The 64,053-nt window shown below is 28.6% G+C and overlaps 1 protein-coding gene across 4 annotated transcripts; it reads right to left on the reverse strand.

The window, feature by feature from the left end:
* Positions 1 to 5,461: 5,461 nt before the first annotated feature.
* On the reverse strand, positions 5,462 to 55,603 carry LOC136983944 (zinc finger protein ZFAT-like). 4 transcript variants are annotated; one of them, XM_067280834.1, is made up of 18 exons: positions 55,506 to 55,603; positions 51,227 to 51,298; positions 50,017 to 50,273; positions 44,037 to 44,351; positions 39,273 to 39,431; positions 37,879 to 38,110; positions 33,979 to 34,153; positions 23,269 to 23,590; positions 19,101 to 19,354; positions 18,831 to 19,031; positions 17,951 to 18,760; positions 17,645 to 17,872; positions 12,067 to 12,291; positions 11,718 to 11,998; positions 11,457 to 11,613; positions 11,234 to 11,386; positions 6,222 to 6,422; positions 5,462 to 6,140 (listed from the first exon to the last, which is right to left on the reverse strand). In XM_067280834.1, exons 3-18 carry the CDS (start codon positions 50,261 to 50,263, stop codon positions 5,757 to 5,759), a joined length of 4,344 nt encoding a protein of 1,447 aa, XP_067136935.1. In that variant the 5' UTR covers positions 50,264 to 50,273; positions 51,227 to 51,298; positions 55,506 to 55,603; the 3' UTR covers positions 5,462 to 5,756. The 4 variants fall into 4 exon arrangements, with proteins under 4 accessions (XP_067136935.1, XP_067136932.1, XP_067136934.1 ...); XM_067280831.1 differs by having other exon boundaries at positions 39,273 to 39,434; XM_067280833.1 differs by having other exon boundaries at positions 39,273 to 39,434; positions 50,017 to 50,270; positions 51,224 to 51,298.
* Positions 55,604 to 64,053: the final 8,450 nt, after the last annotated feature.

Here is a 64,053-nt window from a genome sequence, read left to right on the forward strand (position 1 = left end):
TCCATTAATGAATCAGATCATATTGTTGATAGTTAGATCTCAAATGATTCACTGCCATATCCAAGTATAACGTAATGAGTACTAAACTAAAATATGATTGAAAATATAAAATTAAATCCAAATATTGCAAAAATAGTATAAAAAGATTGATTTTTTTGCTAATAATTAATTAATTTATATTGCAAATAATATGCAATACGCATTTGATAATTTAACCTACCCTTGGTTTGAGATGGTCAACTTAAATATGAGTCGTCGTCATAAGTTTTAGAATCCCTCGATTCCTCTCATACTGTAAATACATGCATATTTGCTTTCAATAAATCATTTAAAATTTTTAATATATTATCATTCAAATTTTAAAAAAGTATACCTCAAATTAATGTGATTTTTAACTAGCCAAAATTATGTATGTCAGAAATATTTATTTGATTGTCCATTTAAATAATTTATTATAATTAAAACTGTAAATAATGCGTCTGAAAATGACTTATTCCAAACATAGCACAATAAACTATATGGTGTATGTGATCGTGATTGACGCAGAAACTTATTTAATGAGTAATCCTTCAGTCCGGTCTCATATAATAATGCATTTTTGTTGAAAACTGAAAATGTATAGTTCAATACACCAGTGATAAAATTTTAAAATACTTGTTATGTCATATATCAGTGCTAAATTTGGAGTAGGATTTTTAATAAAATGTTTAACTGACTATTTTAAATTTATGGAAAAATAAAGCACGAGTCAAATTCATTTGAAGCCTACTTCGTAACGAGTCTATAAAATTCATTACTGAAATTTTCTAAGTCTTAACCAGTTAGAATAATATAATTAAATTTGTAATGATCTCAATTTATTTGTTATATTCATTAAATTAACCCAGAATTTGCATTTTTATGCAAATAATAAATAAGATTAGATTCTAGATTTATCCAATTTAGATAAAAAAATATATTGAAATTATTAAGCAATTGAAAACTTCTTTCTGTTTTCCAAAATTCAAACCATACCTACTATAAGTATAATAAAACTTTAAGCCAATGATGATGATTAATGATGATTTTAAAAAAATATGTTAATTACCAAATTTGACATAAAGTGCTTCAAACAATTTTGACTCAGCCTTATTTTATGCTTATGTAATAAAATTGTAAAATTATTTATGAAGCTCAATTATTTTTTTTAGATAAAATTGGTCTCGTTAAAATTTGATGATTGATTGATTAAATAATTGTTTTTTTATTGTTAATTTATTCATTTTTAATGTACATAATTAGCAAAGAATTTTGCTCTAAATACATTGCAACTTATGCAATGTTATGATGGATTTAATATTAAATCTTATTTAATTTTACTATTGTATATCATTCATTTGTATAAATGAATATTGTTTAATAATAAATAAGTAAAATAGAATGATCAGATTTTTATAAAAAGTGTTAAACAAATGTACAAAGTTCATAAATAATAATAAATGTGAAACTGTTATTTTATTTAAATATATTAAAATATAGAGTTGACTATTAAGAAATTCTGTAACATATTAATTTGAAGTTGTCCAAGTAACAATGAAAATCTAATGACATAAAACTAATCAATGATATAGACCGATGTGAATCTGGCAGTATCATTAGCCATTAATAGCCCAATGGAAATCCAGCTCGATTAATGAATTCTATCAAACTAATTAATCATGATTAAATACTAATTCCAATTTAACAAAATCTTGAGTATATACTCAAAAATCTAATGATTGTGTACATTTAAAAATCAGCTTTTTAAATGCATAAATCTCCTTGAATGACATTATATCTAAAAATTATCACAAAATTATGCAAAAAGAATTGAACTAAAATAATAATTATTTCTATTAATTTTTAATTATTAATCATGATCCTTAACCTTATTGATTTTTGGAAATTTTAGGTAATGTTTTTTTAATGTAAATTACTTTTTTACAAAAATTATAGCAGCATTTGCCATTAGCTGTATGTATTATTGAAGGATGTATGTATATTCGAAAGATAATTTTAATTTGATAAAAATAACTGTGATTATGACAATACTTTTGATCAAAATCTGATCATCCTATTTTACACACTGTAAACAGATACATAGACTAAGTGCCTCAAAGCTTTTGCAACAAACAGATGAAAATCTTTTTTTTTCTTCTTTTGAATCTGATAATACAAATAAATCTATTGGATAATGCCTGTTTTCATCAGATTACACAAAAAAATATATATATATTATATTTATTTTGTATATCAAAGATGATGTGTCAGTTCCTTTTCACTGTCAAACAGCGCTAGTAAATTTCGTACGAAACTGGATTCAAAAGTGAAATATTTGAAATGTATTGTAATTAACGAATGAATGTTTGAATGTATCAAAATATTGCTAAATTTCAACAAATTAAAGTGGATTTGTGGCATTAAATAGTGTAGTCAATTCACGTTGGAATGAATGTGTATTATATTGTACTATGTTACCAAATTATTGTTATGATGTCATCACCATTACACTTATGGGCATAATTTTGTTGGTATTATATGTATCTATGATTACTGGTGTCAGCTGTAATAAATAGTTTAGATGCAATCTGTTTTAAATTTGTTCTCTCTTCATTTCTTTTATAAACATTCAATACTTCTAAAATTATAAATTACATTTATTCCTGTATACAAATAATTAACTAAGAATCATGTCTTTTCATCAAAATAAAAAAAGTAATAATTGATTATCATAATAAGTCCTTAAACAATCATCTAATTGATTGATAGATCATTGATGATCAATCAATCAATAAGACCATCTCAGCAGTTTGAGATTTTTTGATAAAAAAAATAATGGTAATTAATGTTACACTAAAATAATATCACACAATATACAGAGTTAAAAATTTATATTTCATATAAGTGAGAATAGTAAAAGAATATAACAAATATATGAATTAATATTAGTGTTTTATAACTTAAATAATAATAAAAAAACAAGAAAATATAATTACCTAAATATAAATTAATTTGAACAGTCATATTTTAGCCACAGTTCATTTAGAAAGTATCATTTAATTGTTTTATATAAAATATTGTAACTTACAATATAGAATATATGCTGTTGAATAATTAACCACCAATTCTGAATTTTATGTATATGGTATTACTAGTGTGGGGTTTGCCGATAGGAGTGTAAGAAAGCAAATTCGGTCAAGCAATCAGACGGTCATGTGGGGGTGGATGACTCACTGAGACTGGTTGTCCATCAAAAACCGTTTAATAAACATAGAAGTTTTCTTACAATTTACTCTTGTTCAAAGAGGTAAAACCACATAACGCACGAGAATAATTGTCCGAAAAAAAGTTCGTCCAAAGTTCGTGCTCAGGTGTCTGGTAGTTTGACGTGGACGACGATAAGACGATAGGCCCCGGGGCAAATGGCACGTACTTCGGCGGTTTCACTTTAGGCGAACCAATGATCTAGAGATGGCTAGACAACCACATATCCACGATGCTTCCTCTGGGTTTGAAAGGGATCCTTTCCTCCTGATGTATCGGGAGCACACACCACCAAGGGAGGAAACTCGCTCATCCAAGAACTCCTTACTGTCCTTGAAAACGGCGGTTATATAATGTTTCTCCCCCAAGTCGCCTCTCCATTGGTCTCTCATTGTCACCTGGTGCCAATTCAAAACCCGATGGAGGGCGCGGGAGAGGTCATCGTCGCGACAGAACTTGATTCCTCTCTCGGCGCCGTGTTTCTCGAATTCGCCTCTTTCATTGTTCAAATACAGAAAAAAACTTCCATTAAACAATGGAAATCTCCAATTTCATTCCCTTTTCTCGACCCCTGTTCGGGTCCTCACACTAGTATAAAAACTGTCATTTGTGTGTGTGTGTGTGTGTGAATTCCTTACAACTCCTGCAATTTTTGTCCAATCCAGAAGAAATTTTGGTTATATTCGTTTTATGTTCTGACAGAAAGTATAAGCTATTTATTTTGCATAAATATTACCTATAGAATAAACGTTTTATCAATTTTGAATCGGTGATCACACTTACATTGCTGTGGCATTCATGCTTGATGAGGAAATTTCCCTTAAGTTACATTTTTAATATTTTGGCAAATGGTAAATTTTAAACTTTAAAAATGACAGCTGCATTGTGTCACTTCTATAATAAATTTTTTAAATCTCCATTTTTCTATTATCCAATCAGAAATAACAATCTAACAAGCCTGTTATTTAGAAAGCGTTATTGCTCATCTAATGTAATGTACAGTACAGTACATAAAATTCATTTGTTTTATCAATGTGGAATTAAAAAGACTCGCTATTTTGTCGAAAAAAATGCTTAGGGAAAAACATAAGTAAAATTGGTCGGGTAAATTCTATATCTAAAAGAATAAGAACCGAGACTCCTGAAGGCCATGAATTCTGACTTGAGCAACATCGAGTGAGAATGGCTTTGTCAAGGGCTGCTGAAACAGAATCACAATGTAAAGCTCAACTTGAAGCTCTTCTCAATTCTTCAATCTCTACTTTCTCATAAAAAATATTCCATCATGTTTTACAGGAGAATTTCTAGTGTGTATATATATATATATATATATATATATTATAATGTATATATATGTATATATAATATACATACAGTACATATACATGTATATATATTATATATACATATATATGTATATATAATATATATATATATAAAATACTAATCTAAATTTGTTTCTGAGTCACTTGAGAACAAAATTGTTGTCTTTTTGGAAATATAAGTTATATTATTTGGATTTTGAGATAGAAAAATATTAATTTAAAAGTGATTTTTTTTTTATTGAGCACAGTATGCATTTATATATATTATCTCTATACTTCTTGTTATTAGTAAACACTATTTCTAAAATATTAGTGGTATTGCAGATTCAAAGAATCTGTTATATAGAATATTGTATATTGAAAAAATTACAATAAATAAAACAAAATGTCAACAATAGATACAAAATATAAAATAGTATGAATTCTTGATAGACATCATACTGTCTACATACATATATATAATACTATTACATACAAATTTTATTACTGAATATATTTTTTAAATAAAAGAAACAATGAGATTTTATAAGAAACAAAAATGAAAGGTATTCAAAATAGTTACTTCCTTGATACCTATTTAATGTATAAAGAAAAATTTAAACTACTCAAAAACAAAAAAAATAGAGATTATTATAAGACTTTCAGTAAAATATTAAAATTAGACTGATATTGAAGATATAAATCATAAAGAATGAAATAACATCATACATATGTTTTTTCTATGCCAAGCAGTTTATACTGTACCACTATTTTAATGGAATTCAGAATTTTATATATATTCATTATAATTTGTATATCATTTAACAAAATTGAATGTATATAACTTATTTTCAATATAATAAAATACAAAAATATATAATTATAACTGATATATTTTATGATTCTCTAATATACAATTTACATTCAATAAAATCATTTACAGAATTTCCATATAATCACATTACAAAATGTAGAAATGGAATTAACATTCACACTTTGTGCACAATGGTGAATATTGAATATATTGGATAATCTTTATCCTCAATTAAATAAGTCAAAATTCTCAATGTATTTACAAAACTATACAAACTAAATACATTTATTTTAAGTACAGTAACAACTTTTAACTTATTTTTTCTCTAGAAACATTAATAAATAAAGTTTTTTAAATTACGTATTTCCTTGTTCAATAATATTTTGCTCTTCTTCTGTATTTGAATATTGAACTTCAATTTGATTATCAAAATCTTTATACATTTGCACTTCTTCACAAGATTGAATGTGAATTTCTGCATCGGTAGACGTTGTTGCAGAATCAGTCACGTACTGAATAACATACTGTTCGTCTAAATTAGTTCCATTTAAAACGAGTTCCTGTCCATCTTGAACTATAATTGTTCCAGGATTTACAGCAACAAGAGACTGTCCATCAACAGAATGAAGAGTAACTTGTGATTCTAAAGCTCCCTGTTCAATAATTTGTTGAATGAGATTGACAGCACTGACAGTTTTTTCATCCATCTCACCTTCAGTTAAATTTGCTAGCTGCACTCCCTATTTTAGAAATAAAAGTTATTACTTCTTTTTTATACATATATATATTTACACATGTTAGTATTTTAAATTAAAACTTACTTGAAGTGTTGTGGATATTACAGAATTAGCAATATTATTATCTTGTAATTCTATCATTTCAATAGGTTCTTGTATATTGTCCATCATGACTGTATCTGTCTCAAATCTTGTATTTTCATCTGTAATAATTCCCCCTGCTGAATCAATTGCAGATTCTTGTAAAGTAGAATCTAATTTATCTGCTGATATACCGTGTTTATCCTTTATAATATAAAAAGTATTTTTTTAAATCAATAAATAAATAAAAATTTCTATAATGACATAAGTTATAGCCATGTAATCACAAGTATTCAATATAATAACTAATCTTGAATACTGTACTATAATAAACAGTTTATTATAAAACTAGCAGATGAGCCCGGCGTTGCCTGGGCAAAAAATAACAACAAAGGTTAAGATTATAGATTATTTCGTACTTCTAATCTTTCTATATTATAGCCAGTTGAAAGGCCCAATGCAGGCATCGGGGCATGCACACAGACTCTGGCAATTCCTAGCTTTGCCACTATGCTTTGCTGGCACTTGATACGCCAACACAGACTGCCCATTTTTTCAGTAGCAGCAGCGGTGTCATTCCGTGGTATAAATAAAAAATTCATGTCAATAATAAATTCCTATTACAAATAAAAATAATAATATACTGAATTATATTGTAAAAATATAAAATAATTTATATTGTTGATTTAAATAATAGCTAGGGGAGCTCCTAGTGGCCATTTTTGGCATACCATAACAGAAAATGCCCATTTTTTCAACTTTATATAGTAGATATCTAAAACTAAATACAGTGGAACCTCTGTTAATGAACACCCTAGTTAACAACCAAATCGGTTAACAAACTTTTTAAAAATTTTGTCTCAGATAACAGACAAAATTCGGATAATGAACACAACAGTTTTTTGTGTGAAATTTTAGTTGTTGTTGTTAGGCATGTACAAAGTAAACATTGCTTTTCCAAGTGTTTGTGTTAAACTTCTTTTTTCACTTTTGTGATTTATATATTTAATTAATATGGCACCCAAGAAAGAGAAAAGTGACAGTGGCAATAGAAAACATTTTAGTGTAACATTAAAGAAAGAAATTATTGCAAAACATGAGAATGGCATTAGCATTTCTGACATTGCTAAAGAATATAATGTGGCAAAATCAACTATCTCTATGATTATTAAAAACAAAGAAGCATTTAAGGCTACTGAAGTGGCTAAAAGAGTGAATGTGATATCAAAACAAAGATGTAAACATGTTGGCCTGAAGGAAATTTGATCAACTTGTGTCCCAGAGCAAAACTTTGAGAGATTTGTAGTAGAGAGCTCTTCTGATGTAGTGCATGAAATTGTTTATTGGCAAAAGTTTGTAAATAGAGGTCAATGATGCAGCTGTGGAGTTGAAGGACCATCAAAATGAACTAACCACAGAAAAGCTGGTTGCCTTACAGGAAGAACAGGTGAAAGTCTTACAAGAAGAGCATTTGTCAGAGGAAGGGAAGAGAAGGTTAGGGAAGAAATCACCAGTGCTGAGATCAAGGAAATTTGCAGAAAATGGAATGATGTGCAGGATTTATCAAGAAGCACCACCCTAACAAAGTTGTGACTAACAAGGCCATTAATTTAGTGAACGACAATGCTATATCACATTTTAGAAAATTTTGATTAAGAGTAAGACAATTACAGTAGAGCATTGATTATCCGACCCCAGATCAACCGTCACATCGGTTAACCGACCGCGTTCTAGTTGGCAAATTCAAATGTCCGCTAGTGATGTGGCGCTACAATATTTGGTTATGTCTTGGCTACTTTAATATTATTTTTGTTAAATTTTTGCATGTTTTAGCTGGCAACACTGGCTCAACCATGAAAGGGAGGCTAGTATTTAAACCAGGCCTAATACACTATACTAATAATGTATTTTTTCATACTTTTTGGTTATCTGACCAATCCCGGTCCCCAATTAAGTTGGATAATCGATGCTCTACTGTAACTTTAAACCACTTTCTTGTTCCTCATCAAAGAGACCTCAATTCAAAGAATCTCTCGATGCAGTACTACTCAATATTTTTATGGAGGAGGATTCCCCTTCCAAGCATTAAGCTCTGTACATCTCTACTCCTCTGCTACTACACAACAAATGAAGGTATATACAGCAGTGGCATACAGTCAGTGGAAGCTGTGGAAACACTGCTTCCCTTGTATTTTCTAAAATATAAATACATATTGTGTGATTATTTTCACAAACAAGTTCTTATATCTTTAAATCTTGGTTGCTTGTTGTTCTCTATTATATGTATTTTCTTAGCACAATATTGCCGTTGAGAACATACCATAACAAAACACTTTCAGTGAAAAAAAGGTTGGTTTATTGGTGTGAATGGATATGCATTTCGGGCTTAACACCTCTCTTCAGTCCTATTATTACATGTTTACAAATTTACAGAGTGCATTGGAAAAATTAGGATATGCGTACAATGGTTTATACAATAAAACTTAATTACCTGAGATAGTGACAGTTAAACCAACGTGACTCATGAGAAGATATACATGTAGTTGAAAAAAGGAGGGGAAAATGGAGCTAAAAATTCTTTTGGCTCCACACTTATACACATTAGGACAGTATAATGTGTGCTAAAATAAAAAAGGGGTAAGCTAAAATCTAAAATTAAGTATATATTAAAAGGTGGAATTTTTATAAAATTAATAACAGAATACCTGTAGGGTGTGAAATAATTCTGATGAGATGTACAGTACTTTTTTATTTTAGCACACGTTATACTGTCCTAATGTGTATAAGTGTGGAGCTAAAAATTCTTTTGGCTCCTTTTTTCAACTACATATTTATCTTCTCATGAGTCATATTGGTTTAACTGTCACTATCTCAGGTAATTAAGTTTTATTGCATAAACCATTGTACGCATATCCTAATTTTTTCAATGCAATCTGTAAATTTGTAAACGTAATCAATTTGCTGATAAATATGTAATAATAGGACTGAAGAGGGGTGTTAAGCCCAAAATGCATATCCATTCACACCAATAAACCAGCCTTTTTCCACTGAAAGTGTTTCCTGTGTGATATGTTCTTAATGGCAACATTGTGCTAAGAAAATTCTTATATCTTTGTTTCATGTCAATATATCTATTTTAGAATTAAAATAAATAAACTGTTTATATTTTGTCATTTCCAGTATTTGTTTATAATTTTTATGGAAACACAGCTTCCCTATCATCAAATGTAACCACATGCCACAGATATACAGTGCTATTTTATTAAATTAAGTTTACATATTTGGTGCTGTAAAGAGATACAACATTTTCCTATATTTTCATCAAAGAAAACCCATTTTACAAATAAAATTACAAAAATTCTGGATCTAGAATGGACAAATTGTATTTGCATTAATATCTATGGGAAAAATTGCTTTGGATAACAAACAGTTCGGTTAGTGAACAGTCAAGAGACAGATTAAGTTCATTAACCAAGGTTCCACTTTATTTGCTAAAATATATTTATAAACTAACTTATGACAATAATTCCTTTTCACGTGTTATTTATGTGAATTTATTTAAATAGATTTATACAAAATCCAATTTAATAATTATAAAGATAAAGAATTATGTTGGAATTTTGTTCAAGTTTAGTGAATATTTCAAAAACTAAATAGACTGCTCTTAATTATTTTAATAAATTAATTTTTAAGATCTTCAAGAATAATTTGCGAATAATTTATAAGTTTTAAAGAGAAAAAATTTAGTTGCATATAAAGTTTAAGTTTTTCAAATGAAATGAATTCTTTTCTTTGTATAAATATTCAATTTTGAGACAGATCCATACAATTACCTCTTTATTAATGAAGGTTTATTTAATGTCACAATTTTGAAAACTGATATTGGTTACAGAGATTATAATAGTAACGAATAAAGACGTTTTGTGAAGAGAGATGAAAATTTAGAGAATGAATAAGTGTGGAAATTTTAGAAGGGAAACATTTTTAATATGGCTCGATGATAAAATGTTAGAAAGTCTTATTTAAAAACTAAAGTCACGTTTTAAGAAGCAAAGAAAACACAAGCAAAGACAAGTTGCATTTGAATGATATACTTTTATAAATAAAAGTGACTGATTATATTCAGCAAATATTGCTAATTTTAGCTTCATATTGAATGATATAATAATTTATATCAAAGAAAGATATTTCAAAAAATGTCAAAAGAGAAGGTAATGACTTTCTGGTCTAGATCATTGTGGGAAACAAAAGCTGGTTTCAACATTATGAATCAGATCAGAGTGATGATAATGCAGTAGCACTTCACTTCATGGAAGAAAGCAACCTTTTTTTGCCAGCAAGGTTATGGTGACAGTATTTTTGACCATAGAGTACTTTTGCTGTTAAACTTTAAACTGACTAACAATTCTGTCACTACTAACTACTACAATGCATTACTGGATCAGTTGTATACTGAAATCAAGAACACGTGTCCCAATAAACTCACATCTGGAATCATATTGCTTCATGACAATGCCATAGTACATGTGGGAGTTAAAGATAACAATCCAGCAATCTATAGCAATCTGGATGGTTCGGCTTTCCCATATAGCCCTGACCTGGTTAATATATTGTATATTGTAGACCAACTCAAAAATCTTGCAATTTCAAAAGTCATCTTGAAACTTTTGGAATTTTGAACTCATTGAAGAAAGCATTGAAAAATTGTAAGTTTCAATCAGATGCAGAAGTCACAGGCATTACTCAAGAATGTCTTAAACACAATCAAAAGAATTCATTAGTGACACTCTGGGATAAATGCCTCAATGCCTGTGGGGACTTGATTTAAGAAAACATGACAATTCAGAAAACAATTATCATCATCAATAAGCAAACAAAAGTTTGCTTATTGATAATATAGTTTTCAGTATATAGATTATCTACAATATACACTAATGATTTTTATCTTTATGAAATAATATTTAAATAAAAGAAATATCTTAAAACATTATCTAAATAGCTTTTTTAAAAATTACCTTAAGATGTTGTTTAGTTTGAATCATATTCTCAAATACACTTTTACAACTCAAACATTTATAAACTTGTTCGCTTGATTCTACAGTTATTGATACTGAAGAATCTGGTTTTTCAATAAAAGTTTCACCTTTATGTTTACGATTGTAATGAACCTGAAATAAAATATGCATATAAGAAAATTTCAGTAATAAAAATAAATTTTTGAATAAAAAGATTTCTCACCCTCATATATCCTGCACCATTTGAAGAATAATCACAGTGTTCACAGACATAACGTCTTGATAATTGATGGCTCTCCATGTGTTTTTTCAAATGAGATTTTTGATTGACAGTATAATCACATTGATCACATTGAAACATTCCATCTACAAAATGGGATCTGAAAATATAATGCAATATTATTATTATATATATATATTTTTTTAATTAAAAATAAAATTATATAAATATGTAAGTAAATCAATGATTATTATATATACTTACTTAACATGACATCTCAAAGCTGTTTTTGACTTGTAGGATTTTCCACATTCTTCACACAGATGAGGTTTATCATTTGAGTGTCGTAACATGTGAATCTTTAGATTATTTCTACTGCGGCAAGTATGAGAACATTCAGAACATTTAAAAGGTTTGATGCCTTCGTGGATCCAAATATGTTTTTGAAGATCGGCACTCGAACGATGGAATACACGACTGCAGTAAGGACATTTATAAGAACATCGACCAATTCGTCCAATTACACGATGATTATTGCCTAATAACTGAAATTGTTTCAATTACAACAATTTATATTTCAAAGCATTTTAAAAAATATATTTATTTAATTTACTTTTTGGAGTTCTGTTTGATCTATTTCTGGATGTTTACACAAAACATGATTTTTTAAAATCCGAGTTGTGGGAAATTGTTTATTACATATATTACATTGAGCTGTTATTAAATGTTTTTGCCGATGATGCCAATAAGTGGTTCTTGAAGAGGCAACAAAATCACATTTATCACAAGAAAATTTACGACCTTCATGTATGCTTTCTTGATGCCGTTTAAGATTTTCCTAATAATGAAAAAATGTCATTAAATTAACTTTGTTAATGAGAAAAGACAATTTTTTAAATTTTAAAATGCATTGAGTATATATTACCAATTTTAAATATAATCATCAATAATTAATCATCACTTCAAGCAATCTTATAATTTAAAATCTTGGTTAATGTTAACCCTTGGTGCCAAGATGGTGGCTCGTCTGATTCCAGCAAGGAAACAGTGGGATGCATGTTCGAACCTAACCTAACCTATTCCAATAATTTGGTTGCTAATAATTATGGTAATTTATTAGAATAGGTTAGGTTAGGTTAGGTTAGAATGTGCATCCCACTGTTTCCTTGCTGGAATCAGAGATGAGCCGCCATCTTGGCACCAAGGGTAACATTAACCAAAATCTTCAAGTTATAATATAAAACCAAATCTACACTAGAGTAAGAATGAATGAATGTAAATTAAAAGAAATCTTATTCTAGGACAAATAATTTAAATAATTCATACATGCATGTGCAGAACATAATAAAATTTTATTTTTTATATAAATCATAAAAATGAAAATGGAAAATATACTAAAATTCTGGAAAAATGTGTTAAAGTAATAAACTACTTTCTGGAGGCCAACCCGAGAAGTTTCCTTGGGTTGTTCTGCAAAAAAATAGTTTGTTACTTTAACTTATAAAGTTCATATGGAGATTGATTTAAGATTGCAATATTAACTTATATAAAATAAACAATTTCTTATAAATGTCAAAAAATACATACAGTAATCACCACTGAACTTAGACAAGGCCTCAGTTAACATGCCATCCAACAGATAAGTTTAAAATAAAGTAACTTTGATTCATTGCATGAATGTTTTACATAATTTAAAACAAATATATATAGTAATTAATCTTTATTTTTGCTAAATATCAACTTGATATCTTGCAGGTTTAACAAAATTGAGTCAGTCAAACTTGAGTCACAGGCATCAAAACACAGACTGCTGCATCACCCCTGTCAATGAACATAGACCAGCTGATAATTTGCATTTAAATAATGTTACAATTCAGTATTTCTGAAACAATTGATTATTTTAGCTTTACTTTAGATTATTTTGTCCTCATTTTAGCCTGTAGTGATCCTGTGAATGATATAAAGTGTTTTTTTAGTTTTATTTACAAACCTTTGCATTTTGTCTACAATGGCCAGAGGAAAAGACTGTTTCAGAAGATTTAAGGAATGCTATCATTGCTAAACATAGTCGTGGCATGTCTGAGAGAGCTATTAGTAAAGAGCTAATGCTAAGCAAGACAACAGTAGACCAGATTATTGTTCATTACACTAACCCACGGCCATGTTATACCCTAACAAAGCTGCTGGACATCAGCAAAAAACTTCAAAAGTTGATGATAGGAGTTTGAAAAGAATCATAAAAAAACAACTGCCTTGCCACAGCATTTGATGTAACCACAATATGGAATGATACAACTGGAAAGAATGTATCTGTTTTGACTGCATGCAGGAGACTGCAAGAAATGCATTTCTGGTTCTATGCAGCACGTGAAAAATCTTTGTTAACAGCACATCAAAAGAAAAAAACAGGTACAGTGGGCCAAAGAACATCTTTCCTGGTCTCAACAAAAGTGGCATGAAATTCTGTGGTTTGATGAATCAAAATTTGAATTATCAGCAACAGATAAAAGCAAATTTGTCATTCGATTTGCCAATGAAGCTAATGATCCATCATAGTTAAACCACTCGTCAGTGAAGTTTCCTGCCAGTGTCATGGTTTGGGAGTGTATGAATGCCAGTGGTATGGGTCAGTTGACATTTGTTGATGGAACACTTGCTTCAGAGCAATACATTAACATTCTACAACAGTGTTTACTTCTGTCCATAGCAAAGCTATATCCAAATAGAACCTGCATTTTCCAGCAGAATGGGGCCACATGTCATACAAGCAGAAAAACAAAACAGTGGCTTGCAGAAAAGAACTTAAAAGTTCTTTCTTGGCCATCCAACAACCCAAATCTTTCACCAATTGAGAATGTATGGAACATTATGAAGAGAAGTCTGTGAAAAACATGCCCTCAGACAGTTAAAGGACTAAAGGTTTCCATCCTATCTGGAATTCCATAATGGCAGATGAATGTGAACACCTAGTCAACAGCATGCCAAAACGTAATGTTTTTTGATGCCTGTGATTCAAGTTTGACTGGTTCAATTTTGTTAAACTTGCAAGATATCAAGTTGATAATTAGCAAAAATAAAGATTAATTACTGTATGTTTGTTTTAAATTATGTAAAACATTCAATGAATCAAAGCTATTCTTTTAAACCTATCTATTAGATGGAATGTTAACTGTGGCCTGATCTAAGTTCAGTGGTGACTACTGTATTTATATTTAAATAATTGTAATGCATAATGAATATTTATTGCTGTATGAATTTATTAAATCTGGATTTACACACATACACACAAGACTTGAATTCTGCCTTTATATATACATAGGTGTTAAATAAAATGATCCAGTCCCATAACTAGGAAATGACTAAAAATAGGAGAATTGGAGTAATTATGCCAAACAAGGTGCAATAAGCTTGTTAACATTTGGACACTCTAAATTACCTCATAACTTAAAGATCTCCAACACATGGAGACCTCCAAGTTATCAGGTCATTTAGAGCATTTCTCATCAAAGTTCGTGTAAGTCAGAAAGGCAGGCAAGGCAAGCATGTGAACAGGCACAATTGCCTTTAGCACATGTGCTTACAGCTCTTTGCTGTTAAAGTTGATCATATTGCAGTGATGTGCATTACAGTCAACTTTAACAGCACAGAGCTCTAAACACAGATGATAATGACATTTGCATGTTTACATGCTTGCCTGCCTGTCTTTCTGACCATATTTATGTATATCAAATATCCTGAAGCCCAACATACATATTAATACAACCAAATGATTGCCTTAATTTAGATAAAAGATGAGACACTTAACATCTACCTCTAGTAGCAAATTACTTAGTATTAATCATTAAATTAGTGGATTTATAGCCCAATTATTTAAAGCAATCGTTTGGTTATGTATTTGCATGTTTATGTTTACATTACCTGACAATGAAGCAAGTTATTAAAAATTACCCCAGAGTAAACATTGTTTGGATTTTCACACTTTTTGATGGTGCCATATTTGACTCCACGTACCACTGAACTTGGTGAGAAACCCTCCTACAGGACCCCATTACCCAAGGTCAAGACATACACTTACCAATTTTTGGACATATATAGTTCCCTTGTCTCATTTGGCCATAATTAGTCTGATCCTTTCACTTTTAATCATTCCTGAATTATGAGACTAGTTCAGTTTATTTGTAATACCTCATAAAAAGACATCCAACTTAATGATTTATAAGCCATCAATAGTTTCAGTTAGTAAGCATAGTTTATAAAATAAAATATTAAAAAAATTCAAGTGAATAACTATTTTAATTTTGTGTTTCTTTCAAGATATTTTTAATCAATTGCATATTGTCTTATCACAGCTTATTTTCTTTACATTTAATGAATTTATTAAAATAATAATCATTGAAATTTAATTTGTTAAAAATAATACTGGTAATTTTTTGTCAAACTGTCTGGATTATTAAGCACATTCAAAGGTAATTAGAGTATCAAATTCATTATTTAGCAGAAACCACATACTGTAGTTAGATATTGTAGTGTCAAAATCTTTTCAGATATACATGATATTAGATAACATTTATATTATAGGCATAATTTCATAACTGACAATATGCTCATACATTAAATAAATGAGTTATAAGTTTAAATTTATTTCAGATGTTTTTCTGGATTTTAAATTACAAATTCAATAAATTATTTAATATTTAACATTACAGTAGAGTGTCAATTATCTGAATCAATTGAGGACTGGGGTTGTTCGGAAAATCAATTTTTCGGATAACCAATTATGTGTGAAAAAATACATTATTAATATAGTATATCCCATGTTGAAATTTTTCTCTGCTGCGTGTTGAATTTTCGTTGATGTTAAGCCTAATGAAAATTTTTTTAATAATAATCGTGGCTATTGTATTATTAAAAATTATTTCTTTATTTTGTACAAACAAAATAAATATATTGAAAAATATAAAAACGAAAAAAATTATACAGTCAAACCTGTTTTTATGCGGGGGATAGGGACCGCATTAAAAAAAATCTCACGAAACTTCACGAATGGCTGTAAATAATAGTTTTCGCAACACAATTAAAAAAATAATTTTTTTATGCGGTCAACAGGGACCGCATAAAAAAAGTCTCACATAGAAAATAACTCAAAACCGTACGAAATAGAATTTATTGACAACAGATGTCAGCACTTGACTGCATCGTCTGGTCTATCGTCTGTTTTACATATTTTTGTCCAGGTGGTGTTTTGTTGACTTAAAAAGTAAATTATTTCATTTTTCGCATATTCATGCAATAATATTACTATAATAAGTGCATTTATGCTATAATAAGTTTATTTAGCTATAATAAGTCAACGTAAGACATGACGAATCGCACGAGACTAGTCGCCAACTATACCGCACAAATTAAAAATTCGCATTAAAAAAATCGCACAAATAAAAATCGCACATAAAAGGAGCGCATAAAAACAGGTTTGACTGTACTTTAGAAGTTAATCTAGTATCAAAAACATTCGATTCAGCACAACACACATCCCAACACAGTCCGACTGGAAAGCTTTCAGTTATTGACGTTTTGGTTGATCGACATTTGGATAATCGATGTTCTACTGTATATAGCTACAACAACATAATTAACCTTATTTGTAACTAACTTTTTTGGATCTTTAATGAAAACTTATTAGTTTAACACTAAATTTATTTACTAGCCAATAAAATTCAACAAAAATTATTTATATCTAGCTATAACCAATATTTGAATAAATGCTGTTTTATACATACCTTATCAACTATCAATTTACAGTTTTTTATTGGTAGTTTACACACATAAAAATTTAATAACTTTGAATAATAAAACTGTACAACAGAATTAATTATCTCTAAGCTAATGCCATTTCCATAATTTTGTGCCTTATCCTACCATAATTTCCCATAACCCTCCCCTTATCCTCCCATAATTTTGTGCCTTTTATGCCTAATAAATTTCTGAAAAGTTGATTACATCACAATGTATTAGAAACTATAACATGAATAAACTAAACTATTATTACCCAAGAGATAATTACACTGTTAAAATTATAATTGGATAATTTTTTGTTTAATGTAGTTATTATGAAATTTAAAATAATATATTTTATGAAATATTAACAGAATATTAAAACTGTAATACTTATTTAAGCTATTTGTTAAACTTACCTTTGAAGCAGCAGTATAAGGACATTTATCACATTTATAAGGCTTATTTTCTGAATGTGTCATTAAATGAGGTTCCAAGTCAATATAGGTATGAAAGAGTCTACCACAATATTCACATTCAACAGTTCCAAAAGTCTCTTGTATTTTTTTATATAATTCAACTGTTAAAGATTTATAATTTAAAGAAACAATTGGACTATAGTTAGTCAGGGTAGATTGACTTGTTTCCTATCAAAAAATATATATATTAATGCAAAAATTAAATAATATATTGCTTATGTAATAAACAAAACATGTTATAATTACATCCACAGATGATGACTGATTATTTATATTTTCAACAGATGACTCATTCTGATCTTGATTTTCTCTTAATTCCTCAGGAAGATTTATATATTGGCTAAGTGCAACAGTTCCATCTGGCTCTGGCAGATACCAACTATTATTCAAAGAATCTTTGAATAATGAATCTATGGTACAATCTTTGGGAAAACAATGTAATTCATTTTTTAATAAATCCATATTGTTATCTTTAGATACAGTTTTAAGTGGTGAAAATGATTCAATTTGTATTTTATTTTCAATACTCTGAGTTTCGTTATCTGAAATTTTATCATCACAAAGTGGTTGATCATTATTAGTTGCTAAATTACAATCTTCTATATTCTCTGATGATTCATTAGTTGATTGAAGATTCACAGACTTTTTATTAACGTGATCTTGAAGATGATTTTTTAAGACAATTGTACTGATAAACATACTTTTACATAAACAGCATACAAAAACTAAACGATGTCTTCTATGGTGATTTTCCAAATATGATCTCCGACATGCTGTATAATCACAAAGATTACAGTGAAAGATATTTGGGCTATCTCTAATATTGTGAATAAACAGATGTCGATCACGATCAATTTTTTTCTTGAATTTTCGATTACATATATGACAAATATGAAGTAATGCCATAAGGTTTTGAGGTTTTACAAGAAATGTGGATAAGTATTGTCTACCATGAGAATTTGTATGGTATTTCCTCACATGATTCATTAATGATTTGACCGTATTATAATAATTATGACATAATTTACACTGATGACGTCTATTACTATGAGTAGCCTAAAAAAATACAAAACCTACATTATTTAAATATTTGTATAATCAAATTTTATAAAATTATTTCAATTACCTCATGTTCAGCCAAATGACTCCTGTTCAAACTCTGAAAATTACATTGTGAACACTTAAAATAATTACCAGTATGCTTTCTCATGTGCGTGTAGAGATTTCCTTTTGCATTTGAACGAAATGGACATTGAGGACACTCAAATGGTTTTAAATCTGTATGAATAATGCAATGAAGCCTCATGTGGGATAGAGATTTGAAAACCTATAAATATGAATATTTTTTTAATTATATTAACTAAAAATTGATGATAATTGAACAAATTATGATTACCTTTTTACATATATTACATGAAAATACAAGTAATTCATTTGTTTCCCTTCCAGTCATTTTACCCATTTTACTCATATCTACATCTTGTGTTACTTCATGCCAAACATAAAGATGATCTACACAACTTAAATCAACAGCATTTAGTCGTTCTTCAAATGCAAGTCGTTCATCTTCTGTATTGAAAACTGGAATATGATGAGGGTCATTTCTCCAGTTAAGCTTTGCTTTTGGTCCTGATGAGTCATCATCATTTTCTAATAAAGAGAATAATTAATGTTCTATTAAACATTGACAAATGAGCTTAATCATCAAGTTGTAAAAAGGATATTTCTAGGTTTTAATTATTCAAGAGAAGAAAATAATCAGTTTTATCAAACAAAATGTATCATTATTTTAACAACATTAATTAGTTTTTAATATAATTACAATCATGTTCAAATCTATAAAGATACCAATATCTAAATACAGATGAAATCTAGCTTTAGATATTGGTAATCTTAATTAGTTTTTGTAATATAAAAATAATATGTAAATATTCAATGTAATATAATAATTCATATTTATATATATAAAATATAATGCTAATAATTTGATTAATAAAAATTCAAAGATTTTTCAATTAAATGTGTAATACAATGGAATATTAAAAAATACTGTAAAACAAATAAAGATTACAGAAATAATTAAAAGTAATGATGAAATACTGTTTTTAAGGAACAAACCAAATTATAATAAATACTTCATTCAATGAACAAAATTACTTGTAATAGGCAAGAATTATATGCTAAGCAGCTCTTAAAATGTTCAAACATGACAAACTTAATCAGATGCTCAGTAAATTCATATGACCAACTACAGAAGTGAGATAAATAATATGAACATAAACTGCATTGGCTAAATATGACTACATATATAATAGCTAAATAGATATTTGAGCATAAAAAGATTTACATGTAATTATCCTTACATGACAAACAAAATAAGTCTTGGGATAAAACACACAATACAGAGTTTGCACACAATACAGAGTTTGCACACAATGTACATACTTTACATTATAAAAAGATCCATTATAACTTTGTGTGTAACATAACAGTATAAATGTAAGAAATGTTTTGCATTAGAAGTTTATTTTATAAAATTGTGAAACCAACTGTATTTGATTCTTTATTAATGTCAATGCATAATTGTTGTTACGCATGCACAAATAAAACACACTGGGAGTTTGGCATCCATATTGGTTTTGCTTCATACTGTATGCATGTTTGTAATCTTGCTTCTAGTTATCATATGTTAATTATGTCCAGCATAAAAAACTCAATTTAGATTTATCATTAGAACTAGTGAAACTTTTACAAGAAGTATTCAATTTACATATGAAAATAGAATGAGCAACAAAAAGGAGCCAGGGCAGAATATTTGTTTGTTCTGTTTTATGCCAAGACAGTTTGAGATGTTTATTATTTATAATTAAAATAACTTTAGGTTAAAGTTTAAATAGAAATTAATTGATCTTTAAATAAACCCCCTTAGGTTTAATTCTGTTATCTAAGACTGACAAAAGAGCATGCCCTAGATCAGATTAGAAAATTAAAAATGTTTGTTATATTTTTACAACATAACGGGCTTGGATGCACAAATGCCATCTAATGTTATGTATTTATAATTATAATGTACATTAAATATAACATAACATATGTTGTGTGCAAACTTTAAAATAGGAAAGACAGGAAGTTAAACTCCTAAGACAATAGATAAGACTAAATGCTAAAAGGGCTATTTACAAAGTTGAAACAGGTATCTATTTATTTAAAAAAAATAATAATTTTTATTAATAAAAGGATCATTATTTAAAAATACACATTTTAAAATCATTCAATTTCAATTATTAACATTTAATTTTTTTTGTTTTTAACAATTGTTGTATGATTTGATGTATTTTATAATATGAATTGATCATTATTGCAAATTTTTAAGATGTTTGGAATAATTGTTCTTGTTTATAAAATAGAACTTCTGAAAGCTCAATACAGTTTCAAAAGTTCTGCTTTGTTAACAAGTATTGAGTTTAGTTTAAATTATATTTTTTTTGACTTCAGAAATTAAACTAAAACTTGATTTATTTCTGAATTACAGTAAAAGCTCGATATTATGGCTCTCGCGTTATTACAGATGGCTGATGTTGTTCCAGAAAAAGTATAGGAAAATTATAAGAAAACTTATTTGCTGTAACAGACTATTTTTTAGGTCCTGCACACCCCTATCCTTCTGTTATTTTGGACTTTTTAGTTTTTGTTTTATTTTGTTGTGATTATTGTTTTATTTATTTTGTCATAGTCATCATTTTGTGTGATTTATTTGCAAAAATAAATACAAAAATACATCTTTCAATCATTTTTTTTTGACAGATTTTCACATTATGTTTAGTTTTTGTTTCATTTTCTGATCCACTACTTTTGTTCAGTTTTGATTTTGTTTTCTCTATGCAGGACAAGTCTTGGATTTACTCTCTGTAAAGCAAAGCTATAATAAAAAAAATGAAAAACTTTAGATTTATATTTTAGATTTACTGATAGATATGTTGTTTTTACAAGTTTAATAAAAATCTGTTTATATGCTTTCCAACTGAAAATTTTGTCCACTACATTATTCACTTATATTCACAATATCAATATACAGTAATGGACAAGTCATTATTACTGTAAACAGTAGAATCCTCTTATACTCACAGTAACAGATCTGCTGAAATGAGATAAAAATACAGTGATGCCTTATACTCAAATTTAATTCATTCCAGGAGGTCATTCAAACTCGGAATCAAATTTTTCCATTAGAAATAGTGAAAAGTAAATTAATCCATTCCCGGACCTGAACAGTATTTTTAAGTTCATAGAGTGCAAGATCTCTAATCGTAAAATTGTGGGTTAATATATAATAAAGAATTGAATATAACGGTTCGGACTGGACACTGGTCACGAACAAAAGACAACCTCGAATCTTGCGCCCACATATAGGTGTAACTTGATCGGTCCCCGATCGGACCCCAGTCATTAGATTTTTGTATGTGCAAAAACAACTGATCAAACAAATATCCATTTCAATAAACTTTAAACAGCAAGTACACATAATTTAAGATAAAAATAGCATAATTAAATGCCCTAATATTAAATTAAAACACAAAACCATAAATAAAATACATAAATACTGTATAATAAAATGAAAATTGCATTTACTGGTTGTAGGCCTACACTGTTGACTTAGGCATCTTAACATAGATGTGTGATTTAATTATAACAGTTGTGAAATTTAAAATATAGATAATGTGAGATTTTATTCTTTGTTTAGAAGCTTGATTTAAACGCTACTTCCCATTTTGTTTGAATAAAATCAAATTGTAATGTCTTCAGATAAAAAGCTTATCAAATATATTATGCTTTAGTTTCAAAAAGGTTATAATGAAGTACAAATAGTAAAAAAAAAAATATGTATTGTGTATGGGAAAGATGCTTCTGAACTTCAAACATATTAAATGTGGTTTAAAAAGTTCTATTTGGGAAATTTCGAACTAAAGGATATAAAATGTACAGGGCACTCAAAATATGTTGACAAAGAAAAATTGCAGGAAGACATTGTTAAAATTTGACAAAAAACACACAATACATATAACCAAACACTAAAAACAAAGCAAAAAAAAACACTCAAAACATATGAGAATAAACACAAGAGTGAGAGTGAGAGATGACTTAGACACACAACAGATTGCATTTATGCTTCAAATTCATTTTTTCACTGCACACACATTTCAAACTTTGAAATCTTGTTTGAACTCTGAAGTAAATTTTTGTTGAATTTTGCATTCAAACTCTGAAGTGGCACCACTGTATATTGATTCAGCATCTGGACCTGGCAAAAACTGCAGATATTTTCTCCAGGTCCATTACTGAGATCTGTTTTAACTTGATTTTACCATACAGCAATGGACTTTTTGATATAATAGACAAGTCTGTAATAACTAGTAATCACAATAGAACGAATTTTTGTTATAATGGACCAATTTATTCAGTCTAATGGTGGTCCATTATACTGAGCTTTTACAGTATAAGTTAGAATTTTGATGAATAATGTTCAATAAGTGACTTTTTACCTTATAATCTTTTTAAAATCTTACCTTTAACTTCATTTTCTATATCTTCTATAACAATACTTATGAGAGCTTGATTTTCTTTATTTCCATCATTATTTTCTGTTTGAAATTCAGTGACATCATTTTGTTTTTCTTCCATATTCCTGTAAATTCCTCGACCTCTTCCTCTTCCTCTAAACCTTCCTCTATTATTTCCTCGTCTTCCTCGTGACCAAGGTGGTCTATCTATAGACATGTACATTTTGAAATCTTCAGTACAATCTGTATCAACTTCTTTTTCATCATCTTCTGTTTCTTCTTTAACTTCAGGTTCTTCTTCCATAACTTCTTCAGAAACTGAATTTTCCTAATTTAAAACATTATTAATTAATTAATTGCATCTAATATATATAAATATATCTTCTATAAATAAAAACAATTTATATACATAAATACATACATACATATCATTATTCAAAAATAACTCACTATTTCAAAAAATTGTTCTGTTTATTGTAAACTAATACTAACATATAGTGTAAGGAAAATTTCTAGAAAAATTCTAAAAGTTTTTCAGACAGTTAGAGATGCTATATTTCATTGATAATCCTTCCTTGCATGACACAAGATATCAGTGCAATATTTTAATTCACCCCAAACATGGTATAGCACATCCAAGTCAGTAATTGCAAACAGTATGGCTTCATTAATAGATGCTTTTGGACAATTCTCCAGACAGTTGTTTGTGGCAGTTGAAGTTCTTTACTTGCCCAATTGTTAATGTCCATGGGCTTAGTTGAAAAGCTTTAAGGACTTGGTGCATAGTGTTGTCCAACACTAATGGCCAGTCACCAAATTTCCCTTTAAACAGACAACCTATAGCCACAAATTGTCTGTACCACTTATGAATGCTTTTCTCCGATGGTGACTCTTTATCAAATTTCATCTTCTAGTGTCATCATAGTTATAAAAGATTTCGTTTTGGAAACTGCAGGACATAAAATGTCTTCTCTCCAGAAGCGGCTATGTTGTATTGCACACTCCTAGTGGCAATGCAACATAATGAAACTAGTGGTGTACAGGATAGTCCTTTGTATTTGAATAGTTCAAATAAAAACTTTTGGATTCAAGACACACATAAATACCCATATAATAGGTATACATCTCTGCCTTATACCCATATAATAACAATATGTTCCATACATTCCTTACAATAAAATTACAAAACCAGAGAGTTCTTTTTGAATAATCCTATATACTACATATAGGGTTATTCAAAAAGATCTAAAAGTTTTCAGCCTGACTCCTTTGAAACAATATGTGGCATATCATTTTGTCATTGGCTGATCAGTTGATCCATTAATAGATTTAAATAAAAATTCAGTTCAAATTTGCTACTGAGATATCATCAACTTAACTAACACAGTTGGAGTAAATTTTGAAAATGTTTAAAATTGAGTATTGAGCTGGGATCAAATGTCTTAAGGCCGTGACTCCACTAGCCGTAAAAGGGCCGTAAAACCCCTCACCGTAAAAGCTTTTAATCACGTGACCATGATATTTTACGCCTGAGCAGGTCGTAAAACCAACGTAAAAGCGAGTTGAGCACGTGTTCAACTCGCTTTTACGTTGGTTTTATGACCTGCTCAGGCGTAAAAGCTTTTACGGTGAGGGGTTTTACGGCCCTTTTACGGCTAGTGGAGTCGCGGCCTTAATAAAATAGGAAAAAGTCCATTTCAGATTAAAGAGAATCTGGATGCTGTTTATGGAGACTTTTCTCCTTCATATTTTACTGTAAAAGAATGGACAATTCCAATTAGCAAAAGAATCCATTAAAGATGAACTATGCCTACTGCAGTGGTACAGTACATACTAAGTAAATCAATATTGTAGGTTCTAGTGTAGCGTAGGTTCTAGTATAGTATAGGTTCTAGTGTAGTGTATAAAGCTGTAGGTTCTACATGAAAATCTCAATGTGAATAAGGTCAGTGCAAGGTGAGTATTGCAACTTCTTTCTTCAGTTCAAAAAGAATAACAAATGAGAAACAGAGTTATCTTTTTGTAAACAGTGAGAGAAAGAAGTTACTGGGAATAAAACTAACTCCTTATCTCATGAGCCTTTATCAAAAAGAAAATCAATAAAATGGCAACATCTTGGTTCTCTAAGGTCCAACAAAGCAGAAGTGACACAGTCACAAAAGAAGATCATGGCCATGATTTTTTTGGATTCTGAGATCCTTCCAATTGATTTCAAAGAACAATATCACCATCTTCAGGGAATATTATGCTTCTTTAGTGCATTAAAAGACTCCATTAAAAAAGAATAACATAGAAAGCCATTTCATAAATTGTTGTTGACAATGCACCAGTGAACACATCAATCTTGCAAAGGCTTCAATTCAAAAATGTGGCTTCTTCAGGGAACTAAATCATTCACCTTATAGCTCTAATCTGGCACCAAACAATTATTATTTGTCTCAAAATTGAAATCAGATTTGCAAAAGAAAAATTTGAAACTTATGAATAAATGCAGTCTGCAGTAATGGAGTATTTTGAAGAAAAGAATTTGGACTATAGAACTGTTAATAAAGCACTGTGAGAAATATATTAACTTATAAAGACACTATATAAAAAAATTATTTTCCTCCAGTATAGTGTCAGACCAGAACTTTTGGACCTTACTACATGTATATACAAGAGTGTGCAAAGTAGGTATACAGTGATGAAAAAAGAAAACAGGCACAATACTCATTGCATTTATTATTATACAAACAAACGAATATTGCACATACATGTAATAACAAGCACAGGTACTCAAACTACTTGCTGTCATTATTCACACACTCCTCTGATCAAGAACATGCGCATGCACATTCTGAAACAAAGGTCTTTATCAGCATTTTTATTAGTTATGATAAAATATGATTAATGACACCAAAAATATCAAAAATAAGGCCAACTAATTTAATGTGCTAATAATTTTAATGAATTAAGCATCATAACACTAATGTCATACTACTGTATACCTACTTTTGCATCCCCTTGTATATAAGAAGACATTTTCTGTAATGGAGAAGACTCTTTATTTGATGAGATTTTATTTAAACTAATTAAATTAATAATGTAAAATTAAAAATCAGATGATTCCTTATAATCATAATACAAATGAAAAAATTATTACATCTATTTCTTCTAAAAAAAGTATCTTAAATATTTACCAACTATTATTCACAAAAAATTCATGATAATATTTAAATAAATACAGTGATACCTCGGTTTACATCAATAATCTGTTCAAAAACAATCGACAAAATCTGAAACCAATGAAAACCGAGGTAATTATTTCCATATGAATCAACGTAAATCCAATTAATTCATTCTAGACACTCCAAAATACATACTAAAAACATATTTTATAGAGAATAAAATATAGTGTTCAATACTAAAAACAATAATAAATTAATATAAAATTAATATAAAAGATTAATGTAAAGAATAAAATGAACATTTAACATGGCATTCGAAAGGTGGCTGCCTCTGAAAACTTTCTTTGGTCCTGTGATGGAGCTAAAAGGAAAGCAATGGAATTGGCTAGATGCACAGTGTAGTGTTCACAACACAGCACTGAGATGAGAAACAAGAAACAACACAATGAAAAACAATGCCACACTGAGCAGGAAAACGTGAGGGACACCCTTTGTTTTCGCAAAATTAGCAGCAAGGTCACATGGGCATGCCGACAAAATCCAAGACAACCAACAACAACCTAGACAAATATTTTGTAGAAAAAAATCAACAAAAACTGAAACCGATGATAACCAAAGTCAATGAAGACAGGTATTACTGTATTTCTCTAAAAATAAATTATGCTCTGTAAAATAATCCATTACTTTATTAAAATAAATATGAAAAGTTTAATAATTTTTGAAGACAGAGTTTGCTCAAACAGAGACCACCATTTTTAATTCCGTGTTTAAGACAATACAATTCGAAATTACAAATATGGAAAGTGTTAGAATTAATATTTTTAAACAATTTGTGTAACAGTACTAATTAAAGAACAAAATCACAGATTCATTCCAAAAATATACATCATAATATATATTGTATATAACAATCTATTGGGTTGTTCGGAAAGTAATTTCGTTTTTTTTTATTACTAGAGGAATTAGATGTATTTTTATCAGCCAATTTGATTTTAAACCACATTTTCATTATATAATTTGACAGCTGACATTTTAAGGCTTATTTGTAAGAAATTTTGTTTGATTCTGTACAATTGTTTTTTTTTCGGTGACCCATCAAATATGGAAAATCTGAAAGCATCATTTTCGGCATATTTTGCTTTTTTATAACTAAAAAATCAAAATGCTGTTCAAACAAGAAAAAAATTGTGGTACATGTTTGGAGAAGATGTGTTGAGAGAAAGACAGTGCCAAAACTGGTTTACAAAATTGCGTTCTGGCAATTTTAATATCGAAGATACACCACATTCTGGATGGCCATTTGAAGCCAATGAAAACAAAATAAAGGTACTGATTGAAGCAATCTGCCGTATAACAACACGTGAAATCACTAAGAGATTAAATCTGTTAAATTGAACCGTTTATTATTACTTAAAACGAATTGGTTTCGTTTCAAAGCTCGATATATGGGTTCCACATGTTATTAACGAGAGATGCTCTCTATGGTGGGATTTTAAAGAAATTTTTTTTTGAGCTTTTACCAGACAATTTAACAATTGATTCGAAAGTGTACTGCCATCGAGTAAACAAATTGAGTAATATCATCAAACAGAAAAGGCCAGAATTGATCAACAAACAAAGTGTAGTGTTTTACCATGATAATGCCAAATTTCACACAAGTTTGGTAACTCGTCAGAAACTGTTATAGCTTAGATGGGATGTGTTATCACACCAACCATATTCGCCAGATCGGGCACACTCAGATTATTACTTGTTCTGGTCTATACAAATTTTTTTTTAACTGTAAGACATTTACTTGAAATGACAATGTCAAAAATCACTTGGATCAGTTTTTTGTAAACAACGATCAAAACTTTTATGAATGTGAAATCATGCTACTACCAGAAACAATGACAACAAGTATTTGACCAAAATGGTCAATATATAATTCAATAAAATATTTATTTATTATAAGAATATTGTGTTTATTTTTCTATGGAAAAAACTAAATTACTTTCTGAACAACCCAATATGTATAATTATATATCTGTATAAGTACACATTATTAAATAAAATTTTATTTTATGAATCATTTTATTAAAAAAATTTGATAAGTTGTTCTATCTAATAATATTTATGTAATAGTCATATATAGATATCTATCATATTAACTGAGGATTATGTTCCTTGAAAGCATTGTTTCCAACCTCATTCAAGATATGACACATGACCCCCCCTCTATTTTCCCACCCCTTGACCTTTACCATCAAAAATTTAATAGTATCAATGCCCCTTATATTCAATTACCATGCCAAATTTCATTTCTTAATCTTTATCCCATCCTGAGATATTAAACCAAACAGATGCCAACACACAAACACACTGGTATCAATTTTTTGGCTTTTTTGGGATCAAGGTGTCTCAAAACATCAAGATTCCAAAACCCTGGATAGTCAAATGTGACACAATTACAATATTATATTATAACAACCAGAATAGTAGCCTGTGTTATGGCAGAAAAGTAAAAATGTGGTAAAAAAAATTCTCCAAAATTAATAAACCATACTAAAATGAAAACATTCACCGAAAGTAGATTAATCAAGAACTAACTGTATGTAATTATATTTAATTTACATATAAATTAGATAGATCATGATCAAAAATTTATAAAAATTAATTTGAACTATTTTTTTACTATACAGGTATACCTCGTCTTACGTTGGTAATTGGTTCCAGGAGAGGCAACATAAGTCAAATTTACTTGTGTAGTTACGACGTAAGTCATAGTTTCGACTTACGTCGTAACTAAACGCCAATAATGAGCACTTAAAGACCGCTAAATAAGACAACAACACAGAAACACAGATGTTTTCATGTTTCGTTCTCTAGGATTTATGATGATTATATTAACATTTACTGTAAATGTACATATTTTAATATGATTTTATGTGCTTTCAATGCTTTTTTAGTGATATTACAATTTCAATGTTTGTGGCAGACAGATTTAAAGTCGAATAAACTGACTTAAACTTGATTTTTTTTTTCCATATACTTTTTTGACAAACGACATATAATTGGGAACGATGTAACTCAAGAGCAACGTAACTTGAGGTATACCTGTATTTGCATTCTTCAAAACCATGAGCAAAAATATTAACTTACTGCAGTAAATCTCACTTACATGAATGGACTTTATATTAATATGAAAGGCTTGGGACAGAAAAATGATATCTTATTACATCTCATTTATAAAAAAACATAGCTTTTAATTTAAAAAAAAATTCTGAAAATTTGAAATTGAATAATCCAGTTGCATGGAAAATATCAAAAACCAATTAAATGAAAAAAAAAAACACTAATATTTGTCTTATTTTACATACTCAAAATGACTATTTTCTGCAACAATGCATACCCACATTGAAACCACAGAATTTCACATGGCTAACAGCATATCACCTATTATGGTAGCAGAACTAGCCAAAATACCAATATGTTAATGCAGATTGCATACATTCAATGATTGAGTCTCATAAACTTTAAACTTCAAGTAGCCACACAGATGTTCAACTGAATCATTTGGTCCTAATCCATGGCAGTGCAAATGTTTTATTTTAACTCTTCTCACATTGTATTCTTGCTATACAGTTTTCCACATAAGACACATTTTTGTTTTTTAGTCTGAACTGGAATCTAGACAGTATTTTGGAACAAAAAAGAAAAGTGAAATTACATATTTTGTTATTCTCTACATCTTTGGCATTGATGCCCTATTCTCTTTTGGAACAGACAACTTTTATCCTTGCAACTTAAGAAGGGAGAGAGCAAATGGTATTATCATTGTTTCTTCCATCATGTCTCCAACATGTTGTGGTGGGTAGTTTTGATGATCTGTGTTGTAGTGTCTCAGTGGGGCTCATCTGATTGTCATAGCCAGTTCCAACTAAAAGAAACACCACCAATGCCAAGAGTTGGAAAGTACCTGGGCAGTATATTTAATTTTTATATTGTCCACAGAAAATTTCTGATATCTTCAATTTCTTGATTTTCACATTAATGAATTCCAAACACCACAATAAGTTATGTAATTAATTAGTAATTTTATTGTAGTGACATGGTTCCAGGAACCTCTCAAAACAGACATGCTCCATGTCTGACTCTAAGGTAGTGATCAAAGTTTGCTGCTCAGTATCTGAAAAAAACAAAGTTCAAGAAGGACCGTTGCCTGTACATTTGAACTAGTAAAGTCTATAGTGCATACTATCGTTCACAAAAATCTGAAACTAAGACACTGTAAGAATACAGTTCATAAGCTGCATCCTCAGCTTATCAGGGAATGAAAGATCAATTACTGAAAACTTTACTGAAAACTTTTACCAAAAAGTATCTTTATGGTAAAAATAAAAACAGAAATTTATCATAATTTCAACAAAATATGGACATTCCTAGACCACTGTAATAAGCAATAAGCTATTTATTACAAGCCAACTAATACTAACCCTGTCAAAAATGATTCAGAAAACATCATGACATTTTTTGTCTGGATCATTGTGTTATTCTGTTATCAAAGTTTCAGCTTTATAAAGTGGACAAAAATGTTAAATTTAACTCAAAATATTATCAAACAAATATTCTAGACCAGTTTTAATAGAATGAAATAATAAAATTCCATAAATGTTTTGTGGATCCAATAATGGCATTTGACTCCATAAGGACAAAGTCTTGACTCATACATCCTAATTGGCTTGAGCAAAAATCAATCCATTCTGCTTATTCAGGATATATGCATAGAATTCATTGAAGACATCAATTTTTAATAAATTCGTTATAATTCTGTAGGTAAGCACTTCTTTAATTAATATTTTTCGATTAATTTTTAAAAATTATATTAAAAATTCTGTTTAAACTGTTTGAATCTCTGAATCCTTTCCTTGGTAGTTTTGTATTAAAACTACCAAGGAAAGCATTCAACGATACATAATAAGTGAGGATGATCTGGTCAATGGCGAATATCTCTAAGACATGAGTGAAGAAGTATATATATATATATAGCATTATTGCTTATTTAAAATAAACAATAATGCTTTGACACTTTTGTAAATTACTGACTTATTTGCAAAAAAAAATAAAATAAAATAAAACAATCTGACTTTTGAATCATTGCATATGTATACGTATACATATAATATACATCTGTGTTTCTTAACTTTTATAGTGATCAGTACCCTTATGAATCTCAAAATACGGTTTGGCCCAAAGACATTTTTGCATTTTTTGATTGCTGAAACAAACTCTAGATTAGCAATGATAAACCTTCTTCCAAAGGTAAGTCAAAATTTAGTAACTCGAAATCATGGGCCAAACATTTAATTTGAGTAATTAAAAAATAATAAAAAATGTTCACAAATTTTGTTTTGTTGTTATTTTTCTGATATATGAATTATTAAAAAGTTAAATTATCTTCTTCTTTTCACTTATATAGAATGTGATTATAACAAACAAATATTTCGTTTAATGAGAAATATGCTATTCTTTATTTTATAATTTTTCTGAGGTACATAATTAGTGGCCTTTGAGACTTTTCATGACAGTTTTAGATCTTGCTTTCACATAACATAGGTAAAGTTTTGGAATCTATGAAATGTTTTTTTATAATTTATAAAAACTAATACTATCTAAACTTTTAATATAAGTACCTTCCTTAATCTATACATGAATTAAATATTCTCCATCATTGCTCAGAGTCAATGTTATCCAAAAACTTTAGAAGAGTAATGGAAACTTTGTGAGAAGGAATGGGAGCAGTTTGACTGAACTAGTCTCCTCTATTGGAAACTCCAATGTCAAGCTATAGTTAAACAAAATGTGATCAGATAGTACAAAATCAGAACTGACATTGCAATCTTTTTAGTACTTAGAACCAATCAAGACCATGTAACACAGTCACCTTACAAAAAAATAAAACTCAAAAAATAAGTAGCCATACACATTCATATACAGTTATAAAAAAACTTGTCCTCATTTCTTATATTACACTTCATTTATACTACTGATTTAATAAAAATAAGCATTTTGTGCATTGAAGTCATTTCAAATCCCAAAAGTACTGAATATTTGGCAGACAATTCTATTTAGCTGTTTATGACATTTCAAATTATGACTTATGGTAGGATCAGGAATTTACAACCAAATACAGTCCTATTGTAATAAGATCAAATGTCAAAAATAGTAAAATTTAAATGTATGAAATAAGGAAAATTCACTGAATAAATACTATATATAGATTAAATGTTATCTTTTCCTTCCCTTTTTTATTTTTAACACAGATGGAATAGTTTTTTTTCTCTGACTAATTTTCTTAAGATATATAATGATATTTCATACAATCAGCCTCTGTATTTGCAGATTCATATTTAATATGATAAAAATTTGACTGCTGCTCACTGCATTAATCCTGAGTGATGGTGTGCATGTGTCTTCAGCCTTGCAGTGAGCATTATCCAAGTAAGATAGCTTTTGATCTTCATTGTTGTGCGTATCTAGTGAATATATTGACATATGTCTTGTTCTCAACTGTTATAAAATTATGATGCATTATTATCAGAAACATAAATCTGAAGTGTTATTATAAAACACGGAATCTTTTAAAACACATTTAAACATTTTTCTGTTAATTGTAAATAATTCACAAGTAATTAAGTATACTTAAAAAATATATAAATTCTACTCTCATCTAAATAAGTCTAGATCTGTATAGATGAAAGTAGAATTTCATATTTTACATAATGTTGATACGTAATCTCCACAACTGTATTTATATTGAAGAATGAATATGTTTCCATCAAGATAAATAATAATTGCAAAAATCTAATCATAATATATTATTTTAAAAGTATGAAAAATATAATATGAATTTTATAAAATTAATATGCTTTAAATCTTAAAATTATAAAATAATTTAAAACATTTGTTATGCATGATAGTCTCCACATGTATAATTGAATTCCTACGGCATGATAGTCCTATGCCATAATTTTTTTAAAAATTAAAAATACTCACCATTGGTATATATTACTGATAATGAGTTCATCTTCATATCTGTATCCATCTTCATTAACATGACATTATTAATCCAGAAGATTACTACTTAGAACCATTTCAAATATATTTCCTCAAATAGATCCATCATATACTTCAACCAAAATTGATTTCTGTCTGCATAATACTATTCTGCCACAAAACAATGATACCTAATAATAGGAATGATAAACATCCTATGCTAATGTCAATCTCATTTAAAATATTCAAAAAATATATATTTTTAATGATGTAAACTGTGCATTAGTTAAAATGATGGCATAGCACTTTCCACCCCAAGCCATTCATGCAATCAAAAATTTATAGAAAATAATGAAAATTATTTTATCAATATTTGAAAAAAAAAAATGTACATTGTCATTTGAAAATCAAATGTCATAAAAATAATAGCTAAATAAATTTATTAATACTCAAGAATTATTTAATAACTGCAATTATCTTTAATAAAAATTTATAAAACAAATAATATAATTACCTTTATGGAAATATCAATATAATCTCCTTTTCCAAGGCATTTGTGTCCAAGAATATGACGTTCCTTTTTAAAAGCTCTTTTACATCGAGGACAATGATACTGTCCATCAGAACCTATTTCAGGAAGTGGTTGTGTTTCTTCAGTTTTCGATGTTTCTTGTTCTTCTGTAGCACATCTTCAATTAAATTTAAAAATTTTTATTTTTGATCAAAGACTATCAATAAAAGAGTGTATTTTTGTATTTTTATAAATAATAAGTTTTATATTTGAAATGAAAAGACAGCAATTATCAGTTTTTTTAATGAAATTCAAATTTTTGAAATATTCACTGGAATATAAATTACTAACATTATTATTATTATTATAAAAATAACAATATATTAAAAGGTATGAAAACACAAAAAGAACAATATACAATTAAATAAAGTTTTAAAATGCAAACAAAATATAAAAACTTTCTCCAATTTAGTTCAAGAAACTAGAAACTATATTAATAGCAATTTTTAATTTCAAAATAAATCCATAAAAAATTAATTTACAAATAAAAGCAGTGTTTTATGTTATATCAATATTACAATAGAATAGAATAAAATATTCTTTATTGACAGGGTATTAAGGGATTATAATCTGTTACAAGAACGCTTAGTAATATTTAGTAGCAGCAATAAAAAAAAATTGTACAGGTGGCACACAAAATTAAAGTTACAAAACACAAAACAATTTCTAAATTCATTTCTGTGTAGATGCTAAGCATAACATCAACACAATATTCTTTCTTAAGTCATTAATTATCAAATAAACTTTTATTATATAGTATAAATCAAAATCATTAAATTTATTTTTTTTACAAGAATAATTATGAAAATTAAAATAAAATAAACCAATAAACATAAAATTTTTGTTCAGTCCGAGTTGAATGAAAAATCAGACTACTTCATCTTTGTATAAGCTGTCTCAGGAGAAACCACAAGGTCTTTGCACCATGAGAGAAATTTGGAATTACAGTGGAACCTCGCTTAATGAGCATAATTCATTCCAGAGTCTTATTTGTAATGCGAGACACTCATTAAGTGAAACAATTTTTTCCATATAAATTAATGTAAAATACGATAATGCATTCCATGCCAAAAAAAATACCAAATATTTTATGTATACCATTTATTCAAAGAAAATTATACAATAAACATTGTTAAGGAGCATAAATCATCTTCAGCTTTTCTTCTAGCACAGAATGAACCAACCTGGAATGCAAATTTGATTTATAGAAAACAAAAAAAAAAAAAAAAAAAAATCACAGATAATATGTCTAATAAACATGCTAAATGATATGCCAAATTCTTGGGCTATGTAAAGGCTATAATTAAATAGTAGAAATTAATTAATTTGACTAGAGGTAGGCAGTTATGCTTCCATCTCGTATTAAATTTAATAATTATAAATATTTAATTTTTAATTTATACATTTCTAAATTTTAATTTGGAATCGGTCATTAAATTTAATACAAGATGGCAGCATAACTGCCTACCTCTAGTCAAATTAATTAATTTCTAATATTTAATTATAGCCTTTACATAGCCCAAGAATTTGGCATATCATTTAGTGTGTTTATTATATAATGGGCTATAGTTGTTGATGTTTATATGTAATATGTCTGAACATAAGTTTGAAAAAGTGTGTGATCACAAGCAACACTAAGATGCTAGCAGAACAAGGGCAAAACTCAGACTGATCTAGCATGCACAAAATCTGGGACTCCCTCTCTCCTGGCCACTTGTTATGCGAAATGTTGCTTGTTAAGCGAGTCATTTCTTTGCAATTTATTTTGCTTGCTATGCGAAACACTCGTTAAGCAAGGTTCCACTGTATTTAGTAGATTCCAATCTTTCAAGAGGTATGAATTAAGAGTATCTTTCATCAAAAAGATTATATCTAAACTTCTAGTCTTCATCATTAGAAACAGTTGGCAAAATTCTAAAAGTATTTAGCCAACAACTTTTAAAACTTAATCATCCAATTATTAAACTCACTAGTTTGATGAGGTGCTATTTTATGTAGCAGTTGTATTATTGCTGTTATCAGACCATCTTCAGAATCTCTAATCTTCTTATAAAAATTTATTACTGTTTCTATTACAAAAGAGTAAAACCAAAATCTATTACAGTCATAAAGTAAAATGCAACCTGGAACACTATGCTTAACTCCAAAAATGGATAGGTAGAAAAACAATATACTTTTTTCAAGTTTATACAAATAATACAAAGACAAAACTGGACAAGCAAAACATAACATTAGGAAAATTATAGTATTGAATTTAAATTCATATTTTATATCTATAAGGTTAATTTTTGACATCAATTGAGTCAGTTATTTAAGAGACATATGAATCTTTGTTGATATATATTAAAAAATGTTGTTATAAAAAAGCACATCTAAATAAATAACTTTCGGAACCACTTTTAATCTTGTATTTTTCAAGTATTACTTTCCTTCTACTTCTAATACCTTTCCATTGTTTCTGAAAATGATCATTTTTGTTTTATTTAGATTTATTTTCAAATGTAGAGACCTCAGAAAGAACTCCCAAAATATTTAGTTTCCTTTGCAATGCCATTTTATCAGATGCAACCAAAAATCATCAGTGGCATATAAACAGTAAATTATTTTATTCCCTATTGCTATACCATCACTTTCATTCTGAAAAATTCATTCCATATCAGATATATAAAAATTGATAAGAAATGGGTCTCTGAGGTAAACCTCTATACAACTCACACAGTATACATTCAACATAGCCTTGAGAAACTGTTATTTTATAATTATTAAATAACTATTCTAAAAACTTTATTTTAACATATCTTAGACTATTCATTTTATTAATAAATTTAATGCCAAAACAAAAACAAAAACAAAAATTAAAAAGTTTGATTCTTTTGATTCTCATAAGTTATTACCTTTATCTTCAGAAAATCAATTGTTATAATTGTTATAACAAACTGATATGGACCATAGTATAAGGAGTCCAATTCCTCAGCAATTCAAGTTTAGCTATCAAGTTAGAGAACACCAACAATTTAACAGATCAATAACTTTGTTCATAACTTTCAAAGTTTGATAATGTAAAATGAAGACTAAAGCTATAATTAAATAAGAATCTGTCATAAAAATAAATTTTCTGTTATCAATTTGTAAAATTAAAAAAAATAAGTAATTGTTATAATTAACTAATATTGCTGGGAAGGAGATACATTGTAATTGTTATCTTTAAAACACTGTAATTTGTCCTATCATTTTCCTTATACAAAAACACCGCCATCAAATCTGATAATTGATTTCTAAAGCAAACCTGAATTTGAACTAATTTAGACAAAAAGGTCAAATTACAGTAATTAGGACCTGTAGATTATCATCTTTTCATTCATTGAATCAAAAATTCTTTTAAGACATATTACCATTATAGTATTTTACATTAATGCAGTAAAACTGGATTCATCCTTGTAACATATTACTAAATGTAAAGATTGTCAAAAATAGTATAAATTTAAAAATTAATGTTATACACAAATCTGATAATTTCAAAATTAATTATAGCTCTGAATTATAGCTAATTAAAAAATGCTAAAAATTAGTAGATTAAAAAAAAATCCAATTTTCTGCTTTTTCATCATCAGCAAGATAAAGCTGTAATTAATTATAAATACATCACGTTTTATATTAATTAAATTTACCAAATATTTATAAATAAATAAAATATTTTGAGTTTGCTCAATTTCATAAAAGTTATTATTTTGTATATGTTTTTTCCTAATTGTGTTTTTGTTGTCCATTTTTATATAAAGGATATAAAGAAAACAATTATCAATAAAGATGTTTTTCATAAATTAATTTTAAAAATGAACATACTTTTTTTGATTTTCTGTCTTTCTTGGTCTTCCTCTTCTCTTTTTAACTTGACCAGCATTTTGATTTCCTTGACTTGGTAAGGGAACAATGGTATCTTGTTCCCTTATGGTTTCTACAACAAGATGTATAGCATCGGATTTTTCTTGTTCTGCATTAGTTGAGATAGGATAAACTTTTAGAGAATTAGATAATTGATTTGAAAAATTTTCCTGGATAATTTGATTTTTTGGTTCTGAAATATAATTTATTAGATAAAACAAACTATGAATAAATAATTATTTTGAGTATTTGTATTTTATAAATTTAATTCTTTTAAAATTACAAACATTAAAGAAAACAGTAAATTATTATAATTTTAAAGATTATAAGCTGATAGATTTTTATATGCTGGAATGTAATATTTTAAAACATTAATTTCATAAACAATGTTAAAAATATACTAATAAATATTTACAGATAACTAAGTTAATTTAATCTATAGTTATATCTTTCAAATGCCCAAAAATGTTATATGCTTATATCAGGTTATTCTTTCTAACATTTCATTTATATAAAATATATACTTCACAATGTTTGCTTTTCTCCTACATTTCTTTCTTATTTCAGAATAATTAGTTAGTTATCTATTTAGATTTTGGTTTAATTTTATGAATATTAACTGGTTAAAACTAGATAATTGTTTTATTTTGCTTGCAAAAATAATTTCTTTTTATCTAGAGTGTCTTTTCAAAAACATTCTGTTAGATAAATATGTCTTCTAACTTAATCACTGGTACTATTAATAACTCTAAAGAATCCTTACCTTCAAATAATAAATGCACAGAGGTTGCATTATATGTATATGATGAATTCATGTATTTGCAAGCATTAAGTCTTTGTTTTTGTATGTTCAAAATGTTTTAAATATTTTAAATTTAATGTTCAAAAATGTTCTATTCCTAGCATTCCAGTTTTGGAATTGATCTATAACCTGAAGCAGACCTTGGGTAAGGTTGAAAGTATTTGTTTGATGATTTATTAAAGTTTTGTCACCAGAAGTAAAGGTTCCTCACAGTTATTCTGTCAAATGACTCAAATATTAAAATGTTTAGTATATCTTCTCTTCTAACTAGCATAAAAATATAAAATCTTTTATAATAATCAAAAAAGAAAACAGATAATGACAAATTTATTTTGATTCATTCAAATTATATTTTACCACTGCATACAAATCAGAATAATCTACATAAAAAAATTTCCAAATTGTAAAATAAAATCCAAAATGTAAAAAAGTCATCAATTTTTATCATATATATATGGATATTTATTTATAACTTAACATTAGATAAAATAATATTATATTATATTCATATTTAATTGTATAAAATAAATGGATAAAATATATAAAAAATTACCTTTGAGTGGTTCCAATCTCACATATAACTGCTCAAAATTTTTGTTTTCCTCAATGATGTGATCTTTATGAATAACTTGAATATGGCTAATGATTTCATTTTGTGTTAAGGCAAAACACTGACAAAGATTACAGGCAAATATACCTTCTAATTGTTGACCTTCTGCAAAATAATTAAAATGTATTTTTTATTCTTGGTAATACCTAATAATTTGTTGTTGTTCGTTTAGGCAAATCCTTTATAATGTTATATCTTAAAGGTATTAACAGTGCCTCATAATAAATCATGTTGGTTAATAATCGTTACAAAAATATGTAATGCGTATTTTTAACATGTAAACTAATTCTTTAAGTAATACTTGTACTTGTACTACCCCCTTATAGGGAAATTTTCCCTTTGCAAATAAAAATTATTATTATAATTAAAAAAAAAAAAAATGTATTTTTTAGCATGGAAATTATTTTTAATAAAAAGAATGACCATAAAACAATAAAAAATATAATTACATTTTATTTTCATACCAGTATATTATATCTAGCAATTCTGGTATAATTTCTACATTGGTTACAACATGCCATAGAAAAGCATTATCTGTAAAGTATCAATACTCAAAAGAATCAATTGAATTTAAATTATTTTGTCTACACAAAAATAGACAACCCATATGATGTACAATATTCTACCTAGCAATTATAACTTCAAGAAAATATCAATTAAAATCCACATCATAAAATAAAGATTTATGATAAATCATTCAGTTCTTATACCTATGAAGATTAATATGATCTTCAGGAGGAAGATTATGATGATCATCTTTAGTCTTTATGATAAGATTTACCATCATGTTTTGCAGAAGTAAAAATGTTCAATAATTTTTACTTTTAGAAATTCTGTTCAGACCAGAACCAATAACAAAAAACATCAACTGAAACATCTATTTCAAGCTTCAAACTTCTAGGATTCAACTTTTGTTTGTTGTTCAACAAAATAATGAACTATTAATATTAAAATTTTATCCTAACATTTATCTGATTTTAACAAAAATTAACTGACTACTAAATCTAAAGATAGGGATTTCAAATTAAAATTCTATAAACTGTTTTCTATCTCTGTAACCCTCCTCTTTAAATAATATTGAAAACATTGAGATAAAAGTAGGTAATATAAAATAAAGATTTTAAATATTACATTTTCACAGTATTCTAAATTAATTTCAAAACTGACCACTATCTCATAATAAATTTAATATATATAAATGTTATTAATTTAATACTGTTGTTTTTGTTAAGAGAAATTCAGTTCTCTTTTTATTTTATAAAAATTCACTACTTTTTTCAAAAGAAAATAATCTGTAAAGGTGGTAATATTGTGTATGACAAATGATAAGTACCTATTTATGATATATCTGATGTAAATAATTAGTTTAACTTTTAGAGAATTAATTTAGAAAATAATTGCTTTAAAATTGAATTTTAATTTTAAAACATTTTTGACATTAAAAAAATATTGACATGTTAAAAAAATTGTTAAATATGACTAGTACTTGAATGACAGCGGCCGGATGGCCGAGAGGTCAAGGTGGCAGACTACCGCTCTGGGGGACCCGGGATCGAATCCGAACGGGTCGAGAAATCCCCAGGAATTTTTCGGGGGGTGGTCCGTTCGGATATGTCGGGCCCCGTCCCTCACCACCCGGTCGCCCCATTGTGGGCCTGGCCGAACCCATAATGGGCCTACTAAAAGAGGCCCTCTTAGTGCCCACAGGGCGGAAAGAGTTAAAAAAAAAAAGTACTTGAATGACTGGAATGAATTATATTTACTCTAATAACAATGATAACCAGCAATGATTAATTCTAATGTATTATAAAATAATAATATAGACAAATTTTAAAATTATTTGAAGAAATAAAAGATCAGTAACTTTTCAGAACTGAATGATAGTTTGGAGAATGTTTTTGTAAAAGATCAGTAATAAAATTAATATAAATATGACATTCTATTTAGAAAGAATTTTCTTAAATTCTTACAAAAATATTATAATTAAAAATAATTATATTATAATTCTGTTTCTTATTCTTTTATTCACAAAATATAACTAAAGTGTTTTGTACTCACTACTCAATGTACAATATGGAAATAATGCTTCCAATTTTCTCTGGAAGGATAGATTGTATAAATAAAGTGTAACAATATATAAAGAATATTAGAAACTTCCTACTTATAACCTGATAGTTTTATTTCTTTCCATACCAGCACTTTTAGATTAAATCTATAACAATAATTAATTGAATCACAGACAAAATTAACCAAAATGTTTATATTTTCATGACTCAAATTTTAAGAATTTCAACTTAAATATTATAAACAATATTTCAAATACATTTTTATTATATCATGATATCAAAAATAGAATTATGGAAATCCTTTGTAAAATATCTTATTTAAAAACATAATATATATTACAAGATGGTTTAACCATATATGATTTTAGACATGAAATTTTTGCAATAATTTGAGAATTAGATAACAAAAATGAACTAAAAATAAAAGCTATGATATCATCATTTCTATAATTTATAAGTTATAAATTATAACTTTTGAATTCATCTAATTAAAAACTTCTTGTTTTTCTAATTTGAAAAAGTTATTTTTTATAATAAAAAATCAGAAATGATTACATTAAAAACTGATCATACTGAAATTGAAAATTCAAAATGTAATTCAATATCCATAGGCAGGTCATTTTATACCTGCTTGGCAAATTCACAGAATAAAAAAAAACTCTTTAGTAACTGAATAAAATTTCATCTTTAATTTTTATTCAGTTCAATTGAATTGAATAAAAATTAAAGATGAAAAATGCCAAGTGGTTGAGTGATTGCACTATGTAGTGTTGAAAATGGAAAAAAACTCTTATCTGACAATTAACTAGTGAAGAGTCTATGAATTAAAAACTTTTTGTCGTGATAATCAAGCAATATAGGCTATATCGAAAGTTCTACATGCAATAGTATTTTAAAATTATAAATGCAAACAAACAACAGTTAATGAAAAAAATAATGAAAGACAATGTTCTAAGTAAGCACTAAAGGATAATTAATTTTCAAATTAACTATTTCTAATTTTACATTATATCATCAGGAATAAATTTCTAAATGAAAAAGAAGAGGGGAGAAAAATAGTTTGATTAAGCAAGTTTATAAAACCTCTAAATTGTAAAGGTTGTAAATGTAATATTTAGCATTCCTTTTTATCTATTCTGAGTCTCAAATTACAAATGATATCTTTAAAAATGTTTATAAGTTTAAAATTATGAAAGAATACATGTAACTTAATTATTCTGCAACACTATGTAAACATACTTGTATTTAATAATGTAATGTAATGTAATGTAATAATTAAATGTAAAAGATATGTATACTATATGTTTATGGTACTAAATTATAAATATTTCTAACTTATCTATCAAAAACAAAATACTCTGAAATTCAAATAAAGTATGAGCAACTTAATGATTTTTAAAATATAAATATGGCATTATTATAGTAAATGTAATAAATAATATCTTCAGTCTTGAACAATTCACAAAACGATAAATTAAAGTTTATCAGGTAAAATTAAGAAAATCAAACATTCATTCATTTTTTATTTATAAACTGAAATGGTAAATGTATCATCAGTAGTTTATATCAATAAAAAATTCTAGCTATAGAATTTTAATTTTATTATAAGTACTTATATATAGTTTAACCAAAACATATTATTGATATAAAAAAATCTTTGAATTTCTTAATTTATATCAACTGCATTCACATGAAGTATTGACTTGATTCTAACTGTATCTTATTACTATTTTAATAGATATAGGTAATCAATCCATCCATATATTTTAATAATTTTGAGTTAACGACTGAAAGCTATTTATGACTCTTCAATAATTAATTAAATTTAAAGAAAAAATTTTTATATTTTATTGGGGGATTATATAGATTATTCCCTACGGAATTTCGGGACTTTGAGTATATATCTGAACTCAGGGGACTGAGACGAGTTTAACGATACCTTACTTTTGGACCAGAGACCAAAAATAAGAAAGTTAACATAGTTACGATTTCTTGCCTTTCACGATGCATTCTATGCCATATTAGAGTTTTCCAGTAGGTGGCATTGCTTGTAGTTTCCACTGGGTTCGATTACACATATCATTAAATTAATTTAAATTAACACATTTGTAAGACACCACATCATCTGGGTACGGTTACTCACATCTTGTCTTCTTCTAAAGTAAATAGTGTGTCTTCTAACCTAACCTAACCAGAAAAAAGAAAATTAAGCAGACAACACCATAGTTGCTAGTACTGCCATCTAGCAGTAGGGTCTGAAAACCAGTCTTTCACAGTGTCTTTTTATCAAAAAAAAGCAATAAATTGTTTATTAAATAAAGCAATAAATGAAAGGCAATAAATTGTTAAACACTCAGCAGCTCCCCTCTGAGAGATCCGTCGGGGGCACGAACAGTCAAACACCACCTCCTTTTTTCCTTTTGTTCAAGAACTACCATGAATCAATAACTAGTGACATTAAACATTTGGCGTTAAACATTAGCCAAATATCACCAAGTTCCGAAATTCCACAGGAAAATTTCGAAATTCCAATCCATAGTACAGCCTTTTATTGTTAACAAATATGGTAAGTTAACTTTTTTATACACTATTCAAATACCTGTTTAAATTATCTTATGTAATACATTTTATGCAAATTTACCTTTCAATTGAAAACTGAAATTGCTTGATGTAATTCTGTTTTCAGTATATGCTACATTACATTCAGATTCTGAAGTAAGAGATACAAATTCAGTATTTTGTTCTGTTTGATTTTCATTATCTGGTGTTTGTAATGTAAATATAGCATTTTCTGTAGTAACTTCTGATCCTGTAGTAACATCAGATGCCACTGTCACAACTGCTGGATCACCATCTGTAGAATGAACTATTTGAATATTTCCCATCAGTGCAATGTTTCCATCTTGATCAGGTATCATAGTTACATTTCCTAAATCATCCAATGTAATATTTTCAACTGAAAGTTAATAAATATTTTATTACTTTAAATTATTTAATTTTGTTAGATAAATTTAATTCTGATATATGCATTTAATATAATCATCTAACCCATTCTACTTTTACTATATACTAAATAAAAATCAAATTGATAAAATACAAACATTATACTAAAATTACAAATTAAATTAGTTTCTTTGTTAACTTTAAAATTTCAACTAATTTAAAAAAATTTAGACTACCTTACAATATATTTTAAACCTCTAATTACAAAATTGCATTAACATATTGATAAAGTTTCTTTAAAATATAACCACATATTTTAATAAAATAAAATATAACCACAAATTTGTAAAATGCTTTCTACGTTTCAAATTACATTTTTTACTAATACAATAATATATATTTTATTAATTAACATGTACTATACATATTTTACATTATCAATTTATATATGGTATATTTTATCAATTTAAAATATAAGCTAGTTAAATAAGCATCTATACTAAAATTCCATACTAACTAGGAAACATTAGATATCAGAAACTAGCAAGTAAGCCTGGCATTGTCTGGGAAAAAATGACAGACATTGAGATTATTAGATTCTTTCACACTTCTAACCCTTCTATTGTATTACATCATAGTATATGATTTATATAACAACAAAGGTTATCTTATGTAAGGGTTTATCATACTAAGTGACAAATCAAACACACTTAAAAAATTTTTATTTCTCTACTATACACAATTACAGAATTTTTAAAATGTATTAGATTGGTCACTTGGTATGATAAACCCTTAGGTAAGATAACCTTTGTTGTTATATAAATCAAATGCTATAATATAACAAACATTAAAACCATATAAACAGTTTGGTTATTTCAGCCTACCACTGTCATTTTTATTTCACTATTCGGATGGTACAAAATGGCACAACTTCATTGGTCAAGTGGACACCAATTGAAAATAAGATATCCTAAATTTGTTAAAATATGATATTTTTTTCCTATTAGCTCTAAAAAACTGTTCCATTCACAGCCAAATATCAAATGGTGATCTGCCAACGAATCAAATTTCACAAAAAACAGACCAAATATTTAAACTCGGCACTCTCGAAAACCACTTAAGACATATTTTGTGCTCGCCAGTAACCTCATATTATGTAATTTTCCTATTCAAATGCCACCATACCACTGGGTCAGATAGGAAGAAGGAACTGTTGCAGAAGGGGACTGAAGTTGATTCGACCAAATGTAGTAGTTGACCTCCTCCTGAGAGAGAGAATGATCAACAACTACTAATTAATACTGATCTAATATAATAATAATTAATATTTGAAAAGTGATTTGTATTGGATAACTTGTGATGGCCCCTGCATGTGATAGAAGTTGCTAACCTTAACGTCCGAAAGACTTCATATAAGATTTGTTTAAATAAATAAATCTTGCAAAAATACAATAATTGCTTTTATGTGATCCCGTAAAAATAACTGGTAAAACCAGGCTGAAAAAGTCAAGTACAGCAAGCATCTAAGTAAAGGAAACTTTTGAAAATTGTGGCATAAAAATAGTGGATGTAGATTTGACAGTAAGACTCAACATGTGTATAAAGTGCACATTACAGAGATTACAATTACAAGAAATTTTAAATGAAGCAATGTCGCCATGATGATAAATAGGAAAAATAATCATCAGCACAGAAAAAGACTTTGAGCTCTACTTTGTGCCTTAAAAATCATTGCACATACATTCATTCGGCTGAACATTAGAACATCTTTCAGCAGTATCAGTAGAAAGTTTGGGGCAATGGCTTTATGAATTAATAAGGGAAGATGAAATCAGGAAAAGAGGTGGAGTGTCCAGGTTTTGTGGTAGTTAAGCATGTCCTCATAAATATTGCATTTATAGAAAAATCATTATAATTGATTTGGTTTATTTGGATAAGGCAATGCAACACATGAGCAATCTATCAAGGAGAATGCATCCCACAAAGACTTTTCTGTAAAACTGGACCTTATTTATGTGTTACTAACGTGAAGAAGACCCAGAAAACTCCATGTGACCAGTCCATTGGCAATGCACAAACCCATGACTGACTACCAGTGTTCAGCAGTTCTATAGACTTGGTTATTGGAGGGTACTTATTGGACTGCAATTTGTTGAGATGAAATTTGAAAAAATTGTAACCTATAAATTCCCACTGTCATCCATCTGTCCTTCCTTAATATCGAGAATGGAGTTAGATGAACAAGACCGTATGAAAAGCTTAAGAGCAGGAGGTCCAGATTAACTATACACAAACTTCCAGTTTGCACTACAAGTCACATTATTTCAATTCAAAAATCTTCCCATGAACAGAGTTTGATACATTACTGCTATGACTATACTGCTAACAGGAAAAGTATAATATCCAGGGACAAAACACTATTCCATTCCATACAGGCAAATGCTATGTGCTACCTGTCACAGTAATGGCATAATAGCAATAACCTATCTCACGCTACATCATTGTTACAGTAATTAAGTGAATATAATATACACTCACTGGCCAATGAATTAGAAACAGTAGTTTAATATTTTATTGAACCACCTTTAACTTGAATTACATCATTTACTCAATTTGGCATGGATTCTACAAGGTGCTGAAGTGCTTGTAAGTCCAATGCACACCAGGCATTCACTAGACTTTCCTTTTGTTTGCGTAGATTTGATGGAAGCAGATTTTGCTGGTGGATCTGTCATTCCTAACATGTTCCATATGTTCTTGATAGGGTTAAGATCTAGGCTCTGTGGTGGCCATGGTGGGTAGCAAAAGTCATCTTCATGATCACTGAACCACCCACTGATGAACAATTCTTGCATGATGGACAGTAGTGTTGTCATCAAAGAAAGAGCCATCACATGCAGGAAAAAAATGCAGTATTGCAGGATAAACTTGATTGGTAACAATGTTCATGAACTCGTTTGAAGTCACTTGACCTTCCATGAATATCAGCAGACAGTTCCATCCCAACAGAACATGCCCCATACCATAACACCCCCACCAGAACCTTTATGAGTTAATGAGGCAAGCAGGGTGCATTGCTTTGTGGGGCTCCCTCCAAATCCTCTATCTATGTTGGTACAGAATAAGGTGTACTGTGATTTGTCTGACCATATTACTTCTTACCAGTCCTCAGATGTCCAATCACAGCACTCTTGACACCACTGTACATAAACTTTCTGGTTCTTCACAGAAATCAGTGGTTTTCAAAAACCAGTCAGCTCTACAGTTCTTGGTATTGTGGCTCCAGTAAGACAGATACCCACAATCAGCCCTTTTTGAAACTCTGTCAAGTCCTTCTCTTTTCCCCATTTTCATAAACTTAACGACCGTACTGACCAACAGCATTCCTAAATAGGAGCTTATGAACACATGGTAATGCACATGACTCAAGTATTTTGCATATAAGCTGCAAAATTACACTTACTTAATATGCATGGGGGTTTCTAATTCATTGGCTAGTAAGTGTATATATTTTTAAAATTATATTCTTTTCGTAAGAATTATATATAGTTTATTATTTTCTTAAATGCTTTGTCAATAGATTGTGCTACATGTAAAGCCAGCAAATTAAACATAGACAGAAATTAATTGATATATAGAAATCCAATCAATATTTTGGGGTGGGATTATGACATTATCTAAAGAAAAAATAAAAGTAAACTCACGCCAAAGTTGTATATACTTCTGATAAATAGCACTGAGTTCAGCGTTAACGTAAATTCTTCTTTTTTACTGCAAGCACTTTCGACGAAATTACGTTCGTCGTCTTCAGGCGAATAAGGAAAGAACAAATTTGAAAGTAACACGCACTGAACGTTCCAAACCGATAACAGAAAATTTTCGTTGGCGAATTTTTAAAAATAATATATTCTTTTAGCGTTCAATAACTTCGCCGGTTCGAAGGAGATTTTAAATCGGCGCGACTGATGACGCATGCGCTGAAAAGCACACGCGCTAAATGTGCAACTGTCGGCGTGTTTGGGTGTTTAGGCGCTTGTAAAGAGTGACCCAAATTTCGGGCAAGTCCAGGGTGGGGACAATGCATGCATGCTTAAGTTGTATGCATTTGGGAACTACTCTTTTGGCTCTGCACATTAGTACGTTAACGCTGAACTCAGTGCTATTTATCAGAAGTATATACAACTTTGGCGTGAGTTTACTTTTATTTTTTCTACAAGCAATGGAAACTGCGAAAAACTCTTTCTTCACATTGCTGAAACTACAGATAGTGTGGCAAAAATTGCTCGCCCAACTACAATTCCTACTAATGTGCAGAGCCAAAAGAGTAGTTCCCAAATGCATACAACTTAAGCATGCATGCAACGTCCCCACCCTGGACTTGCCCGAAATTTGGGTCACTCTTTACAAGCGCCTAAACACCCAAACACGCCGACAGTCGCACATTTAGCGCGTGGACTTTTCAGCGCATGCGCCATCAGTCACGCCGATTTAAAATCTCCTTCGAACCGGCGAAGTTACCGAACGCTAAAAGAATATATTATTTTTAAAAATTCGCCAACGAAAATTTTCTGTTATCGGTTTGGAACATTCGGCGCGTGCCACTTTCAAATTTGTTCTTTCCTTATTCGCCTGAAGACGACGAACGTAATTTCGTCGAAAGTGCTTGCAGTAAAAAGAAGAATTTACGTTAACGCTGAACTCAGTGCTATTTATCAGAAGTATAGACATTATCTAAGTTAGAAGTACGTGAATGTAACTACCAAGTTTTGTAGCAATTGGTTAAATGGCTTAGATGTTCATAGTGAGCAAACAAACAACCTCATTTATATATATATATAGATAAAACAGTTAAAATAGTTCTCTTGCCATGAAAATATTGATGATATAAAAAGGATAATTTGTGCCAGTTTTATTTTCCTAGGAGTTTTAATAAAAAATTTTTCAATGTAATTGTACATAAATCAAAAATAATTTTAATGGTATCTTTAAATGTGAATACTAACAAAACAAACAATTTTTGTATTTAAGAAAAAAGATTCAAGATATAAGAGAAATATAGTGAAAACTTTATCATTCCAAGGAAAGTTATGTATAAAAGTTCCAAAAATGTTTAAGAGCTGTTATATAGTAGTTGACTAGAATTCAAATTTGATTGTATATGCAGACTTTATGAACCAAATACTTTATCAGGAATTTTTAGAGTGAACAAAGACAATTTTAATAAATATAGAAGAAAATACTGTACAATAGGATTACATTATTCAGGAAAGTTTCATTTTCACATTAATTTCAATTAAATGACAGAGATTAACGTGAAAGTAAATCCTTAATTATTACATTTACAAAGAAATGTAGAATAATGATTATTTCTAATAATAATGTTTAATAATTATTATTATGGCTTAAATAGCCTGAAATATATATATATTTGTATAACAAACACTTTAACAATGAACAATTTATTGACAATTATTCATTTTACATTTTTATATCTGAAGTTATTATTTTAATTTGTTTTATCATTTATCAGATATTTGGTGTAAAAATTATTTAAATTTAATGTAATCCAAAGGTTTTATATAAACTATATAAACTGACTAAAAACCTATAGTTATATCTTATTTTTAAAATATTATAAATATTACAGACAATATATATATAACATAATCAATCCATACCTTGTGCATTATCATTTTGCTCAATGGAAGATACTTCATTGGCATATATTTCCATAATATTATTTTCATCCATATTATCATTTGATTTCAATATGCAGATATTGTTTTCTTGTTCATTTACATCTTCTGTCGATTCTATTATTTTACCACAGTCACTATTATGATATAAACCCAACTTTTTATGATCCATAAATTTTACAATGTCATTAAATTCTTCATGACAAATTCCACAAATCAAGACATCCATTTTTAAAATCTGTTAATAAAAAATACATATACTTATCACTTATTTTATTATATTTATTCCAAACTAATTGTAAATATATCTAATATAAAAATAATGTTTTGTTAAAAAATAATTTTTTTCATTTAAAAAATAATTAAAACCAACTTATTAATGGGTCATAAAAGTCATAAATATGAACTGCAAAAGAAAGAAATAAAAAGATGCTGTTAAACTGAAACTTTTATTCCTTTATTTTCCAACTAAAATTTTTAATATTTTTATTAAAAGAGAAACAAATTATCCAATGTTGTTTGGACTTTCCTCTTCTTTTCTTCATGAAGTTTGGCAGCATTGAATTACATTTTCTTAAGCTCTTTTGTATTAGTACAGCATTCTCATTATTCAAAATTATACCAGAAGAAACTTTTTAAAAATATGCATGAAAAAAGTCCAAATTGCATAGCACCAAAATTTGACAAGTAATGTAGGATGAATGGTTGGACTAAGTACCATTAGCTATTTTGCCAATTATTCCCAATCTAAATTGACAACACAGTAATTTTTTACTATAAAGTTTATAATCACAAAATAGGTTATATGCAACTACAAATTTCTCTGTGCTTTTCTAAAAAGATATGCAATTTTTAATACAGCAAATTTAAAATAAAAGTTAACAGCACATTTAAAACAGTGTTGAAATACTTTCTACCTTTACTTACATTTTTGGGTTTATTGACTCAATGACCTAAAATAAGTCATTTTTGGGTGTCAATGACTCATAGAACCATATTATTCTTTGAGTTTATTGATTCATTGCATGTGAAAGAGTTACAAAACAATTAAGTTTTAAGTTAAATTTTAAGAAAAAAAATGGCATAGATTATTTTTAAAACTATATAAAACATAAATTCTATCAGTAAATAGAAGTCAGTTTCTGAGTGTGAGATTGGTAAATAAAACAAACATGCAAAGTAGAAACTTATTTCATTCAAATGTCTTTGACATTACAAAACATCTTCTTTAGGATGGCTTTATAAGTAGAACACAAAGCACCCACTAAAACAGATTTGAATATACATTCAAAATCACATTTACATTTTTAGTCTGAAAATTTAATAATTATAAATTCTCTTATACATATTGGGCTGGCAATGACTAAATTATAATGAATTATTGCTCATTAATTGAATCTTCTAGCACACTTTATAAACCACACTATAGTAAATTCTGTCCTAAATGAAGTTGCACTAAGCAAGATATTCCTGTATGTTTGTGTTATATATATATATAGTGAAACCTTGCTTAGCAGGCAACTCATATAACAAGCAAAGCAAATTGTAAAAAATGATTCTCTTAACAAGCAATGTTTTGCATAACGAGTGACAAGGAGAGGGGAAGTCTCAGATTGTGCACATGCTACATCAGTCTGTGTTTAGCACTAGTTCTGCTAGCATCTTTGTCATTTATGATCACACATTTTTCTAAACTTGTGTTTACACATATTACATATAAACATCAACAACCATAGCCTGTTATGTAAACATGCCAAACAATATGTCAAATTCTTGGGCTATGTAAAGGCTATAATTAAATATTAGAAATTACTGTATTTTGACTTTCTTTCGTTTTCTGCGAATCGAATTCGCATTACAGGTTGGTTCATTCCGCACTAGAAGAAAAGATGATTCCTGCTCCTTAACAATGTACTCCTTAACAATGTATACTGTATAATTTTCTTTGAATAAACATTATACATAAAATATTTGAGTATTTTTTCAGCATGAAATGCATTATTGTATTTTACATTAATTTATATGGGAAAAATTGTTTTGCTTAATGAGTGTTTCACTTTACGAGTAACGTTCTGGAATGAATTATGCTCATTAAGCAAGGTTCCACTGTATAGTATAATATAATATTCATAAAACTAATGCAAACACTGTTAGCAATTTTGATTAAAAATAAAAATAAACAGTATTTTAAAATTTTAATAACAATTAATTTTTATTCTAGGTTAAGATTTCTTTATGTATTAATCAATTTATTTTTCAAACAAAATGATGTCATTATCACTGAACAATAAATTTCTCATTGCAGCAAGGATTTTTATCTTTTATTATTATTCTAAAGTACGGTATTCAACTGGAGATTAGTAAATAAAGCAAGAACATCCTTATAACTCCAGCAAAAACATTTAATTACAAATGTTTTCATCTTATTTAAGGTCATTGTCAGGTAACACATTCAAAATTTCAAATTGATCTCTTTTAAATGTGTTCTTGATGATGACCTTAAAGAAGTTGAAAATATTTGTAATTAAATATTTTTAATAAAGTTAAAAGGTTGTTTTGCTTTACTTATTATTGAAAAAAATTTTTTTAATTTTTTTTGCATATCTTTTATTCAAAAAGAGAAATTTATTATGAATAAGTCTAAATATAAGTATCTTAGCAATAAAAATTATAATATAACTACAACATTTGTGTAAATCAATAATAAACAATTTAATTAATAGATAAATAAATAATGAATTTGTTTAATGAATGAATAATGAATTTAGTTAAAATGCAATGCCTATTTTAAATTATTACATGATTAAAAACTAATCATTTTTACATTACCAAGTCTACTATAAACTTGCAAATGTGACATTTTGAAACCATTAACAAGAGGTTATGTCGTTTTATTGTTAAACAATAAGAAATAGTCTACAGAAACAGTCTTTATAGCAATATGTTATTTAAATGAAAATTATGACAACAGAATTAAACATATAAAAATTTTTTTTTAAAAACACATGTAAAGATGTAATTAAATTTCTTTTATATATAATCTTTTAAGATTTATAGCAATTAATTCAAAAAATATACAAGATTCCATTTTCTAATTATGATTTTCCTATTTAAATATGCAAGACTCAACAAATGAGACTTTCTTTTTACTTTGTATGTACATAAAAATTAAATAAATAACTGAAAAACTGTTTTAAGGCTTAAATTTTTAATAATTACTATTGCAATAATCAAATTATACTTCTATCATCCTTTCTTATAAAATGTAAAAACACTCCACACTAAGCAATGTTACAAAATTAACAACACAACTGTCTATTGGTGTTTCAAAAAAGATTTTATTCACACAAATACTTTCAATAGTTTATAACTGTTCTCTTATGTAAATAAATCTATCCTGTAAAGCCAATAGACAGTTGTGTTATTAATTTTGTAACATTCTTTCTTAAAATAATCATAATTAATCAATAGTTTATAAGTTCATAATACAGTGATTAGTTATATTCAGAAAAAGGGAAATATTTGACAATTTGAATATTCTTTATTTTATATGAATGCCATTTAATTCAAATTAAATACACAAAAAACTATAATTTGAATCATTAAAAATTTAATTAATCCAAAATACTCTACTGAGCATTAATGTCATTTGAAAACACTATCTATTATATTTTTACAAGAAAAAATTATAAGTATTATTATTTTTTGTATATTTTCTCACAAGTTTTAAAAAATACACAATAGTGAGGTTGAGACCAAAGTTTTAAACGCGAAAACGTGCACATCGGACGTTCAGTGCCATTTTCCTGTAAGCCTAGAAATTTGACAATAGCATTTAGAAAGTCAGTAAACAATGGTGTTTGGAATGTGCTCGACATTCCAAACACCATTGTCAAACTTCTAGGCTTACAGGAAAGCGGTGCTGAACGTCCGACATACACATTTTCACGTTGAAAACTTCACTCTCAACCTCTCTAATATTAAACAATGATTAAACATTATTAATTTATTAGACTATTCTGCAAGAATTTAATGTCAATTGTATTTTAAAATAACAGTGTCATAAAATAATAAATTCAAAATGACAGTAATATTAAAACAGCAGATTAATAACATCCCAGTTGTTCCATATGATGATAATCCAGAAAATAAATAAATATGCAATACAATATTAAATTTGAAGAAAAAAAAAAAAACTCAACTTCCCAACAGGGTTGGGTAATGACTTCTTAGTGGTCAATGAAAGTTTGAAAGAAGTCAACAAGCAAATTAAATACATATTGTACATGTATATATTTAAAAATTCCTGAAAATATTTCACTATCATTTTCAAAACTTTCCAAATGTGCACGTGGTGTGTGTGTGTGTGTGTGTGTGTAAGGGGGATTATTGGAAAAAATTTTCTTAAAAGTGTTACAAACCCTTGCAATATAGGTTATCTATTCAAATTAATATTACAATCAACTTTTTTAGCTTAAGAGAACAATGTGCAATTAAATATCTCTAAATATTTAGATAAAATCAAGCTAAAATTTAATAAAATACAGAAAAACTAAAATGATAATCAATACTTTTAAATATTATGTTAATCTGTATTTTATGAAACAGATAAATGTATTTACAACTGACATATGTATACACACACACACACAGAAAATCTACTATATTTCAAATTCATAAGTTAACACATGGTTTCAATTCCCTTAATAAAATGAAAAGAAAAAACTTTATATATTTTGTATTTCTTCTATAAATTTTAGTTTTTCACTTCATTAAGGTAAAAAATAAAAAATAAAAGTTGGAAAATGAGTATAAAATTATTATATTTCGCTTGAAATTAATGTATTAATTGTGAAGTTTTTCTAAATATATCCAATTATAGAATTTTAATTAAATAGCACTTTTATATACCAAAGCTTTGCTTATACTTCATTAAAAAAATATTTATATAATTAACGTTTCTACATTTTATAACTTCGAGTCAATTACAAATCTCATGTTTTAGACTTAAAATGACTAAGTAAATTTATAATATAAATTAATGTATTTATAATATTACATAAATATTAAATCATGGCTTTCATAATTTCTCTTTTGTGTGTAAACAAATTTTAAAATACAAATTTAATCAGTTTCTGCAATGCAAAAGCTAAAAAAAAAAAAAAAATATATCTAAAACTTTTAATTTTCAATTCAAACAAGAAATTTGCTATCGCTTCCTCTATTGGTTATAATAAAATTCAAATCATTTAACATTAGCCAATCAAATGAATTTTAACAAATTAATTTTCTAACATGTTACGGTTGATACGACTATAACATATGAAGAATATATCTGCAGATTCTAAAACTATTTATCATTATCATTTTTTAAAATTATTGCAATATTCTTAATATAATTAAAAATAAATATAATTTATTAATATAATTTAATAGAATATAATAGTCTCATATATAGCAAGAAAGCGTACCGATGTCTTTTCCAATTCCGAAGATGAACTTAGTAGTTTGTGGTTTAATGGCGACGAGTCATGACGTCATTCGCGGTTACATTCTCGAAATAAAATTATGAAATACGCAATACAGTTTTAAATATAAAAATGTTAAATAGTTTATAATATCAATAATTTAAACATAGATTAATGAGATAAACTATTAATAATATACAAACAAAAAGGAAAACTAAAATCTTTAAAAATGTTTTTTCTTGTATGATACACTGTGTAAACACAAAAAGATCAGTACAGTAAGACCACACTTAACGCGGGGGATGCATTCCTGGACGACAAAGCGCTAAGCGAAACAGCGTTAAACGAGACCATTTTAACATAGAGTAAATAGGGATAGGGGAACACGCGTCCAAAAAATAAGCAAATTTTACTATACTTTTAAGTTATTGTTATATAAAGTTTTTCATATTAATATATATTAAATAACACATAAGCATATGTCCACAGAAATGTAAAGTTAATTTTTTGTGACGAAGGTCCTGGCTCTTCTGAAATTCTTGTTTTTTGCGATGAAGTCGTGTAGTTTTATTGGTCACTTTTTTCTTCCTTAAGCAAATGTCGATAGCGGAAGATCGCATCCAAAACGCCTAGTTTTGCATTGGCATCTTATCAAAATCTGGATCATTCGGTACAATTTGATCAACGATTTCGGTTATCGTTACCAAACTTTTAATAAGGAAATCTGTACAGAAATTTTTTGGGTTCTTCGTTTTCAGAATCACTATTTTTCAGTTCTACATAAATTTCTTGTTCTGCCAGTTCTTGAAGGTCGTCGTTGGTAAGGCTCTCGCCAGAAACCTGCGGTAAACTCCCCAATATCCTGCTCGTCTACATCTCTGTATCGATTAAGTTGACAATTTTGTCGACCTAACGATCAGCGATAGGCTCTTTTCGATGAGAATTCTTGGATACCTTCAGCCATAACTTCTTCCACACTCCGTTCATGCATTTCTTAGTTAATTCTTGCCAAGCGAAGTCGATATTTCTTATGGTATCCATGATGTTATATTTTTTCCAAAATTACACAAAACAAACATAGATTTAAGGGAAGTACAGCGCTACGACGAATTGCCACCTTTTGCTGATTGGTTCGTGTTTGGGAATAATTGTATTATATACGAATCAATGAAATACTGCGTTAATTTGAATCAGCGTAAATTTTGATCGTTTTTTAGGCATCAAACAGACCGCGTTATATTGAATCAGCGTTAAGCGGGGTCTTACTGTACTGTACCGTACATATCAGTACTATCTTTATGCTTCAGACACTAGTTAATTAACGTGAAAATGTTACCGTTGACGGTAACATTTTCACGTTACCAACTAGTTAAGCAACTACTAATATTGTTACTGAAGCAATTATTATTATTATTATTTTTTAAATTAGGTAAAAATTAATAAAGTTTATGAGACAAATAAATAATGAATTCAAATTATTATCAGGTTCTGAACGCGAACCTCCAAGTTCAAAAATACATTATTCGAAATGTTTTTAGGAACTACAACCTATCTCCAGCAGCGGCCGGATGGCCGAGCGGTCAAGGTTAGCAGCCTGCCGCCCTGGGGGACCAAGGATGGAATCCGGACGGGTCGAAATTCCTGGACCCAGGAATTTTTCGGGGGTGGTCCATCCGGATATGTCGGTCCCCGTCCCTCACCACCCGGCCGCCCCATTGTGGGCCTGGCCGAACCCATAATAGGCTTGCTGTGAGAGGCCCTCTTAGTGCCCACAGGGCGGAGTTACCAAAAAAAAAAAAAATAATAACTATCTCCAGCAGTATAATTAAAATTTAATTTATGGGAATGTTTATAAAACGATTCTTCAATCAATTATTTTATTAATTAATCTGATATTGTTTTCTGTTAATAACAATAATTTGAAAATAGAAATAAAACTAAAACAATTTGAATGAGCTCAAAAATTAACTTCAATGAAAAGAAATATTATCTTCGTCTTATTATCTGCCAAATTGAAAGTACTGAATTGAATTGCTGGATGGCCAAGACGGTTAAGATATCATCCTACAGCTCTGGAAATTCCAGAATCGAATCAAGACAAGCAACCCCAGTTCTTCATTGGCGGTCTGTTCTAGATATGTCGGGTTCTGGATATCTCGTCCCTCATTATCTGGCAGCTCTTATTCTCCTATTATGGACGTGGCAGTGGCGTAGCGTGGGTGTCAGCCGCCCGGAGCGGAAGAAAATTTCGCCATTCCCTTATTTAGGTATAAGTAATGAAAAATTCCGTGCTCATTTCAATCGGTCCGAATCGTAGGTGCGACAAAAATATGAAATGGAATGGTTCAAATTTTTACAAGATATTATTATTTATTGTGAAATTTTGCCGCCCCTTAAAAGTGCCGCCCGGGGTGGGCCGCCTCTGCCGCCCCCACTACGCTACGCCACTGGGACGTGGAACTCATGATGGGCATAGAAAAATTTTCTTACGGCTTACAAAGCAGAAAGAGTTAAAAATAAAAACGTACTTAAATATTGATAATTGTTTTACATAAAGACACGTGGTAAACGATAACACATTATATCTAATGCACGTGTTGTCATTCAAATTAACAGCAATCTACAGATCGTCTTATATATCTTGGCCAGACAATGCACAGTAGTCGATTGGGGTTCTGGAAGTGTTATAAAGGTTAGAGAGTGGGATTAAAAGTCGGTAGATTTAGTTCTTGGATTTCAGGTATAGGCTGTTAGAGGAAAAAGAGGAAATTCCGACTATTTAGACAACGTTTTCAACATATTTACAGGCGCATAATAACTTAGATATGATTAGATGATGATGAGTTACAGGTTGACAAATAAAATAGGTAAATGCAGGATGGCAAGAGTTCAAACAGTATTGTTAGATATTGACAGTGATGACCTCGGTGACCTCCGATCTAATTCTCACCAGGAACGTTTTTTTCTGTTGGAGTTGTTTACACTTTTTTTTCCGACAACTTACGACGCAGATTTCACAATTGTTAACACTTCCACCACGAAAAGGAGTGTTAACAACCTCCTCCCGCGGGGAGAATTTCGAAAAATTCTTTCTTAAACCGATTCCTAGAACTGCATGGACGAGTCTAGTTTTCGTTTATACACAAAAACCAGTGTGTCTATGTGTGGAGCAGATTTTTTATCACCCATTTTGAAGCCAAATAACTCCTGTTCCGTTTGTGAAAAATTTCTAAAATTCTGTAGGAAGGTTTATGTATTAGAAGGAATTGTTTCCAGAAATTTTAACTGTTGGTTCGGGAAATATAGCCCACCTCTTTGAAATCTCCAAAATCAATCTAAAGATTTATAAAGGTAATGGTAGCAATTATTACGGATGAAAACAAATAAAGCATGTCGGAAAACTTCGGCAACAGTGTGGCCAGTTTTTTTAGTGATCACCGTGGAATACACAGCATTAAAATATTTTAATTTTAAATGACCATCGAATACAACAAAAGCAAAGGCTTTTAACATTATAGAAACTTTATTGTTTAAATTATTATAAATCCTCTCAATTAACTAGAATAAGTTTATAAACATCTGATAACATTAATTACTATTCATATTCGATGCCAATTTTTATGTATTACAATATAATTTATATATATATAAACCTCCTATTTTTATACGTGTGGCTTACATGCAAAATCGAGAAGCCTGAGCTATTTGTGATTTTGAAAGCCCCAATATATCAGTAAAACTTAAAACCACCGTTAAATAAAAATTGTTTTATATTTTTTAAATAATTAAATTTTCCGAAAAAATAATGCACAGGAAATTCAATGAAGTAAATAATTCACAATAAACATTTTTCATCTCCCCTATGTTTGATTATATGTATCTAGTTAATAGGAATGCATCTGTTCATTATATAGAAATTTCAGAATACAGTACAAGGAAGTTTCAAGTATTTAATATTTATAAATTTATTTTTTATAATCATTTATGTTTTAAAGAAAATTGTTACATTTCTGAAAATATAATTTAACTACTTATTTATAAGTTTTTAATAACTTTTCCATTAAATTAAAAATCTGACGTAAAAATTATGTAACGCGTCAGGTTTTGTTGTGACTTGCCAATAAGGAACAATTCAAGCACCGAATGAGGGAGTCGACGATCCCCAAATTATAGACTTCCCTTGTGCTAACAAAAAACTCAAAGAAACCATACCCATACGCGTAACCCTTTACAAGATATAGCCCTGTAAAGAATCGCCTACGTCATTTCCGCTCACGTAACACGGCGCCAAAAAGAAGAAAGGTCCAAAGTTTCGCGGGCGCGGTCTCGGGGTGCGGATATAATGCCCGTTGGCGGGTAAGAGGTAGGTCCCTCGGACGTGACATTTACCAAAACCTTTAGAAACCGACAAATATTTAATATGTGGAGGGCCGAAAAAGCTATAAGGCTTGTTGACGGGTTTCCTTTGGGATGTCAAATGGTAATGAAAAAGTTTTTAAAGTTATACAAGGGCAGTTTAGAAATTTCCTCTCGAATAGAACCTGCAAAGAACTGAAGGAATGCAAATAGAGTATAATAAACTGCACCTATAATTTTTTAATTAAATAGCTTTAAATCTATAAATTGTAACGATACGGAATACGTTTTTATATCATATTTATCGCAATGTTCTTGACGATATTTTACGAAAAAAAGGACTATTTTAGCATTTTAAACGAAACATTTGCAATTAGTTAATATTCTGACGTAGAACTTATGACGTAACGCGTGACGCATTATTGTAAAGGTCGACAGATTTGAATTCGTTCCATTTCGAACGCCGTCGCCATCTTGGAATAGAAAGTTTTTTAGAATTGCGAGTTATTTTTCGCTGCTTTTCGACATTTTTCGTACAAATTTCAATAACGAAAGCCTACGAAATGTAAATAACTTAATATTTTTCGATTAATAAGATATCAAAATTAAATTAGTTAATTTTAATTAGATACGCTTTAAACCTAGATTTGCGGTCTGTAATATTTAATAATCCTATTTATCACAATGTTCTTGACGATAATTTACGAAAAAGAGGACTATTTTAGCATTTTAAACGAAACATTTGCAATTAGTTAATATTCTGACGTAGAACTTATGACGTAACGCGTGACGCATTATTGTAACGTTCGACAGATTTGAATTCGTTCCATTTCGAACGCCGTCGCCATCTTGGAATAGAAAGTTTTTTAGAATTGCGAGTTATTTTTCGCTGCTTTTCGACATTTTTCGTACAAATTTCAATAACGAAAGCCTACGAAATGTAGGTAACTTAATATTTTTCGATTAATAAGATTTCAAAATTAAATTAGTTAATTTTAATTAGATACGCTTTAAACCTAGATTTGCGGTCTGTAATATTTAATAATCCTATTTATCACAATGTTCTTGACGATAATTTACGAAAAAGAGGACTATTTTAGCATTTTATCGATTATTTCATTATTAATTATTTTCTCGGTTTCCTTTTTGTATGTATCGGGTTTTCTTGGTTTGTACCGTGTCGCGTGGAATTTTCTTATGATGTCACCTTAGGATACGTGAGAAGCTTTCTGATTGGTCCAGAGTGGGACAATAAGTGAAGCGGACTTCCGGAGAGCGGGAAATATAAATTGAGGGACTCTCACGATTGAGGACACTTTTTGGCTGCTTTTGGATTCGTCGAGGAAGGTTGCCGAGGAAGGGTCAGCAAGGACGTCGGAGTTAGACCGGGAGAACAGGAGTCTAGAAAGGGCGACCACTTTCAGTCGGGAAGCACAATCCGTTTCCATCGTAGTGTAATTGAGAAGTATCAACGAGGGACGTACTTCTGGTGACGTAAATTACGTTCAGGTATCGGAAAGAACTATTAGTTTTGTGAATTAACGTAAAGAAAAGGAACGCTTGGAACTCGAGATCGTGTTGCATTTACTTAACATAATACCGTGATTCGTCGAAGGCTAATATATGCAATTATTGTATAGAAGGAAAATGTGTATGTATATATGTATATAGAGTATTGTAAATTTCGTTAGTTTTAAGTCGTGTATCGTGTAAACTTGAGGGTTAGGAAGCATCTCGCGGTTATTGTACTGTTAGAATAAATTACTGTTGTTTCGCCAAATTCGTGCACGTGTAATTGGTCATTACTTGAGTCCTTAACATACATCCTTATTACATCCGTGGACTTAGATCCATCGGATAATCAACAATAATTTACGAAAAAGAGGACTATTTTAGCATTTTAAACGTATGCAATACGTTTGCATTTTAAACATATGCAATTAGTTAATATTCTGACGTAGAACTTATGACGTAACGCGTGACGCATTATTGTAACGTTCGACAGATTTGAATTCGTTCCATTTCGAACGCCGTCGCCATCTTGGAATAGAAAGTTTTTTAGAATTGCGAGTTATTTTTCGCTGCTTTTCGACATTTTTCGTACAAATTTCAATAACGAAAGCCTACGAAATGTAAATAACTTAATATTTTTCGATTAATAAGATATCAAAATTAAATTAGTTAATTTTAATTAGATACGCTTTAAACCTAGATTTGCGGTCTGTAATATTTAATAATCCTATTTATCACAATGTTCTTGACGATATTTTACGAAAAAGAGGACTATTTTAGCATTTTAAACGAAACATTTGCAATTAGTTAATATTCTGACGTAGAACTTATGACGTAACGCGTGACGCATTATTGTAACGTTCGACAGATTTGAATTCGTTCCATTTCGAACGCCGTCGCCATCTTGGAATAGAAAGTTTTTTAGAATTGCGAGTTATTTTTCGCTGCTTTTCGACATTTTTCGTACAAATTTCAATAACGAAAGCCTACGAAATGTAGGTAACTTAATATTTTTCGATTAATAAGATATCAAAATTAAATTAGTTAATTTTAATTAGATACGCTTTAAACCTAGATTTGCGGTCTGTAATATTTAATAATCCTATTTATCACAATGTTCTTGACGATATTTTACGAAAAAGAGGACTATTTTAGCATTTTAAACGAAACATTTGCAATTAGTTAATATTCTGACGTAGAACTTATGACGTAACGCGTGACGCATTATTGTAACGTTCGACAGATTTGAATTCGTTCCATTTCGAACGCCGTCGCCATCTTGGAATAGAAAGTTTTTGAGAATTGCGAGTTATTTTTCGCTGCTTTTCGACATTTTTCGTACAAATTTCAATAACGAAAGCCTACGAAATGTAGGTAACTTAATTTACTTGCATTAACATCTATAATGTCAATTATATAAACAGTAATTCTATCTAAGCTATAATTAACTCTTATTTTTGCTTAACACAATGATAAATTTTAGACAATGCAACAATTTTAAATAAACCATTTCTTTTATTTCTTTTTGCAAATGGTTTAATTTTTATTATTATGTATATAAATTTATGAAAATAAAGCTTAACTAGAATTTTAATTTTTTGTTCTCTTACTTTCATATCAAAAATAGCTATTTTTTTCAACTCTTCTATGTAACTCTGGAATACATTGATTCTGACTTTTTATTTTTTACATGTTTAATAGCTTTAACTGATTGTGAGCAGTTATAGCCAGGAGTTATGTGACATCATGTAGGCTTCTGATGTACCACTAGAGCAGCTATGTGTCATCTATGTATTACAATTACTTCGCGGATAATCAACTCAATGGTAAGTAGCTGAAAACGATTATAATTATTTTAAATCATTACTACATTTTTATTTTAGAATCTACAATTTTAAATAATGCTTTTTTTTAATTGTTCAGGTTATCTGATCCACAGATAAAAAATTTTTAACATTTCTACTCTACGATACCTGTAACTGATGATGGGGATGGTCCTTTAGAGAATGTTGATATTGAACTTTATCACTGCAATCCTTTAACAAACATTTCCATTATGGCAAAAAGCACACATTTTCTTCTATAAATGGTCAGTGAACTATACTTTTGCATTCCTAGGACCATTTTAATTTAAAGTTTTGTAAAAGCTGCCATTCAGAGTTTGATTTAGTCTTGATTTTTATTTTGGACTAATCATCCCTATGTTAATTAAACATAATAAAATTAGATTTAAATTTTCTTTATCATATTTAATGTAATAGAGATCACTGTAAAAAACAGACTATTAGTTATGAATTATTGTAAAATTTATATTTTAGATAAATAAAGAATCATTCTGTTTAAATTTTCATACTATATTTCACTATATCTGTACTTGTAATTTATAATATTTGTAATTTAATGTGATTGTAATTGCTATGACAACAAACTATTTAAATTTATTTTTTATTGCATTTTTTGGAATCCTTCCTTTTTTTGTTATTGTTCCAATATGGTATAAAAAATATTTTTTGGATTTGTTGTACTTGTTTAAAATGAAACAATATAGTTTTAAAGAAAATTAAAAGTGTATTTGAGAGAGCGTGCTTAATTTTTACTGTTAAATATACAGATAACCCCTCATTATAGAAAATGCTGATATAAAAAAATTTTAATATAGCAAAAACTAGGTGGCCACTTGTAA

This window comes from Centruroides vittatus, unplaced genomic scaffold (assembly GCF_030686945.1).
Source record: "Centruroides vittatus isolate TY-2023 unplaced genomic scaffold, ASM3068694v2 contig_898, whole genome shotgun sequence".
In the NCBI taxonomy this organism is placed as follows: Eukaryota; Metazoa; Arthropoda; class Arachnida; order Scorpiones; family Buthidae; genus Centruroides; species Centruroides vittatus.

Bases quoted from the DNA above. Each gene is read 5' to 3' on its own strand.
- LOC136983944 (XM_067280831.1), bottom strand. From the start codon at position 50,263: ATGGATGTCTTGATTTGTGGAATTTGTCATGAAGAATTTAATGACATT. The intron at 12,292-17,644 runs GTAAGTTTAACA...TTTCATTATTAG, and splicing joins CTTATACTGCTGCTTCAAAG to GAAAATCTTAAACGGCATCA. The intron at 11,387-11,456 runs GTGAGAAATCTT...ATTTTATTTCAG, and splicing joins ATGGTGCAGGATATATGAGG to GTTCATTACAATCGTAAACA.